Below are 72,089 nucleotides of genomic sequence, written 5' to 3' on the forward strand. Positions count from 1 at the left end.
GATGGGGCATCAACTATCTATCATCAGATCAGTCCTACAACATCACTTCATGAATAACTAAATATTATTGTTTACTCGTTATGACCATTCCTAGCTGACAGACCAAGAATCTAGTCTTTTGCATTATCTTATGCTCAACTCAAACCCTACACTCAATTTTTGCATGTCGATATTCTTTTGCATTATTTCCTAGTACATACCCGTTATCATATCAATTCAATGTGTTAAAATGGACAAATGCGCTACTATAAAATTTGAAAGTGTTATTTTATACATCACATGTGCTATAAGATGTATATGCACTAATACAATACTCACATGCACTATTTTATGGATTAGAAGTGCTATTTCATTCAAATGTGCTGAAATATCAGACATATACATTATAGGACCCATCGTATGTGCTAAAATATTCATATGAACTATTAAATCTCCTATATGCACTACAACATTGCTATATGCACTAATTCATCACATACCTAGGGTTTTATATGTGTTAATTCACCCTACACATGTAGTATAAGAATATTCAAATGCACTAAATAAATTCAAATGCGTTAAAAGACAAGGTAAATGTGCTAAAAGGATAAACCTATCACATTTTACAAAAAAAATTATGCGAACTTTCAAAAAACCTCAAATATGCATGCAAAATCTTTAAAAAGGAGGATCTCAATGACTTACTGGGGCAACATAGTCTATTGGATGCTCATACAAATGACCCCTCTTGAATCTATGCTCTCATATAGGGAATACCATCCTCACTGAATTACAACTCCAAATCACAAAATACAAAAGGGGAATGTGAAAATGACAAGGGTAAAAGGTATTTTGACCTATTTAACCCCCCCAAGGGGCATTTATTGTTGGAATTATAGATGGAGTAATTGAGAGGGGGGTGAATCAGTTATCACAAAATAAATTCATAGATCCCTTAGATGTCTTAAAACTTTATTACTATTGTTACTCTGTAGCCACACAAAAAAATGTTGTAACTTGGTAGATTAACTTGTTATTGATCTTTAAGCATTCACAAACATTAACATGCATGAAAAAGAAACTAACAGGAACACAAGAGACACTAAATTTAACATGGAAACCCAATATGGGAAAAACCAGCAAGTAACTAGCTACCAATTTTCACTCTTCTGAAGTGAGTCCTATTAGGAGCCAACCCTATTAAAGGTTATTAAACACACAGTTAGGTGTGACCTGGTTAGAGAGTTTAATTAGCCTGTTAGGAGTGGCCTTGCTAGAGGACTTTAGAACAATTTAGTAGAACTACCCACCTTGTTAGAGGATTTACAAAATGGCTATTAAACCAACTCTGTTAAGAGATTTAGGAATTACTGATACAATGGTGAGAAAGTAATAATAAGTGACCTGAATGAGATGCAACTAAACTTTTCTGATACAAATCTCTATTCTATTTCAATAGATCCTCACTGATTGAATATAACTCTGCTACTCCTCAAGGATATCTGATCCTTCTTCAAAAAATTTCACACTTCTTTACAATCAACTCTCTTGCATACTTGATCATTCATACATCCATCCATACATACATTTGGAAACACAACTTGACCTTTTATTTATACATTATAGATTGTCAATTTGGGTTAATTACAAGTCACATTTATCGATAAACCATACATTAGTTGTCTACAAATATTACATTAAACAAATAAACTTTATTTCCCAAAACAATGAAATCTTTCATTGGCCGACCCAACTTGGTAAACATTGCTCCAGAAATGATTTTCAGTGTTAACCAAGTGAAGCCCAGTAAACACTGTAAACTCTACAAAATCCTTTGGAGATTGAGTGAACTCAGTAAGAATTGATTTCCCTTCACTAACCTTGTGAGCTTAGTAGAAACTAATTTTTGCCACAGAAGCCTTTAGCACCCGAGTGAGCTTGGTAGAGACTAACTTCACTATGTAACCTTCAGAAATGCTTGGTAGACTCTATAATTATCTTTGCTAACCTTCTAAGCTTAGTAGAATCTATCTTTTTCCTTGTTGACCAACTAAGCTTGGTAGACTCTATATGATGACTTATATGACATTTGTGTAACATCAAAGACAACACACAATTGAATAATTGTATCCAAAAATATCCCTCTTTGGCATTGATGGCAACACAAAATGTCATAGAAAAATAAAAATTGAAAGTAAGTCTTTTTTGATAGAATGTTTCTCCCTCTTATGTTTCATTCCTTAAACTCCTCAAATACAGTAATCTCCCTCTATGAAGGAATTGCATAGCTTCTTTACAATCATCAAATTTTAGAAAAATAAGATAGTATACTCTCCCTCTTTGACAACACATGCCAAAGACAACACAAACCAAATTATTAGCAATTTACCTTAAGTAATAATTCATATGCAATATTTTCATGATTATTTTGCATCAACTAAAAGATCTTCAACTTGATACTTGTTGACGCATCAGTAAAAATTTATTTTAGTGATCTTTAGATAGGGGAATGACCCCTAACTTACCTTTTAGATACAAAAATGCATCCTTAGGCAAAGGCTTTGTGAATATGTCAGCAATTTGTTCCTTTGTATGGACATATTACAATCTAATCTCCTTATCCTGCACCAATTCTCTGACAAAGTGATACTTTATTGCAATGTGCTTGGTTTTTGAATGCATCACTAAATTTTTGGATATGATAATTGCACTTGTATTGTCACAAAACATAACAATAGTTTCTTTGATTTCTTCCTTCATACCTTACAATAACTGTTTGAACCAAACAATATTAGAATAGTTTACTACTGCTGCAACATACTCTGCTTCCACTGCAGATTGCAATGTACAATTTTTCTTTTTATTTGTCCAAGAAACCAAACTCTTTCCAATAAAGAAAGCTCCTCCACTTGAACTTTTTCTATCATCAACGTTTCCTACCCAATCTACATCAGTAAACACTTTTAAATCTAGATTACCTCCAAATTTGTACCATAATCCATAATCTTTAGTGCATTTCAAATATCTCATGATTCTTTTGATTGCCATCATGTGATTTTCTCTTGGTTTTGCTGAAAATATTGCTACAATACCAACTACAAGGGCAATATCTATCCTTGTATGCACTACATACTACAACTTTCCAATCATAGATCTATACAATGTTTGATCTACTTTCTTTGACTCATCATCCTTGGTAAGTTTCAATCTAGTACACATAGGAGTCCCAACTGGTATGCAATCTTCCATACCAAACTTTTTTAGTATCTCCTTGATGTATTTAGATTGAGTGATGTAGATGCCATTCTTATTCTACTAAATTTGAAGACTGACAAAGAATTTGATCTCACCAAACATTGACATTTCAAATTCCTTGTTCATTTTCTCTAAAAATTCTTTGAAAAAATCATCATTTTCTATGAACAAAGTATCATCCACAAATATTTCTACCAAAAAAATCTTATTATCTGGTCCTTCCTTGATATACAAGCTACTATTATCATTAGTTCTCTAAAAACCAATCTGAATAAAATAATTATGCAATCTTTTATACCATGCTCTAGGGGCTTGTTTTAGACCATACAATGCTTTGTGTAATTTGTAGACCATGTCCTTCTTGTTTAGATCAAAAAAACCTTCAAGTTGCTCAATGTACACCTCCTCATCTAGTATATCATTGATAAATTCTGACTTGACATCAATTTGATAAAATTTAAATCTTTTGTATGCAATGTATGCAAGTAAGCTCCTGACACCTTCCAATCTTGCAATAGGATCAAAAGCCTCTCCATAGTCTATTCCTTCTTCTTGAGAGTATCCTTTATATACTAGTCTAGCATTTTTCCTTGACACCTTACCATCTTCATTCAACTTATTTTTGAATACCTACTTAGTTCCAATAATATTTTTGTCTTTAGGCCTAGGTACAAGAGTCCATGTTTTGTTTTTCTCTATATTCTCTATCTCTTCATTCATAGCCTCAATCCAACTTTCCTTTTCTAATGCATCTTTGACACTTCTAGGTTCAAAATCAGCAAGTAAACAAGTACCTTTCAACTTACTTCTTGTCATAGTTCCTTCAAATTTGTGTCCAATGATCTGATTTGGTGTATGATGTCTCTTGACATACTTAGCTAATACAAGTTCCTTTCCTTTTGAAAACTTTTCATTTTCATCCTCTTGCATTTGAGCTTTAGGTTCTAGCTATTCTATCTACTACTCAGGTCCTTTAGACTCAGTAGACATTGGCTTGGTAGCATTAGAATGTGACTTGGATTATTATAGCTTAGTTTGAACTTCCTAAAACTTAGTTATTGAGGACTTAGGAGTAGAAGATTTTTGATTGACAGGTATATCTAGCACTATATTAAGTTTAATGAAAACAAATCTCCTATAATATTCTGGTTCCCTTTTTCTTTCTTCTTCAGTCCTTTCTGTAAACTCATCAACTTTCACATGTGCACTTTCTATGACTTTGTGAGTAGACAATTTCAAGCATCTATATACTTTACTTTTGCAAGAATAACACAAAAATATTCCTTCATCACCCTTCACATCAAATTTACCTTTTCTAGATTCTTTCAAAATGTAACATTTTCTTCCAAATGCTTTTAGGTAACTTATATTGGGTTTATAGCCATACCATAGATCATAGGGGGTTTTGAATGAGTCCTTCTTTAGCTATACTCGGTTCAAGGTATGAACTGTAGTGCTGATATCTTCCAATATTTGATAGCAATGTTTTTTTCAATATATCATTAAATTTCTTACATAGTCCATGATAGATTTTTTCCTTCTTTTAACTATTCCATTTTAGTCAGGAGTTCCAGGGGTTGATACTTATCTTTTGATCCCTCTTTCAATGAAAAAGTTATTGAACTCATCTGAAATGAATTCACCACCTCTGTCTTACCTCAAGCATTTTAGTCTTTTGACTATTTTCTTCTCAAATGCTTTTGATTTCTCTCTTAGGTACATGATAGTCATCATTCTTGAGTAATCATCAATAAAAAGAATGAAGAACTTTTCACTAGTATAGCTTTCAATTCCAATAGGTCCACACAAATCAATATGCACAATTTCTAAAACTTCTTTAGACTGAAATTTCTTACTTTTGAAGCTAGTCTTTCCCATCTTACCACTTTGACAATTCTTGCATAGACCAACCTCAAGTTTCTTTATGTTAGGAATGCCTCTTACTTTCCTAAATTTACTTATTTTCACCAAGTTATCAAAGTTCACCTGACATAACCTCCTATGCCATAACCAACTTTCTTCAACTTGAGCAATAAAGGATGAACACTCACCAAGTTCAAGATAGAACAAGTTACATTTTGTTTGAGTGCCTAATCCAATCAACTTTCCTTTGCCATCCAATAGTCTTTATTTTCCATGCATGAATTCCACTTTGAATCCATTATTGAGAAGTTGTGATACACTCAATATATTATGTTTTAATCCTTCTACCCAATATGTATTATCACATACAAGCTCTTTGGTTATTGAGATTCTTCCTCTTCCTTTTGTGCAACAAGGTTCATTATTACCAAATCTCACATTGCCATCATCATAGTCTTCAAAATGTTAAAACTTAGTTTTATCACCAATCATATGATGAGAGAAACCACTATCTATAATCCATGTATCATTTTTGCTCACATGAAGAAGTGACATTTTCTCATCATTATCAGACTCATCTTTCATAGAAATGTAAACAAGTTCAGCTTCTTCATCATCATAATTATTAGAATCCTTAGCCATGAAACATGTTTTTTTACCTTTTTCCATGAATGATTTGAAGACTTTCTTGTCATTGCACTTGTGACCTTTCTTCTCATCCTTGTTTGATGCAAGAGCATCCAAAGGTATAAGGGCAATCCTGTGTCACCCAATAAATGTACTTAAAATTAGTTTCTATTTCATGTGTTTTCATTTCTAGATACCCATTTGGGTCAAATAGAGGTTCCAACTCTCACAGTTCCACTATTAGTGTTCTAGGTTAGAGTTTTTAATCACCTTGGGATACATGAAAATGCTAAAAAAATAGGAGTATGTAACTGAGCCATCATTTTGGTGAACTAGAAGGTGTAAATTGGTCGGATGATTTTTATTATAATTTAGAGCATTCCAGAAAAAGAATCAGGTCAAAAAGCCCCACGGTTTGAAAGTTATCACAGTTTTTTGGTTTTTGGAGACCTCCTAAGAATGCTTCAAAGTCAGATTAGGGGCATTAAATGACTTAAAATAGGGTCAAAAAATGGGGGATGAGTGAAGCTATCCATAGGGCTATATAATTCTTTGAGAGCTTTTCAAAAATGTAAATGGTTCGTCAATCGGAGCTATGATTCAAAAGTTATGCCTCCCAGAAGTTCGGTTACCATTTCTAGATTCTTCTAATTTTGTGCCGACTTCTAATGCAACTTCTAGAGCCTTCTATTTGGTTGGTGGATGCCAACTAGCACTTTTTAGAATTTATTCCTAATCCTTAACCCTTCAAGGTCTATTTAAGAACATTTATGGCATTGTAAAAGGCAGTTAGGAGTGGAGTTTGAGAGAAGGTACTAGGAGAAGAATTTATCTCCAAATTTATGCTATTGTAAGCCCATAGAGCATGTTTTGGAGTCCATTTCTCTGTACTAAGTGTACTAGCATATTTTTATAGTTAAATTTTTCCCTTTCCTATTTTGTCCATTTTGTATTTTGTCCATTTTGTGCTTGGGTTGTGTCCCCATCATTGTTCTACTTGTTTGAGCACCTAGTTGCAATATGTCCAATTTTCTCACATGAAAAAAAGATTAGAGGAACCGTACCTTTTTATTTCCCTTTGCCTCTAGAATATTTCCTTGCTAGAAGAGCTTAAACCACCTCAAGATCACTATCAAAACTCTATTCAAATTCTTCTTCACTTTCTAACTGAGAATCCTTTATCTTCTTGCCTTTCTCCTTGAGTGAAATCTTGGCCTCAAATGTTGATTCAATGTTCTTGGTAGCTGGAACATAGTTTTCATAGTTATCTAGCTCAAATGCAATCAATCTTCCAACTATGGCCTCTAAATTTATCTTATGATTTGCTTCACATCTTCTTTCTTGAGTTGTAGAAACTCTAATTGCATAAATGGGAAGTAATGTTCTAAGAACTTTACTTATAACTATTTCCTCCTTGATATCTCCTCCAAAAGCTTTGATTGAACTAACACTTGCTTTGACTCTTTCAACATATTTTGCAACATTTTCATCCTCTCTCATCCTCATTAGATCAAATTGTCCTCTTAAACTTTCTACTTTGTCTCTTCTCACATTATCATCTCCTCCATAGATTTCTTTTAGCTCGTTACACATTTCAAAGGAAATTTTGCAATCCTTAGCATGATCAAATTATTCATAGCTTAGGGTAGATGCAATGTCTATCATCATGATGTTGTGAGTCTTCTTCTCAGCAATGTCATTAGCAGATAATGTACTAGAAGGAGTTACACATGCTTCATCTAGATATTTTAGTCTTGTATCTCCAATAGAAGCTAGATGGAGTCTCATGAGACCTTTCCATACTGAAAAGTTATCCCTATTAAGCCTTGGAATTTCCCTCATCTTGATCTTTAGCTTAGATCTTTGAAATCCTTCCTACAAGCACCAAAACCTCTGATACCAATTGTTAGAATTATAGATGGAGTAACTGAGAGGGGTTGAATTAGTTACCGCAAAATAAATCCACAAATCCCTTAGATGTCTTAAAACTTTATTATTTTTGTTACTCTATAGCCACATAGAAAAATGTTGTAAGTTAATAGATTAACTTGTTACTAATCTTTAAGCATTCACAAACATTAACATGCATGCAAAAGAAAATAACATGAACACAAGAGACACCAGATTTAACATGGAAACTCAATATGGGAAAAACTACCAAGTGACTAGCTACCAATTTTCACTCTTTTGAACTAAGCCCTATTAGGAGCCAACACTAATAAAGGTTACAAAACACATTGTTAGCTATGACCTGGTTAGAGGATTTAATCACCCTATTAGGAGTGGCCTTTCTAGAGGACTTTAGAACAATTTATTAGAACTGCCAATGTTGTTAGAGAATTTACAAAATGGCTATTAAACCAAATCTGTTAAGAAATTTAGGAATTATTGCTACAATGGTGAGAAAGTAATAATAAGTGACCTGAATGAGATGCAACTAAACTTTGTTGATACAGATCTCTGTTCTATTTCAATAGATCCTCACTGATTGAATACAACTCTGTTGCTCCTCAAGGATATCTGATCCTTCTTCAAAATTTGCTCACACTTCTTCTTCATAATCAACTCTCTTGTATACTCGCTTATTCATACATACATCCATACATACATTTGAAAACACAACTTGACCTTTTATTTATACATTATAGATTGTCAAGTTGGCTCAATTACAAGTTACATTTACCAATAAACCATACATTAGTTGGCTACAAATATTACATTAAAAAAATAAACTTTATTTCTCAAAATAATAAAATCCTTCATTGGCTAACCTAGCTTGGTAAACACTACTCCAAAAATGATTTCCAGTGTTAACCAAGTGAAGCTCGGTAAACACTGTGAACTTTGCAAAATCCTTTGGAGACTGAGTGAACTTGGTAAGAACAAATTTTCCTTCGCGGACCTTGTGAGCTCGGTAGAAACTAATTTCTGCCACAGAAGCCTTTGACACCCGAGTGAGCTTAGTAGAGATCGACTGCATAGTGTAACCTTCAGAAATGCTCGATAGACTCTATAATTCTCTTTGCTAACCTTCTAAGCTTTGTAGACTCTATCTTTTGTCTTGCTGACCAGCTGAGCTTGGTAGACTCTATTTGATGACTAATATGGCATTTGTGTAACATCAAAGACAACACACAATTGAATAATTGTATCCAACAATTTATATCACCTTTTCACCCTATTCACCCACTATTGGCATCTTTTTACTCAATCTCACGAATTGGGTATTGTCTCAAATCAACCTAATTATCTTTTTCTGCCAAATTTTCAGCATTTCAAAAATAAATTTGGAACCCACTTAACTTTTGCACTACCATATTTTCTTCCAATTTTATTTATGAGGGGGTAGTATATCCATATCAAACTAGAGCATCTAATTTGGCGCATCAAAATTTTTTGAAACATAAAAAATGTTCTACCCTAGCCAAAAATTTCAAACATCAAGTCTAATAAAACTAGGGTATCCAAGTAAAAATATCACAATACCAAATCAACACAACAATCAAATCATCAAACAACAACAATCAAAACATCAAATCATCAATGATCATATATCAAACCATCAATAGATAGACACCAAGACAATGACAAAATATCAAAACATCATTGAATAGACACCTAGTCATCAGAATTTGACCTAAAATCAAAAAATCAAGAGAGTATTTGAACTAATATGCTTCACATATTAGCTTAAAGAGGGGTATTTGTAGACACCCAAAAATTGGCAAAGACTTAAATCATGCAATTCTGATCAATCAATGCAAATCAAGGAGAATCAAAAGAAACACAATAGACGTTCAAATCAAAAATTGCATTAGGTCATTAATTATATATCAAATCGACAAGACCTAAATCAACTTTAAAAGAGGAGAAAAACAATTCAAATTCATAAAATGAAATTTAGAAAAAGAGGAATAAAAAGACAAAATGTTGAGAATAAATAAGACATTTATTAAATCAATAAAATCATTTATCCTCACAAAATTGAAAATATCCCTTTTTCATTTTAAAAGAATAAAATATATCCTCAATTATCCTCAAAAACAAGTCTATTGGACTCTTCCTCCTAGTCTCTTATGAGATATTTTTAGTTTCACTTTCACCCATCAGTCAAAGGTTAAAATCCTAATTCTTACCCCAACCCCTTCCAAAATCCTATAAATAGGAGGGAAATCTAAGAGCCAAGGGACCCATGTTTTAGGTATCTGCACTATAGGAAGATTTTGATTCATCATTTTAGCATTATCATATTAGCAAGTTCATAGCATTTTAGCATTATTTTATGATATTTGGCATCATTCATTGTTTGTTTAGTTCATTTCATGATCATTTTAAGAGCATTCTAAGAGTTATTTTCAACACATAATCTACATACTAATCATAGATCTTACATGCATTCTTGTAGATCTACATCTTAAGCATACTCCCATTCTAGAACTGTCACTAAGATGCTAGTACGAGAGCCATTTTAGCAATTGTAGTTAGGGAAACATGAGACACTCATATAGATTACATTCCAATGATGATATCTTGGGTTTAGTCTAGTTTGCTGTCAATCCATTTGTATTATACATTAAGGTTTCATGAATACACATTTATTCTATGTACACAAAGTATAAAGAGGACTAGTTATCTAATAAAATTCTTGATAAACCTCCTATAATAGCCAACATGTCCTAGGAAAGATCTAACTTCTTTTTTCTTTCTAGGAGTAGGGAGTGAGAATTACCTCTACTTTTGCAAGGTCTATCTAAATTCTAGCTTTAGAGATAAAATGTCCCAATACCACACCTTCTTGCATCATAAAAAAGTGTTTCTCACTATTGAGAGATAGGTTGTGCTCTTCAAATTAGATTAGTACTTTCTCCAGGTTCTTCAAAGCTTCCTCAAATGTGACACCGAATGTAGTGAAGTCATCCATGTATATCTACATGAAATCATGTGATATGTCAAAAAAGATGTTGATTACATCTCTTTGAAAAGTAGTAGGTGCATTTCATAAGCCAAATGGCAATATAAAATAGGCATAGATACCCAAAGGACATGTAAATGTGCTCTTTTATTGATCTTCTAGAGCAATACTTTTTTGATTGTATCCACTGTATCCATCTAGAAATGAGAAGTATTTCTTTCCAACCGAAGTGTCCAAAACCTTATCAATAAAGGGTAAAGGAAAGTGATCCTTCTTTTTGGATATTTAATTCTCTATAGTCTACACATATTCACCACTTTCCTCCTTTCTTGGAAACAATAATTAATGGTGATACCCATTTGCTATCAGAGATTGGATAGATAAATCTAGCATCCAACAACTTCTATAACTCAGTTTTAACTATTTTGTGCAATGTTGGGTTTATTCTCCTTTGAGGCTAATAGAGTGGTAAGCTTCCATCATTGATGTATATCCTATGGGTGCAGATTTTAGGGCTCAATCCTACCATATCCTTATAATCCCAAGAAAAGGTTTTTTCATGCCTATTGAAGAGCTTGGTTAACAATTCCAATTGTGATAGGGACAACTTGTCTTTTACATGGAGATTATGACCAAGAGAAAGCTCCATAGTAGTTGTTAATTCTACCATTGACACTTCTAGTACTAGATTTATAGCTACTTTACATGGCAATAATTTGTTAATTATTTTAGGGCTTACTGGATAGACACAATCTTCATAGATACATAGCCTTAAGACAATACTTTCAACAATATCTCTGGCCACTATACACTCATTAGTAAGAATGCTCTATACTACATCATCTTCTTCCTACATTTTCAGAAAAGATTGCCTATGCAACATCATGAGCTAAGCTACAAAATTCAGTTCTTCCTCTTCATCCCCTAAATCTAGCCAAATAGGTTCTCCCAAGCCTAGATGGGGTTGGGTAGGTGGATATAGCTCTAGCTTCCTTGTGGTTTGACCATTTGAAATTGTCATACTTCTTGATCTACAACTAATTTTAGCATCAGTGGTGGCTAACCAGGGTCTCCCTAATATAACAGGATAGCCAACAAGTTTTACTTTAGGTGATAATATAAGAAAATTAGTAGGGATCCCATGAATCTAAAGTCACTATCACATCTTATATGAGACCATTTGGAGTGATAGTTAAACTATCAACAAGATGTAACACTGTGGGAGTTATTCTTAAGCCTTACATATGTAACCTATACATTGTGTCTTTACTCATCACATTTATTTCTTCTCCTAGATCAACTAAAGCATTTTTCATAGCCTATCTATTTATGATTAGATTAACTACTAGACTACCAGGATCTGTATGCTTTGGTATCACTACCTTTCCTAACATGATATCTTCTAATTTCCTAACAACATGGATTGTTTTAGGATCTTTCTTCTTCAACCTAGGCTTCTTAAGGGATGCTTCCTTAACAACATTTCCATAAAAAGGGACATCCTTGAAAGCTTGGAATAGAGGAAATTGGATGTGCATATTTTTCAACTGCTCAACAATATCAAATTTCTCTTCTTCTTGTGATATATATTTCTATTTATTTATTCTATGTGGAAAGGGAGGAGTTACAATGATATGATCAGTAGTCCTACTAGGTACATCAGTTGGCAGGTTGGTATTTGGCAATATAGCTTCTAGAAGGGGTGATATAGTAGTGTTTGCAACTTCCATGATAATAGGGCACTTTGGTGTAGGAAAAGCAGCACCTAATCTCAAATGGATATTAGATACTTCTAGTGAATATGTAGGGTACTGTTGAGTATCATTAGTGTACATTTGTTGTTGGTGTTGCTTGTTTTTCAGATTTTGTTGAGATTGAGTAGGCAATTGGATAGGCTTAGGATGAGTATTATTTACTATAGGAGGTGGCATTATTGCAGGTTGTTGGACTAGAGGTGGTATGTGTGGTTACCATAATTTTGGTTAGGCCATTGTGGAGGCCCCCTCCATTGGTTATTTTGCTACCAATTCCCTTGCAGTGGTTGCCATTGATTTTGCTAATTTTTCCATTGGTTATTTTCTTGGTTAGGCCATTGGTTGTTTTACTAGTTAGGCCATTAGTTTTTTATGATTTGGCCAAGAAGGTTGGGAGTAATGAGAAGAATTCTAATAGCTTTGGTTTTTCCATTGATTATTGTAAGGATTTGAAAATTATAGAGTATCTTGAGGCATACCTTGTCTTGAAGCCCATGGTCACCACTAAGCAATAAAGAAAACTTGTTCATTGTACCCATCTATCTTCATGTAATTAGTTAGCAAATGTTGATTCTCCAAGTTGTCTGATATCTTACATGTGTAGTCTTACTTCTATTTATGGTAGTGAGGATAGTACTCTACCAATCATGATTCAATGTCTACATACTTCTTATTTGCAGTCATTGTGTCAAGATGTCTAGTGACATCATTTATGATGTCCTATTTGAAATTAGAGAGTAGATTATATATCTTGAGCTTTGAAATGCCATGACTAATCCCTTTAGTAGTTGTGGACCGGTATCCTCTACCTTTCTTCATAGTTGACCTTGACTAGTTAAGAAAATTTTTCTTGAGGTCATCCTAAGAAGATTGGTATACATCACCACCAACCATTAGGTCTAATGCTTCTAGACAATTATCATTTACCCCTCTCAAGAAGACTAGCTTATGTGATTCCTCCACCGTTACATGCTGGGGGTTCTTCTGCATTGTATGCAAGAAACTATACAAGAAACATGAAGCCTTGCAGTAATCTTCATGTTACTCCAAAAATAGAGTTTGCATTTCATTCCAGGTACCTACCACATTGGCTCCTAAGCCTATGAATCATCATAAGGTTGATTCTTTCAATGTTGTTGGAAATAAATTGAGCTTATGGGCATTAGTGTTATAGTCAAAACTATGATAAAGTATGTCAAAATCAATCAAGAAAGTATCAAGATCCTTAGTTACAAGGCCATAAAACTTTGGAAGAGTAGTTGTCGGTATATTCTTGAGTTTAGAATTGGTTATGAGACTTAGGAGAGGAAATAGAAAAGTAGGGTGTACCATTATTGGAGGTATTAGATTATGGAGTTGCTACTAAAAAGGAGCATTGGCTACAGGATTGTTAACAATAGGTGGATTTGGTCCAAAACTATCAAGAAAGCTGGCCAAAATTTTAGAAAAATGTTGAAGACTACTTGTGTCTAAAGGTTCTACTATAGAGGAAGATCTAGTAGGAAAATCAAGGCTTGCATCCTCAAAAGGCAACTAAACTCCTTCAATTTTTTCATTCAAATTAATAGACTCTTGTGGAAGAAATCTTCAATTTCATCTTGTTGTCTTCCTCTTCAATGCATACAATCAAAATCTTCACACTTATAAAGCAATTTTATGATTGAAAATCTTTAAAAACTTAACTAAATAAACTATGACCCAAAAATATGTTCCTATCTTGACACCATCCTCCACAATGGCACTAAAAATTGTCTACCTCATAATAGGTATGCGATAATCATGCATAAAGCCTTACTTAGGAATAGTTTATTCAATCTAAGGATTACTTTTTCCACCATGAGGTGCATTTAATTTGTCAACCCAGGGATGTACACTTGAAATGGTCAACATAGTATGTGTACTAGGATCCTTAAGGAGTCATTATGCTTATGCTATAGGAAAGTAAAATACAAAGAAAGAATCTATACTAGTGTTGCAGGAAAATAACACACTTAACTCTTTACTAAAATACATGTTGAAAGTACAACTACACACTAACTTATATTTCTACTTAGACCATCCACTATAATTGTTGTTGCAAGTACTATAGGAACACTCACAACGTATGATGTTGTAGGAAGAAACTTACAACTTCTACCTAAAAACTTGAAATGTTAGAAGTAAATCTACACTACTCTAGTCTAATCCACCTCCCAAGAAGACTTCCTTGGTTAGCTTCTACTAATCTACTAGCATAGAGTGTAAACCAAGAATTACTTTATTATATTCCAAAACTCCTTACATAAGAATAATACATAAAACTATAAAAAACAACTCACTACAAGAGTTGACAATGTTTTTCAATAAACTTTTCTCTAACAATAAAGCTATTGATTCAATCCCTATAAATAGAGGATCAACACTTATTCTAAAACAAGAAAGAAAAAAAGTTGACTACAAATCCACAAAATAAGAAGAAGAAGAAGGAAATATAATAACTTGTGATACAAGCAATAAAGTTTGGTTAACTAATTCAACATAATAGTAAACACATAGGGAATATAGCAACACTTTATCTGTACATTTTTGGAATAATAGCTCCTCCTTTGTAGTAGTTGTGTCTCTTGGTACTGTTATGGTTCTTCAACCATAGCTAGGCCTTATGCTCCTCCTTTGAATGATATCAACCATCCTCCATCTTCTTCCTTAACAAGTTAGTTGCAATGTAGAAATATTTATGAAAATAAGCATAATCAAATTAAATCCAAATATTAGAACAAGCCTTCTGATGGTTATATGAAATACTACATTATATGCATAATATTGATAAAGTATGACATATCTATCTACCCATGGGTTCAAGGTTCTATCTTGGACTTAACATAAGTTCAACTAAGAATAAGTTCACAAATGTCTTGGCAGTATTAAAATAGATTATTAAAATTAACATAAAATAGAGGCAATAATTAGCCTCATCATTATGAATAGTTGTATGAACATAGAAAGAATTGAAGATGAAAATAAAGGCAAAGATGACAATATCAAAAAATAAATGAGGCATCAATGGGTGTAGAAATCTCTAGAGAATGCAACCCAAAGTCTTAAAAAATTTGACACCCAAATTAGTGAGTAGGTTGGCCCAACCATTTCAACTTAGTTCTCTATAGAAATCACTAAAACTATTATTCAAAAGAAGTTATCTAACATCAGTTCTAGCTAGCAAGTAGAAAGGTCCATATCAACATTCAAGATGCAAAAGAATCACCAAGTGATGATGAAAAATCAAGACCTAACCAAGAATAAGGTCAGAAGACCTTACTGAGCAAGGTTGGGTTGCATATCTTTGTACGATGTAGACACCAAGTTGGTGACTCTACCAAGTACCAAGTTTAGACCAAGTGGTGGTAATCTTACCAAGTTCAAAGTTCTTTGAGTTGGTAGTTCCTACCTAGTCAGGAGACCTTACTGAGTTGAAGGTGTCTTTCAAACATTAAAGACCAAATTGAGTGGAGGAAAACCTATTACCAAGTGAGTATGCATATGAAGCATTAATGATGGTCAAGAAGAAGGAATTCATTAAAAAGTAAGAAATCAATTACATTGCTTCATCGCAAATTTTTAGAGCACAAAGTGAAGAGTGAACTTAGATCCTCTGAGCAATTTAAGTAGTTGTTATTGAAGATTCTACCATATTCATAACTATTCAACTATCATTCTATATGATGCTTAACCAGTAGGAATCCTTTTGAACTCCTCCCTTGAAAAGATGATTTAGGATCAACTCCAAGGTTTTGGGTGATCTTGCAACCTTCTAGAATCCACTCAATAGAAGATAAATGGAAGTGTTCACAAGGGGCTTTTGCTAGTTCTAGCCAATTTTAGATAAGATGTTGAATCTTCTTGGTATCTCAAAAAAAAGTAATCACAAAAAGAAACATATTTTTTTTGTATTTTTTGGTTTATAATTAATGAATTTTAACAATGCAACTATATGAATTCCTAAATAAACCAAGGTTTTGTAAAAGTAAATAACAAAGATAAAGTAATAAGAGGTCTAAAGAAAATGACTTATAAAATTAAATCCCTAATGGAAATATGCCATAGAAACAATACGTCTGTGAGTAAGCCTTTGAAAAGATCAATAGGAAACCAATGAAAATAGGAGCAACACTTCCTTAATTCCACTGATCCAATCATTAATGAGAATTTAGTAACTGCAAGATGTTTCACTTCTCATCAGATTGCAAGGCCACAAAAAGTCTGCTCATGTGAGACAAAAAGCTATGTATGAGCAATAGGTGATCTCTTCTCCAACCAAGTACATCAGCAAAATTTGTAAACATGTGAAAAACACTAGGAATAAAATATTTCTCAATCAAAGCAACACAACAAAACCATTGGCTCCATTACACTCCATGAACATACAGCCACAAAAAAAAAACACTCTAGCAAGAAGAACTACACATAGAATGAGAGCACCGATAACATATATTATTGCATCGAAATAATAGCCTAGAATATATATTTATTTCCTCAATTTGTGTTGAGAGTGAGAGATTCCTTTATGAAAATATATGCTTAAAACTAATAAAACAAATCTAATTATATACAAACTGACTCTCTAAATGGTGCTAAGTAGTACTCCACCTTGTTTATAATAATTAATGGGTTCATGAGAATTTAAATGACTTAAAAACAAATAAGAAAGAAGTAGATAAGAAGAAGGAAGACATAAGAGGATTTGAGAGTCTCTGGAGATGCCAAAAATTGAAGCTCAATTTTCTCTAGGCATTTCTAGGAGTTAAACTGCCATCAAAATACATTTCTAGTGCATGGAAAGCTCTAAATTTATAACTAATAGTTAACTATTGGTGCACCTCTAATCTATTAAAAAACTTCCAATGCACCTTTGGAGAAGCACAGCTTGTGAACCTTAGTGACAAGTCTAAAAATCCAAAAAAATTCCCCAAGTTTCAAAACTAAATTCTAGCTTTTGGGTTTTCTTCCTCTTTATACCAGAGGCATGTTTGCATGTTTGCTCTTGGATTTCTCTATGATCTCCATCACTTGGGCTGCATCAAGAAAATCCAAAGCATCACACTTATTCTTTACTATTTTTTGATAGTTTCTAAATTCTCTGTGAGTCTCTAAAAAGTCTTCTAGTTTTACATCCAATTCTAGAAACACCTCCTCTATCTTAAATGCTTGTCTAATGTCTTCATCAGTCAAAGCTTCTTCAAAATTATTCCAAAACAGTTCAACAACTATTTGCATAGATATATTTTTATCCCTTGACTCATCTTCAAAAATGTCAAGGCAAGCATTGTTGTAATACTTCTCAGCTTCCAAAATCCATTCTTGGGCTTGCTCCTTGAGCTTATGAATATATTCATGTAATGTCCCCATTAATTTATTACTAGTAGCAATCTTCTTGATCCAATCATCTATCTTATCCAATTATTCCCTTGTATATACATCCATAAGCATATGATACCTCTGACTATTTATTGATTGTAATTCTTGAAGGTCTTTACCCTAGGTATTTACCTCATCCATCAATCCAAAATCTTGGTTCAGTATAGAAATTAAGTTCCCTACATTAATTTTCATATGGTGTAATAGTTTAAGGTCTCCTTGTATTATCTAAACACCTTTTTTCATCAAAAATTTCCCACCATTGCTGACTCTCATTCAAAAATTAATCCAATTGTACACCTTCCTTCTCCTTCCTAACAAGTATTGCACCTAGAGTCTCCTTAGGATGGTTGGGTTCCAAACAACCAACCACTTCATGCATATAGCCTCTTAGAAGCCCATTCTTTTTTTGGAGCCTCAACAATTTAGACTCATGTTATTCTACATGGCTAAACACTTCTTTAATTCTTGTGGTGGCCAACAATTTAGCAGCATCCATAGTGAGCTTTCCCAACAAGACCTCTTTAATTTGATAATCTTTCAAGGCTAGATCAGGGACATAAATATGAGTAAACAAGTCCTGATTTTGGTTCTTCATAATGAAGGCCAATGTTCATGTATCACCCATAGGTAGCTCAGGTTTCTTGAGGGCTTAAACTAATTATTTCACTCCCTCATCCACACTATAATACAATTTCTTTGTCTACCTAACCTTGACCGTCCTCTTCAACCAGCTTGGATTAGTTCCCATTAGAGACATATACTTAATTGAAGAGGGGGTTTGTACTACTAGACCCTTAGAGGTCCTTGTGAAAAAGGTGGCAATTGACTCCAATCTTCTCCCAAAGGCTTATTCATTGAAGTATCCTGTATCTTATTGCCTACAAGTTCAATACCCATAGGGATGAAATCAAAATTGGACATGCTAAAGACAACAGTCCCTTGACCCACTTGTTCATCAACCTATTGTTACTCATCCTCCAAAGTTGTAACCTAAATATGTTGTGTGGGAATAGATGTAGTGCCTCTCCCATTTGACTTTTGTTAGTCATCCTGATGGATGCAACCTTGCTGATCTTTTGTTGTGATGGATCATGATTGTGACCCTGAGTGGTCTACACCATTGAGGTGTTTGGATTTATTTTTCTGTATCAGTTGCTTTGATTATGCTTTTGACTAATCTTTGAGATTATGATTTGATTATTGGTTCACTGAGGTTTGTGCCAATGGTTACCAAGATTGATGTCGTATCATAAGGTTTTTTCGTGATTACCTTGAGATGTGTGCAAAGATTGCATTGTGTACTTTTTACCATGCTACACTGGACTAGGTTCCTGTAGCAGTGGTTAGTCACTATGTTTGCTTATGTGTTTTTAGTACCTTTTTAATGTAGAGTAATCAATCATTATTAATTGCATAAGTAATTAAATGGATTGTTCATGTGGGATTATTTGGTTATGTGTTGCGGACATTTACCTTGTTATATTTATTATTAGAGAGAAATTTGTTACTCATGTTATGTTTACATTTGAGAGGACCCGAGGGTCAGATGTTACACTTTGATTCTAGTATCATGGGTTTTAGACTACTATGCTATTCAGTTAATCATATTGCAAGATGATGCCATTTTGAGATGACAGTGTGTTTTATGATGATATCTGGTTATTTGGTTATCTGGTATTTGGACATACCTCCGATTTTGTTATATGATGGATTTGATGCTATGGTTATTTACTTCATTCTTGCATTGTTATGCTTTATGCGAATGTGAGTGATGTAAACAAATTATTTTAATATAATTAAATAAATGGTTAAATTAGGTGATTTAATGCAATTATTGCTTCAACTATGTTATTATATGCAATTGCACTTGATCGTGTTGTTTAGTGTGCAAGATTTATATCCCTGGTAGTGGCACATGGAGTTAGTGATTCAGCCATTCATATTTTACCAATGTCATCCTTGTATGGTCGACGTATCCTTAATTAAATATTTAATTTAAACCTTTTGGTGTTGATTAAATCCAAACTCATTTGCATTATGTGATTAGACCTGTGAGCATGTCTGTGCATTTAGAGGTCCACTTTGTCGCGAAAGTCATTAAGGAGATTTATGTACTTTTGGGTTTTCGAGCTTTTTAATTGTTTTATTTTTATTTCTGGTAGTTTTTCCATAGATGAATTCCTATTTATAGGAATAGCCTATTTTCGTTTGGGTCGATTCGGGGTTTAACTAGATTGGCTGGTTAAATGCCCTAATCGATTATTCACCGAAAAGTGAATAAGTATCCAAGGAGGAATTTACTTCCTCACTTCTCACTTTCAAATTGGAAAGTTGGAGAGTAAAACCCAAAATGCTCTTCGTGAGGATTTACTATTTTGTTCGTTGTGGGAGCTACGGACGTGGGATCATTGCGAGGTTGGGCTCGTTGGATCTAGCTTGGGGAAACCTTGGATTGCCATGATTTTCAACCACTTCTACGAGTTTTTTATTTTCTGGTTCAATTTTTTGTTTTGCCCTTTTGGCTATGAGGTAGGGCTTTCCTGTTTTATTGTTTCTGCTCCATTTCTACTTCTGTTTTTGGTAGCCATTTTTTTGGAGGCTAAGAACTAGTGTTCCCCTCCATTTTTGTAGGCTAGTTCTACCCGGTTGGGCGGGTATGAGCATTTCCCTATTTTTTGGGATGAGGGTTTGGGATTTTATGCTGTTATGCTGGCCATTTTTGCATACGGTGTTCGATTCCATTTATTTTTGGATTTTTTGAGTTTTTGAACCCAAAGGTCAAATGGGTTTTAATTTTGGAAATTTTCTAAAATTTTGGGGTTTTTACCTCATTTTGCGTGCTGCCCTATTTTCTCGAGTTTTCTTGGTACAATGTGGATCATGGACCTTGATGATCCGTTTGGATATCAGTCAGACCACTTTTGCACTTTTATGTTGCATTGGGATGCATGTTGCATCCATACTCCCGACGTTGTGTTCAGTTGAGTGATTTTATACTTGTTATGGTTTCTATTGGACCTTTGCTTTTGTTTCATGAGCACTAGGATTCGTGTAGAATCCATACTCTGCGATTGAGTTTGGTTGAGTAAGTTCATGACTTTTGGTCTTGTTGCATCATTGGGATTCATGTAGAATCTATACTCTCGAATTGAGGCCAGTTGAGTGATTTTATGATGTATAGTTTTTTGGCTTTGGGATTTGTGTAGAATTCATCCTTCTTGTGTTGCTTTCAGTTGGGTGTTTCTTTGCATTGTGTTCTCATTCCTGTCCTTGTGTTATGATCTTCATGATGATGGCGTGCCACACACGAGTACGTGCGCATACATTTGTTGGGTGACTTGAGAGGCTCGATCTTCCGTGGATTTTTCGAAAGTTATGATCATTGGGGTTGGGATGGGAGTATGCATGCCCACAGGCACTTGTTGTAGGATGAGCATGGGTAGGGTAGGGTAGCATATGGAGGGGGCTTCTATTTCATAGCTCGACAATCATGGCATTATGGGTTGGCAGAGGAAGCTTTATATAAGTGATAATTAAATAAATGTGTGAATGATAATAAAACTTAAGATAATAAAAAGGTTTGGGGTGCAAGAGCCCTTTCGTTGAGGGATGTTGAATCTGCACAAGTCCTAGCTTGGGTTTTTTGATGCCAAGTGATTCTCCATGATGTTAGTCCCTACATAGTAGCCTATTGAGTGTCTGACCAGGACCTCTACTCCTTGCATTGTCTTAGATTCTTGGTTCAGCCATCATACTATGTGGCGTGAGTGTTAGCCTTGGATGTTGTGCTTCATGTGTGTTTGTGGTTGGATCATTATCTCCATCAGCACGACGAGTGTGGACCTATGGGTGCCACATAGTTGGGAGGCGTAGCTACCTTCACCACTGCTAGGGATCGGTGTACAGAGATGATCTTTTGTCCTAGTGCAATCGTTGCTGGATATTTTCACTTGGTACTTCAGGTTTTGGAGTATGCTTTCTTGTGATTTATGCTTTCATTGGGATGCTTGTATATCATGTTTAGATGATGTTAGTTTACTTGATGCATTCCCTTATCATGATGTTTAGCAAATGATTAGATGATGTTATTTGATTTAGTAGTATATCTGTTGCTTATATTTGCATGTTTTAGTAGTGACATCCCTATTACGACAGTACTAACAATCTGGTCGGTGGCTTGGGATGTTACGCATGGGGGATGGCTAGGATCCACAATGGTCTTATGATGCTATTGATGGTTGGGAGGAACTATGCACATAGTTTGGTTTTTTAGTTGTTGCTTTTTGTATGTTCTTTGCTGTTGTAGTTTAGATGTTCTTCTTTCTACGTTGTTCTTGCACTCGAGTGTTCATTCCTCAATTCGCATGGATTCGGTACTCCTTGGTATCAAGGTTCTTTGCTCTATTTTGGTCCCTTTTTCTTTTGGGAGTGTTTTTTGTTTTCTATGGGTGACATTTGTTCAGCATAGTGCAACACTTTAAAAAGTATCGCACGCCCATGCAAACTATGTCATACGACACTATAAAATATCGCACGCTTTCTTGAGAAATGTCGTATGACACTGGAAGAGTGTTGCACACCTTCTTGAGAAATTTCATATGATGCTGAAAAGTGTCGCATGCCTTCTTGAGAAATGTCGTACGACACTGGAAGAGTGTTGCATGCCTTAAGGAGAAGTGTCGCCCTCCCCTAGTAAAAAGTGTTGCACGAGTTTTGTGAAAAACCTGTGCATGCTGGTAGTGGGCACTTTTATTCATGATTAAAACCTTTTGAGGGTGGTTTTGGATACCCTTTTAGGCATTCTTCGACCCTATGTTGTTGCATTTTGAATTCTGTCGATTTCTCTTGAAATCGAGTTTTCGTGTTTCGGTTTAAAATATATCGTTTAAGTATAAGAAATTAAATATACGAGAAACTAAATATACATCAACTTATAAGAAATTAAATATACAGGAAATTAAATATACATCAACTTATACTTAAGATATATTTTAATATATGCAACAAATCGTTTGAGATAGGTTTCAGACCTCTCAGAGATAAGTTATGGATTCTAGGAAATTTTAGGGCTTCAAAAATCTAGGCTTAGCCAATTTTTAGGGCTTCAAGATTTCAGGCTTAGCCAAATTTTAGGTTTTTTCATTTTACCCTAGCTTGGTGTTTTGTTGATGAGTTCTTATTTCTTGTGCCCTCATCATGTGTGTTGTCATTGTTGGCTTTGTTTGTGTGTGTCAGTTTGGTAGTGGCATTTGGTGATTTGTTGGTTGCCAGGATGGTGGTGAAGTCTTCCGTTGTGATCATTGTGATCCCTGTATGATGTTGTCATGTGCATTCATACTTGTAAAAAAAAAATTCTTGGCTTGTATTTCATCCTTGTTTCCAAGGATCTCTGGGCGGGGCATTACAATAGATGGCGGCATTATTGTGGAATTCCTTTTCTATTCTGCCTTAATATCCCTAGCTAGATGAGTCCTTTGATTCAAGGGAAGGTTATCCTCTTCATCTTCTTCATCCTCTTGAAGAATGGTTTCAAAGACTAAAGGAATAGGAATAACCTTTCTTTGTACTTTCTATCTTCTAGTCCTCTTGATTGGACTTTTGGTCTTATCTCTCTTAGGAGATGATGAAAAGGATTCTCCCTCTTGAACATGTGGGTGTTTGAAATATAGTAACCTTAAATTCTTCTTTTGAATTAGTCACAAACCAATCTATGATACTATATATATATTACTACTAAAAGTTAAAACATTCATCACAGAAAAGAACACAATATTTCGGTGACCTACAAACCTTCCAAATAGAAAGTAAAATTGGGGTGGGAATGATACCCAAAAAACTTCAATACTATAGCATAAATTTGGCTTGTCAAGGCTTACATTAACAACTTCTAGAGATCTACCGTGTTAGGAGCACAAAGAACTACTAGGTCCACCTTGTTAGAGGATTTGCAAACATATAATGAAGTATGCACTCAGTTAGGATATTTGTACAAAGACTGTTAAGTCTACCTTATTAGATGATTTAGAAAACTAATTCACCTATTAAGATCCTTTTTGCACTAATCACCTCATGTGATAGATATAACTTTTTTGCCTCTGTATTGACCTTGATGTGTTCCTTGAACTACTATTGATAATATTTCACATATACTTCTCATTACTTTGCTATCTCTTCATACATATGATATCTTACAATACACCTTACATATATACCTTTCAAATTTACAAATTTGCAAGGTCAACCAAAACATAAGTGAACAAATACATTACAAAGTTGGCCCAATAGTAAATAACTTAGGTTCACTGAACTAACTTGGTGACCTTCTGATACATGACATTCACTACATTACTCAGCATCATCATGCACTTGGTAGAAGTGAAGGCTTGGTCCATACTAATCACTCGATGTAGTTTTGAACTTGGTGACCATTGGTGACTTGATAGATATAGTGTCACTCGGTAGATACTAAGTTTACCTTGCTTCACATGGTAAACACTAATTCTCCCAATGCTTGGGTTACACAGAATCTGCATGACACAAGCTTACTACTTGATAGACATTGTGAAGCTTGGTAGACACTACTAATCTTTATATTTTCTACATTCACTCAGTGGCCACTATTTGCTTGGTGTAAATTGCTAAATTCTTCAAAGCTTGGTTAATACTAGAATGCTTAGTGAGAGTAGAGAATTAAGTGCTGAGATCAGTAGCTATATTGATATGGATAAGTGTTGTCACTAATGGCAATACTAACTTAATTCCAATAGTGGGGATGCCTCTTGTTCTTCTTCTTTAGGTCCTTATCCCTATTTTGGTGGTGGCACTTGTAGATTATCTCAAGTTTGAGTAGCTTCTACATTTTTGGGCTCTTTGTTCTCAAGTTCCTGAGTTGCCTCTTGAGCTTAAGTTCCTACAACTTCAGGTTTATCCTACTGAGGAGAATCAATTTTTATTTTATTATTTCCTTTTTCCTCTTTAAAGTATCCAACTTCCCTATCATGCTAATACATTATTTCTAGCCTAATTGGAGATTGGGTTGCAAATATTGGTACTGTAACTTTCACCTCTCTTCCCTTTAATGGCTGAGATGTGGCCTAGAAAAATACTATTTGAGGAACTGGATACAACATGAATGACTTATTAATCCATTTCTTCATCAACTAGATGATATCCCTCACCCTATAATTGATATCTACATTTTCTTCTCTATCAATTTTTGTGTTAATGATTGGCCAATCACATATCTTATCCCTACAGGGGATCCAAGATATCTAAAGTATCTTGTTGAACAATCTTCAATGAAACCTTTATTTTCAAGGCACTACCTACCAAATAAAGATTCATCCTACAATAATCCCTTATCTATATATCATAGTCATCTATTGCATTCATCCAATGATCTTCTATGACATCTTCATGTTCAAATTATTTTCCTACCAACTATTGAACTTTGCTAATATTTTAAAAACATGGAAAAGGGGAGTTATAGTCCTCTAAGGGATATTGATCCCATTATGAATCAAAATTCATGATATCCTTCTTCTTCTTGACCCCAAATGGACCTATGGTGATCGACCATACCTAGGTATCACCATACCTAGGTCTTCTTATGTTATTTCCTCACTCCATCATATGTAGATGAGAATTGTCTTACAATCTCTAGTAGAATGAGCCTGTCTAATGGGTATCTTGGGAGTTTCTTTGGATTCACATTTCTGCTTGTGACCCTCAAGCATATGAATGTCTTAAACTAGATATAGTAGGTACCTATTTTTGCAATTCTTTTTATTGCCTCTTCAAAAAATCAATTTTGCATAATCTCCCTCAATGAGCTGGATGATTGCAAAATTGAAAGCATCATTCACTATTATGTATTCTTTGTTGTGATCTAAGAGCTTCTTCTTTACTAGCTAGTTGCATACCAAATAAGGCCATGCACTAGAATCCTGCATGCTTCCCCTCTTAAATAATCCTGGATAATCTAGCATCCTTACTACTAACATATACACCAAATAAGATGTCATATAAAATCTTGGATAGGCTTTGATCACCACTAGCTATTCATCTAAATTTTCAATGAGAATTATGGCCCAATTAATTGGAATTTAGTAGTTCTAATGGTCTCAATGAAATGTACCATTCAAAATTTCAAGTTTCCTATTGCTAGTAAACCAATAATTCTACTCAAAGGCACAATGGAGTATCCAATATCATCTTTCATGTATCCTATGGTCATATCAAATTTTCCATCTCTTCATCCCATAGCTTTCCTATCAATCAAATATGATTATTGATTGATCTCTATAGCTTTCTACTCATTATCCTTGTACCACCTCTTTGTTTGATGATAAGTTAACCTTACATATTGGTCTTCCCTTGGGAGATGGAAAAATTTCTTGATATTATTTGACCTTAGATCTAGGATGATCTCTACTATTATGCTCTTCACCACTCTCTCCTCTGACACATAATTCTCTATCAAGGCCATAAAAATCTCTAAAAACTACACTAGTGTAGGATGTGAGGCTGTATTAACTAGACCTAATTTTATAAGTGCTAAGACCATCAAGGACTTCTCATTCAATTTGTTTCAGAGTACCAAGAATTATTTCCAATCAATATGACCTAATTTAGTAACCCAAATCTTCAAATGTGCATCGTGGAAGCGTGATTTTGTTTGTACACCTTAAAACTTAATGACATCTAGTTTTAGAGAAATCTTTGCTACAAGTGAGGATGAGGAGGAAGCCATTTTATCTACTCAAAATAGAAATATATTATCCAAAAATTTTAAAATAAAACCCTAAACAAACCCTAGCTAGTAAAAAAATCAAACCTAGAATGCAAAACCCTAGCAAAACCACTCAAAAACCCTATTTTATGCCATGATATGTAGTTTTTAAGCCTACCTTTCACACCTTGAGAGTGCACTATGTGTTCTTATGCTACATAGGAACTAGGCATCTTTAAAAGACTAACGTTATGCACCTACACACCTTATGGGGTGCACATGTGCACATCCTAACTCCGTGCAAAGAGCTTTGTTAGCTTTCATTGCTATGGGGGGGGTAGTTGTGTAGCTTAGGAAGGTGTGTAACTGCACACCATTATAGTGGTGTCTTAAAGTTCTTTGGTGTTAGAAAGGTGCACATATGCACACCTTTCACTTAGGTGAGATTTTTTTTAAAAAATTGTGAGTAAAAAGGTGTGCTCTTGTGCACCTTGGATAGGTGCCCAAGTGTGCACCTTTTAACCTTGGTATTTAGTTTCATGTGTGCATAGGTACATGAAGATGACACACCTTTATGGGTGTAGAGGTGTTCTTGCCAATAGCTAGAGGATATAATGAGTGGCAAAGAGGGAGGGGTCCTAGGATTTTATAGGCCCAGGATGAAGCACACCCTTTGGGGGTGTACCCTGCACATGTACACAACTGCACACTTCCAAAGGGAAGTGCTCTTGCACTAGTGTAGTTAGCACACTAGCAGACCTTGAAGGGTGTGTTATGTGTGCTAGGTACACTAGTGCACTGCTTTACCTTACAAAATCACATTTTTATCTAAAATTCTCAATTTTTGGCCCCTAGATTCTTCAGGCAAAGGGGCAAGCAAGACCTAGACTCTAGGTAGAACCCTAAAAAAGACTTAGACCCTAGACTAGGGGTTTGGAAAAGAAAAAATAAACTAGGGGGTCCCCATTTCTCCTAAGAAAAGGTCTGTGTGTGTTGTGAAGCACAACAATAACCCTATCGAGTGATGACATCTTCAAGTAGAAAATTCAAGAAAGATTTAGAAATATTGGTTAGTGGAGTGGATAGCAAGGCTCTCACACTGAAACTGAGTCTAGTAATTACAAAGAGACTAGACCTTTCTAGAGCATAATCACAAATTCTACCAAAGGTACTTCTTGTCCATGACATTCATTCATTTTATCACTTCTCTATTTAGGAGCTTGGAACCCTAGAGATAAAAAAATCATTTAATGAATTATGTGTTGATGAAATTCTTAAACTAGAGCACAAACATTTGGAGATAAAGGGTTCAACACATATTCTACATATGCCAAAGGATTTTCAAGTGAAATGGATCATATTTGTCTTGAGCCATGTTCACAATGGACAATTATGGTTAAATCATTCCATTTTGATAACCAAGAATATGATATATAAGATTACTAGATTGTCCATGTTGAATAAAGAAAAGACCACTAAAACCCTAGGTAAGGCTAAATTGACAAAGCGAACTCTTTCTGAGTGGGACAGAAGAGGCATGAAGATAAGTGGTGTGCCTGATATGGAATTGAAGTTTGGCATCCATATAATTGCTCACAAGATCTGTAGCTCAACCCGTTGAATAGTATGTCATGTAAAGTGGTTGATCTAGCATATAAGGTTGTGAAGAACAATTTGTATTTTGACCTTGCTAAGCTATTGTTGAATTAATTCAACAATAATATGGAGAGCATCTGAATGTTAAAGAACAATCCATTTACACCTATAGTGGTATGGGTTAAGCCTCTAGAATATGAGGTTAACATAGATTACACTAAAGATAACATTAAGGCTCTACCAAATGAGCTTTTGGATCCCAAGGCAACTTATTTTTGAACATATGATGAGGCTAAGGCTAGAATTGAGCTTGAGATCAAGCTACCTCACGTAGTGAATAGAGAAAGGAAGAGGAAAGAGAAAATAATCAAGAATACCAAGTCATCAAGCTCTCCTCTCATGATTACCAAGGGTAAAGGAGATGATGTAGAAGATGAAGATGAAGATGATGAAGCAAAGGAAACTAAATGTGAGGAAGAGGAGCCTTCCAAGAAGAAGGGAAAGGTTATAATAACCAAAAATTGTTGAGTCCTCTCCTACCGTGTTTATAATAAGAACAAATAAGTCTAAGAAGAAGATAAATTTGGGCAAAGATGAAGCTAAATAGATTATCTTTAAGAGTTCTATACCTACCCTTCAAGAAAAATTGAAGATGATGGAAGAAGGAGTAGGCATGGCATGTTTTAAGTTTCTTAAGTATGAGGCTAGAAATGAAGAAGAGAAAAATCAGATTGAGGACACCCTTATGGAAAAATTGGGTAAGTGGAAATACTCACCTCATGAGCTTTAAAAGAAATTTTTTGATGAATCTTTGAAAGTAGTTAAACCTAGATGGCCAATCTAATGAAGACTACTAATGACACCTATGAACAAACCTTGGGACAACTTATGCCAAGTCTTAGTGAGAAAGAGGTGCAGGAATATTTGAAGAAGAATGAGAAGAAGCTCACTCTCAAATTCAATACATGTCTAATACTTCTTAAAGACATTGAATTTAGGGTACAATCTACTACTACCACATGGAAAAACATCTATGGGTTGCATAGACCCAATGATTTTGTTGTGCATGTTGATGACAAAGATGTTGACGATGAGGATGTAGAAGAAGAAGTAGAAATAAAGGATGATGAGATAGATGATGTCAATGTTAATGATGAGGAGGAAGAATAGGAAGCCACTAGAGGAAGCCTGCCAAAAACATAGAATATTGAAGAATATGATACAAACAAGATTACAACATAGATTATGACTTCCTTTCTATATTCTTCAAATAAAGCCTTAGTGCAATTAGGCTCAAAGAAGGATTCTACTAAGTTGGTTGTGGTTACAACTAGATTACCTTGCACTCAACCAATCTCTGTACCTATATTGCCAAGTTTTCATTGACTGAAGTTCCCAACACTTCATCTACCAAGAAGCTAGTCCCTCCAACATAAGGTTCTACTGAGTAACAGCCAAGTACAACAAGTATTCCATTTGTCACTACATTCATTTCTCATCCATTTTTTCTACTATTGCTTCAATATTAAGTGTATCCACATCTAGTGCAATGACAATTGAGACTCAGTCTCTACTGAGCACTAAAGTTCTCAATAACGGAAAAGAAATTGTCTCATAAATAGTTTTAAAGGAAAAGGGTAAAGAGGAAGAAATTGATCTAGATGAGGACATTGTTATTCCAAAATAGGATATCTCCATCCTCATTCCTAATCAAATGGATACCATGGGTATACTTTTGACGAAAAGGGCTAAGCAAAAAAATCTTAGAGAAGAGAAGAAGAGCAAAAATCAACTCCTTGAGGACACACGTAGCATATTTATTGATGCTTTAAATATTGAGGATGATAGAAAATAATGTATTCTAAATTAGTTAGGTTAAATTGTCCACAAGTATAATGAAGAATTGAATGGATAAGAAAAAATTTTGTAGCGAGCTAAAAGAATATTTGAAAATAAGGTGTTGGAGCAAGTTGCACAAAATATTTCTATAGATCAAGTAGAGTTATCTAACATTCTTGCTACACTAGAAACATCTATCACTAATGTTGTTTCTTTATTTTTCAAATTGTGGGACACATCTATCTTCACAAAGGAGATCAAGGATAAATTGTCCAAGATATATGAGGATATGAAGGAAAGTGCACACCACTTTTCACTTGATCTAAGTTATAGTTTTGCACACTTCACAACGATCAGTTATCTAACAAATATCTAGGAAAAAATATTAAGGGAAGAAGCTAGAATTAGGGTCACACTTGTAGAAATTTAAGGCATGATTCTTCTAGACATGGATGCACTAAAAAAACCCATTGAACATGAAAAGACTCTCATCCATGATAACAACTTCTCCATACTTGACCAAATGATGGAACTATTAGTAGAAGTACAAATAACCTTGTATGTAAGTAAGGCATTGCAAGAAAATTGGGACAAGACTACAATACTAATCTTGAAGGTACATTCTAATTTCTTATCACATTTTGGTATTAACTTATAGATATTATAGATCTTTAGAATTTATGTTAAAAAGTGGGAGAAGTAAATATGAAAAGGAGAAGAAGATATGGAGATTATTTATATAGAATATTATAAATAAAGGGAGAGAAGAATATTTTACTCTAGATATATGTATGAGGGAGTAATATAGTAATATGCATATACATGTATAGATAAGCATAGAACATATTTTAAAAAAGAAATTTTGAAAATAAAAAAATAGAGTAATTTACTGAGCTATAGTAGCATGAAGTCAAAACCAAGTTGAAGACATAGAATGTTGATAAAGGAAGTTTTTGGCTTCTTCAAATTTTTGGTTTGATAAGTGTTTTTGTCACTAGTGCCAAAGGGGTGGACTATTGACATTAAGGTCAATTTGTCTATTAATGACTCAACACTTAATCAGTTGAATACATTACTACCAAGCTCTACAGTTGCTACTGAGCTTATCATTCATCCAATCATGTTAACTAAGTGTCTTATTTGGTACAGAGCTAAATAGATAGTTTATAGTTCATGCCAAGCCTCATAGTATCTACCAAGTATTAGAGAAATTGTTCTCTGTTGCCTAAGCATAATAGTGTCTACTCAGCTATCCAATAGAAGTGATGAAGACTCTAGTATTAATCAAGATCTATACTGTTAATCAATTTCTATAGTGTCTACCAAGCTCATAGTGTTACCAAAAGTGACTCTAGTGTTGACCGAGTCATGCAGTGTCAACTGAATGATTTAGTTGCTACCAAGTTTCTCAGTGTTGACTGGGTCTAAGCTACTCAAAAGTGATCAGTATGGACTAAGCTTCAACTTCAACTAAGTGCCAAAGTTTTTTAAGTATTGATAATGTTTGTTAAGTATTAGAACATCATCGAGTTTGTCTTTTGAACTCAAGTTACAACATTTGGGCAAACTTTGTGAACTATGATGAAATTGGTATTGTAGTCGATCTAGTAAGTAGTTATTTGGATTGATATTTACATAACTCATTATATCATATCCAAGTATGTAATTAAGAAGGAATATGAAATGTATGAGTGCAAATTGAAGAAGGCAACAAGCAGTATAAGAGACAATAGATATTTATCTATCATAACCAGGTGATCATTGTAATTCAAAGAATTTCATTCAACAAATCAAAGTTGCAAATTAGAGATCAACCACTAATTCATCCTAATAGGTGCACCAGTAAAATTCTTTAACCAAGTGGACTAAATTACCTTTTGATAAATATCCTAACCAAGTGCATACTTCATTGTATGTTTGTAAATACTTTAACATGGTGGACCTCATAGTCCTTATTGCTTCTAATAGGGAAGATCACTAGAAGTGGTCAATTGTAAGCCTTAGTAGGTAACTTTATACTATAGTACTAAAGCTTGTAGGTATCATCCCCACCCCAATTTTACTTTCTAATTGGGAGGTTTTTAGGTCACCATATCTTGTGTCAAACTGTTATGAATGTTTTATTGCTTTCATTAATTCATGCATGCAATTAGATTTGAATAATATATGAAGGATTAATTGGTGAAGGGAATTGAAGTTTTATTGGTTCTTGATTCACCCCTCCCCTCTTAGTAACCTAGCCTACCTTATATTTCCAATAGATTCCTTATAAGAAAAGAATGTTACATGATTAAAAAAATGCCACTATACTACAAAAAGTCAATCCTTAGACATAAATAATATACAAAGAAACTTCCCTCGCAAGCATTAGACAAGCTATACAATCTATAGAGAGATTATATTAAAAAAAATTGAAATATGTAAAAGTTAAATTTTAGAAAACAAAAAATAGTCATGGACAAAATGCAAACATGTCATATCCAACAATAAGTATTATATAATAATGCAAGACAATAGATGATTAAAGGAAGAAACATCATAGAATACATAACTATAAACAATACAAGATGTTCGAAAACATATCACCAAATGAAATAATCTATAGGTGATTATTGAATAAGAAATATTACTATCCAAGGTATTAAAAGATATTTTCTAGGAAATAGACACATGATCTTGCATGTAACAAAGTTTTTGTAGTCAAATATTAGAATCTATCATACAATATTATAATCTATAGAGAAATAAAGAAGGAATATGAAAGGATACCACATTATGCCCACTTAGTTATCAAGAAAGTAACAATAAGGGGATAACATATCCTTGAGAAAATAAATAGAAACAAAATATAGTATATGCCCTATATAAGAGATTCAATTATAATAAAGAAGTACATAAAAAAAAAAGATTTAACTTAGGATGTTAATCATATGTAAAATAATAAATTATTATAAAAGAAAACATAAAATTATAAGAGAATGAAAGTTCATAAAGGATATTGGAAAGAGAAGAGGGGAAAATTTACATGATATCTCCCTCAATGGTTTAAATTTATACTAGACATATGATTTCAAGAAACATAAGATCACACTTGGGATGCTAGTCTGAAAGTACTCAAAATAAATGAATGCAATAAAATGCATCATCATATAAAAGGAAACCAAGTCATCAAAGGGAGAAGATGGATCTTATAATATAGATATAAAAGGATAAAATAGGGTCTTTATCCCCAAGTGAGGAGGCAAGGGGAATTGATCTTATGTTATTCACAAATAAAGAAAAAGATCCCCCAAAAGATAAGATAACAATGTGTCATAGATAGGAGGAACATAATAGGTATGTAGATGTATCAAGTAAAATGACCATGAAGAAGATACCATTTTACATTGCAAGTCATATGAAACATAATACAAACAATGAATTGAAAATAAGGATGATGCATATATAAAGAATACCACTTAGGTTTTTTAGATGGAAATTTAAAGAGAATCACCCAATATTCATATACTCATTAAATAAAGGTGTTGGATGCATAAATTCAATAATGGAGAATAGTGGTATAGAATCAAGGGTTTCCTAATCTTTAAGAGTTGAGAAACTACTTGTAGAGTCAATGTGAGTAAGATACTTTGGATCTAAGTTTGAATTGGTGAAAATAAGGTCACAAGATACATCAAAAACTAAAACAAAGTAAGTCATTATGTAATAAGAATAAGAAGGAGCAACCAATGTGTGGACCTATATCACTAAGATACTCTTAGGAGAATGAAAAACATAAATCATCAAAGCCTTAGGTTGTAAAGAAGAAATTTCAATAGGATGCAAAGAAAAAGGTTTACCAATAGGAGTAATAATACTATCATCAAAGTTTGTAAAATTCACATCATAAGAAAGGGAACAATCCACATCTTTAGCTAAGGGTTCACCCCCAAATAGTAGCATTATCATGCAAAGGTTAACCAACATCATATTTTGAAAGATGTTCCTCAATAAAATAATATATAGAGCATCATCATATGTATAAAATGGAATATCTTTAAGATCATGAAGATAACATGAAAGTAAAGATAACAATCCTATTGAAAGAAAGTGTAATCTATAAATGAACTAGATGCAGTTTTGTTTTTTAAATATAAATATATGAAAATGTGAAAGGAGATCTAAATATCACCAATAAAAGAAATAGCACATACAATAAATTTACATACACCAATAAAACACCTAATGTAGAAAGGGAAATAAAGGAGATCAAAGAAAAAACTCCAAAATTCACAAGAATAGGGAAAAGATGTCAAGTTTACCAAAATAAGGTAAAAATCCAATGTAAACAATCTAACTCCAAAAAAGAGAGGGTAAGAAGACAAGTTCACCAAAAATTTTAGGAGGAAAAGGGAGACAATTTAATAGGACTAGAGATCTCCTCCATTTTAGACCACTAAGTCATTTAAATATGTATGTGAGGAAAAGAGGGGAGTTTCCAAATTTGATTCCACTTATGATCCAAATTAGATTAGCTAGTACTCAAAGAAAGAGGAGTGCTAATACTAAATTTGAATTGTAAAGGAGAATGCAATATAAGGAAATGTACTCTTTGGCCCTTGATAGGATAGTGTGAATATGAAATTGAACAAATTTCTTAAACAAAGTAAATCTATATGATATCAAAATATAATTAGTCTAATTAAGATATAGATCTAGGGTAAAGAGATGAAAGGAAATATAATATGAAAGACTCACCTTGAAATGTTTAGAGGAAGATGTATTTTAGCTACAAAACTCATAGATCTAAATTATTTCTAAATATTCATCTATGAATCTCATAAAAAAATGACCATAGGAAGAAAACCCATAAATCTCCCTAAAAAAGGAAACTAAAGGGATAGGTTGAAATAGAAGGACATGATATAACTAGGTTGACATAGGTTGATGTGAGGCCTCACCCTGACTCTTTGTAGCCTTAGTTGTTACTTTATCATTTTGATACTCACGACTCGAGATGTTGAGACATTATCTGATGCTTAGAACATATTATATTATTTCATGCTATGTGATGTTACTTCTAGATATGTGATGTTCATCATTTAATGTTTTATGTATATGTATGTTGATGAATTAAGTAAATGCAGGATCAACATCTTGATTATGGAATTTTTATGATTAAGATATAAGTAGGATGAAAGAAACCCTGTTTGATGTATGTTTCAATTTATGTGAATTTTTGATACGTGTATAAATATATATATATATATATATATATATATATATATATATATATATATATATCTGTGTGTATGTATGTATATATGTACATGTGATTTTATGGGACTACTGATGTGTGCAATGAGTGTGCAGATATTTTAGTTCAGAAACTCAAGGAAGGAACAGAACTGATCCCTATGTGCTCATTGTGGAAACCTTGTTCATAATTCAAGTGTTTTATTGTGAGATGTGTGAATGTGTCTTTCTATGATCAGTAAATATTAATGTTTGTAACTATGTTCTTATAGTGTCACTTGACACTCATGAATTTACTTATTTTCTTTAGCGTGCTATTAGGGTTAGCTATGTAACCTTTGGACCCAAGTTAGATTAAGTTAGTGTCATTTGCTAATTTGGTTCTTAATCAAGTTTAGTCATCCCTAATTTGGATTAGTGCTTAATCTACATTGTTAGAGTTGTTAGATGGTCCTATTTAATTCCTAGCTTTTGTTTGGCTCTAAACCTATTCATAAAGCTTTAAAACATGAAATATTTATACCCAAGGGATATGGGTGTGGGTTGGGGGTCTTTTCCAACCCCTAAGCCCCTTTTATTGACTTTTGAGGTCACTCAAAAAGTCTCTTTTTGCCTTTGTGCGAAAATTGACTATGGCTACCATGAGTTGCATCACCTCACCTCCACTTAGTGATTAACCATAGTGTGGGTTGAGTTAGGAGCTTCTAGATTTGTAGGTGGGTGGGTGAAGTTATTGATCCCTTTGGTGGTTGAGTTTGAGGCTTATTTAGAGGCCCTTCTTGGACTAGTTGAGGTCATTACCCAATCTCTATTTTTGGAGAGGAGTCTTGGAAGATTGAAGCAAGGAAGGGGAAAGCTCTACTCAAACTTGTTCTTTTGCCATTACCTCTTTGTGAATGTAGGAATTTTCATCTCTCTTGTTCAGATTTCATTCATGTTTCATGTTTATGCTACCTTGTTGTTGTTTGAATGCTTGTATGTTTGTGGGTATGTTGGGTTGATTTGAAAACCATGTCATTTTGAATGATTTCCTTTCATGTTTATGTTTGCAATTTTTGAAGCTTTCTTGTATGGGTGTTTTGGTATTACTCACCCTTGGATAGGGCAGAAGTGACCAATTTTGGGAAAGGTCTTTTTAGTTGGACTCCAACCAGTGTAGAGTCTCTTCTTAGGATGAGAAGAGGGAGAGAGGGTAGGGTGTTATGGGCCCCTACCTATTAGCACAAACCTTGTATGAGTATGGCATGTTAAAATGGAAGAATAGAAGTTCTTGATTTATAGCCTCGATTGGGCACCTGGTTTGGTGCTGTGTCTGACATCTCCTGTTGGAAAAATCCACCTTTCTCTAGTTTTGATTCATTGTGAATCCTATTGTGAAAGACTTGTATGAATATGCATGTTTGATTTGTTCTTGGTCATGCTTGTGGTCACCTGATTAGATTTTGTTCCCTCCATGGTTCTAGAAATGTGTTGCAAAAATTGTTATGAATCCCATGATGAGGGTCATGAAGAAAATTCAATTAAATTGTTCTAATTCTGGATTGAAATCCTATGTAATTTGTATTTCAAAACCTTGTTGTATTGGCAACAAAGCCAGGTTTTCTTCCTGGTTCTTTCCCGACTAAGCCTTTGAATCAGGTTTGCCAATAAAAATTGGTGATTGAGTATAATTGTTTATCATGTGATTTAATCATAATTTTAAATTAGATGGATGTACATCAAAAATAGGATGGAATGATGTTGATTCAATTAGGAAAATTTCAAGTTTTCTTATATGTTGGAAACGAAAATTTTATTATGAATGAAAGATTAGTTTTTTTTATTGTTGGAATTAAATCAATACTTGCATTTTAGTTTAAATAATTATCTAAATTTCTTGGTTTATCTAATTACAAGTAGATCTATTCAATGTACTTTAAAAAAAAAATTCCCCCCTTGGTTATTAAATCAACTGACAATTTTATGCTTAGAAAAATATAAGAGAAAAAAAAATGTGTGCCAAGAGAGCAAAAACTCTCTGGTTTTTGTGTGGGGAGCAATTTAAATTCTCCCCTTGAGACAAAGAATCTAAGAGATTCTCTTAATATCCTTTTTGCTTTTGAATATTGTATTTAAAATTAAAAATACTAATTAAATTAACAAAGAAAAATAAAAAGAAGAAATTTTAACTAAGCTAAATATCCTAAATATCTATTTTTCTTACCTATAAAACTTTATATCATCAATACATAACCTTCTTCCTTGGACGTCAGTTTGGAAGGGCAGGTTAAAAAAATGTTTTAGTTTTGCAAAGTTCAAATGTCATCATGATTGATGATGTCATTGTCTCCCATGTCCCATCCCCATCTTCATTCTCTAAATGGGTGCTCAACTTAGAGGGGAAGTATTAAAGTTTTGTGTTTAAAACAAAGTTAGCAAGTAATTTAATTTTTCTTTTATTCCACCTACTATCCACATTGGATGCATGTATTGGGGAATGCATGGTAGAAATTTTTTTTGTGATAAGAGAATTGCCGATGGGAGGGTGACATCACTTGTTCCCCCCATCCCATCACCCCATTTCCTTCATTCCTTTGAAAGTGCTCACCTTTTTCTTTATGGAGGGCTTAGAACTTTAGGCATGTTTCTTTAAAAAAGGAAAAGCTTGCGCTATTTTCCACTGGACGTCATCTTGGCCCTTACCCTTGACATGATAGGTGGGGGGGGGGGGGGGGGGGGGACAAGACTGATGCAGGGTCAGTAGGTGGGGCAGTGCGCTGGGGTTGGGAAGCGCAGGGGGAAGTAGGGTGTAGGGGGGAAGTAGAGTGTAGGGGGTAAAAGGGTTAGTGTAGGAATGTTAGAGTTAGGTGTTAGGGGTTAGTGTTAAGTTAGTAAGTAGGTTAGTTTAGTACATATTTTGTTATGTTAGTTTAGTTTAGTTTTTAGATTAATTTTATTTGTTAATAACTTTAGTTAGGTGTTAGTTTATTTTGTTATGTCATTTGTTAATAGTATTAATTGTAAGTTGTTATTAGGTTAGCTGATTATTAAGTTTTTTTTTTAATTGCTAGTTTAGTTTAGTTTAGTTATAGTTTTTTTTAAATTAAAGTTTGAGATTATGTTTTGTTATGTTTTAGATAGTTGTCATTTTAATATAGTTTTGTAATAATAAGTTTAGTTAGTTTTTATATTTATGATAATTTAATTTAATTTTTTAATATTATTTAGTTTAAATAAAAAGGGTAGTTAGATAGTTTAAGAATTAGTTAGTTAATTTTGTTTAGTAGTCCATCAGACTCAAGCATATAACCTAAAAATATCCCCTCAAGGGTATATCCAAACTTGATCTCTACCCTCACCTCTTAATACCAAGTGTCACTAGGCAAAGTCTCCTAGATACAACCTCACAAATCCACTCCCAATGACAACAATGATACTGCATGTTGCCTCTTACTCAAGGCATTTGTGACAAATTTTTTCTTTCCTTTAATTTAATGAACATCAAATTCATATTCACACATGAAATCCATCCAGTGATGCTATCGTGAATTTAGGTTTGGCCAAGTAAAGATATATTGTAAGCTCTTTTTGTTGCTATACAACTCAAACCTATGTTCCAAAAAGAAATGCCTCCAATGGACAAGGGCATGCACTACAACTATGAGTGGGGTAGTTAATCTCATGGTCCTTGAGTTTCCTGGACTTGTATGTAATCACTTGACCATCCTAAATCAATACTTCACCCATGCCTTCCAACAAAGAATCTGTGCAAACCAAAATCACCTATAGGATTAGGTAGTACAAGGATTGGTGCACTAGTCAAACACTCCTTAAGAGAATTAAATGTTGCCTCATACTAGTGAACAGAAGTGATGGGATGAGCTAATTGTGAGAAATCCTTCATGAAATGATAGTATTAACCCACCAAAATCATAAAACTATGAACTTTTGAGACACTAGTGGGTACCAGCCAATCCATGATAGCATGAATCTTCTTTGGATCCACTGCAATTCCATCACCAATGATGATGTGTCCCAAATAGTTCACCCCTCGCTATAAGAACCCACATTTACTCAATTTTCCATAAAATTGATGTTCTCTCAAGCACTGCAATGCCTAATGTAAATGGACTTCATGCTCTTTAATAGTCTTTGAATAAATCAATACGTCATCCAATAATACAATGACACACTAACCAAGGTAATTGTGAAATATTCCATCGACCAAATTCATAAATATTGATGGTGCATTGGTTAACCCAAAGGGTACAATTGTGAACTCATAATGCCCATACCATATATGAAAAGTTGTTTGATGAATGTCAGCCTCCTAGATACAAAGATGGTGGTATCTTGACTTAAGATCAACCTTTGAGAACACTTGTGCTCCCTTCATCTGATTGAACAAGTCATCTATCTTTGATAAAGTTTAATGGTTCTTTACTATCACCTTATTCAACTATCGATAGTGAATGTACAAATACAAAGAACCATCCTTCTTCTTCACAAAGATGACTAGTGCACTCCACAAGGAAACATTAGGAAAAATATGGCCCTTGGATAACAATTCCTCCAACTGCAATTTGAGCTCACTCAACTTCTAAGTAGTCATGTAGTAATGAGTTCATGAAATTGGCTCCACTCCTAGTACAAGATCAATTCAAAATTCAATGTCACGCTATGGTGGCATCCTTGGAATCTCCTCAAGAAACACATCTACATACTCATGAAGGAGTGGCTAATTATCAAGTGTCACTATATAGCTCTTGGCTTCCTTGAGATCACTGACAAACACAAGAAATAATCGATAATCCTTCTGAATACTTTTCTTTAGCTAATTAGCTAAGATCATTTGAAGTGAGATTGGTCTCTAAACTCCCAAAAGTTCCACCTACCTACCTGTGTCATCAACACATTATACCATCTTGCAATGACAATTGATATTTTCCTAATGGAAAACTAACCAATCCATGCCCAACACAAGTTGCATACCTAGAGGTAGAATGCATAGATCCATTGTGGTCATGAAGGTACCCAGATTCAAAGTACAACCACTGACTAATGATTCTACAACCACTTTGGAACCCGTGGCTAATTAAACTTGCCACCTATCAACATGATGCACTACCACTAGCCTACATTGTTGAACAAGAGATGATGATATAAAAAAATAAGAAGCACCAATTTTAAATAAAATTGAGGATGAAATATTGTGCAACATACTTGCCTTGACTACTGTACCTTGATGATCCACTTGACAGTTGTCAACCATCACAAAGACTTAGTGATTCCCACCAGCATCTCCTACAGTAGGTTTGAATCTCATTGTGCCCTTACTTGGTCCTAAACATGGTTTGATGGAGCACTCAAAATATTTATGGCAAGGCTACCAATAAGAATAACATTTTCCTCCAAAGTTGAAACTTGTTCTATGACCACCCTAGGTAGCACTAAGATAAGATGCACTACCCCTACTAGAATTATATTGAACACTCTAAGGAGGATGATCCTGCTGATATTTTTATCCTCTATTCTAATTATCTCCCTTCTTACCTGATGTACTAGAATCCTATCCACCCTTGGTCCAATACCCCTTCTCTTGATTATGATGAAAACCACCTGAAGAGGGTGCTAATTGGGCCTAGCCTTTCATTAAGGATTGGGTGAACTATACATCCTACCTTGAATTCCTTGCACTTTGGTTCTAAGAACTAGATCTTCTACTAAAACCTCTAGCCATATTTTCCTCTACAATATGTTCCTTCTCTATAGAAAGAACAAGGGACCTAGGTTGATGCATAAAAACTTTTGTAATGAGGGCATCCTTAAGGCCCCAAATGAAATGATGAGTCTAGATTAAATCATCATGATTATACCAAGAATATTGCCTAAGCTCAAAGAACTAGATTTTTTACTGATCCACAATCATATTTCCTTGCCAGATTTGTGGAACTCATCAACATGAGCCTCCCTAAATTGAGGAGATAGGTATCTCTCTCAAAAACTCTCCTCAAAGATATCCCAAGTGAGATCTGCAATGCTGATCTAGAGCTTTTGACTCTCAATATTCTACCATATGGATGCAAGGTCCCTCAACTATATAATCACATAATGTCCCCTTAAATTGTTTAGCTATGGATACATGGTGAACTAGTGCTCCATGTCTAATAACCAAGTTTCTAACATGAGGCCACCTCTTTTACCATCATACAATGGTGGTTTGGATTGGTGAAGAGACTTCATGATATCCAACCTGATGGAATCTTCAATTTTGTGGTCCCTACTACCCCGAAAGTGCCCTTATCTAGGTGGTAGAGTATGGGAATATTCACATTCATATTCCTCCTCTCTATGCTCTAAGTGATGGGAATCCCCATGATGGGACCCCTCCTCTTGGTTATGATCTTGTTGGTGTTCCTCAATATGAGGGCCCAACTGATCAAGAATCTCTTGGGGCACTAGCATCAATGCCCACACACCATTTTGATTAGTTGTATTACCTTGTTCTCCCTTTACATCTTGATGTACCTCTTCCTAGTGTTCTTCTTCATGGTTACCACTATGGGTACCAACTTGACCATCAAGTCTATGTGAACAAGGAATCACTATGGGAACAATAAGAAAATGTTAAAACAAATAGATCATGAGCATAAGAGTCAAAAAAATTAGCAAACAAGATAGAAAAATAACAACCATAAAATAATAATTCACAACAGAAAAGAAAGCCACAGTGGAAGCATAACACAAAGATCCCAATGTTGCAACATGGGCTCTAATAAGATGTAATGCCCTACTTGGAGATTCTAGGAACAAGGATCAATATGAACCAAGATAAAAAATAAAAATTGAACAAGTATGGATGTACATGATATACAACATATGAGGATCACAAAGATCAAAATGGAAGACTAACCAAACATCTCAACACCAATAGATCTCCAAATGCCACTATTGACCAAAAAAACTAACAATAGAAGATAAAAAATTGAATTAATCAAAACATTTCAAATTAAAAATGTGACACCAAAGGATTGAAGAGCATCTAAGAGGGTAACCAAAACACTTCCAAATTTTTTTGGGTCACATCAAAAAGTGTGCATTGTCTGCTCAGACAGGTTTTGGCAAATACTAGGTGATACTTTAATCAACACTTGGCAATACTTTGTAGTATTGTACAACCTTTCTCAAGAAGGAATGTGGCACTTTCATTGTTTGGGTGACACTTATCTAAAGGGCATGGGATAATTTAAAAGTATTGTATGACACTGCTTCAATTCGGGTGAGATACTAAAAAGTATCACATGACATTTCTCTAAGAGACATGTGATACAATACGGAATTACATGAAAAATCTCTATTAGAAGTGTGACACTCTATTGTATCAAGCCATGCAAAATATAAGAAAAACTCCTAAGGACAAACCACAGCGATAAAAAAAGTTTAGAACCTCCACACTACAGAGTACCAAATCCACAATTCAAGAGGTAAACAATCAAACAAAATACTAAAAGATGTAAAGCCAAAATTTGAATCTAAGGAGTAAACATAGCATTGAAGGGAAGTATAGAAGGTAACATCATAGTGTACTAGAATAACATTGCAATAAACAAAAATAACATCACAATGAATAGTACAACCAAACTAAATATGTAGTTCCTCCCAACCATAATAACATTGTAAGACCATCATAGGCCCTAGTCATCCCCTAAGCATTCCATCCCAAGCTACCAATTAGATCTACTATCATATAAGGACATCACTACTAAAACATACTACATCATAAGCATAAGAAAATCTAACATGCTAGAAGTAAAGCATAAGATAATCCTACAAATATGGATACCGCCATCTATCATATGCTAATCATCATAATAAGGAAATGAATCAATAAATAAGACCATCTAAACAAGATATAAACACATTCCAATGAAAATAAAAATAAAAATAAAAATACTCTGGAACCTAAAGTACCAAGTGAAAATACCTAGCAACATTCACACCAGGACAATAGACTATCTTCATACACTAATCCTAAGTAGTGGTATAGGTAGTTATTCCTCCCAACCATGTGGAACCTATAGGCCTACACCCACCATGCTAATGGGGATAATGATCTAACCACAACCACACAAAAAGTAAATGTCCATGGCTAACACACATCCTAGATAGTATTATGACTAAAACAAAGAAAAAGACAATTCATAAACTATAGGTCCTAATCAAACACTCAATGGGCTACTAAGTAGGGGCTAACACCATGGAAAGTCACTTGGCATCGAAAAGCATAAGATTAGATCATGTAGATTCAACTCCCTTAATGGAAAGGCTCCAACACATAACTTTTATTATCTTGAGTTGTATTACAACCTGATATTTTCTTTATTTATCACTTGATTAAAACTTCTATGTGCTAACCCTTAGGAAATAGGCATTGGATTATGAAAAATAAGCCCCCTCCATATGCTACCCTACCCTACCCATGCTAATCCAATGATGAGTGCCCACGGGCATGCAAATTCCCAACCCAACCCAAATGAACATAACTTCTAAATGTACACTCAAATTGTGTCACACTCTAAACCTTTCTATCCAAATGATTCCATGAGTTTGGAATTTTTGAATGTTGGCTTAGAGCTTCGTATCCACAAAGTGCATGAAGGTATGTTTCAAGTTTGAAGGCTCTTAGCCAAGCCTTAGAGATACACTTCTTGCTAGTAAATCATGCAATGGGAGGTTCTTTGAGACAAGAGCAAGAATGCAAGTGTCTACAATGAATCCCTCAAGGATACAAATGCAAATATGAAGACTACACTAGAATGAATATGCAAAGTGCAACTATTCTAAGCATGAATGAGAGTGTTACAAAACCAACAATTAAGCTATCGGAGATTACTACAAAAATAAAACCTAAACTAACATGCAACTATGCTAAGAATGCCATATGATCTTATGCTAGTATGATGGAATGAGAGAATGTAGACAAGAAGTGAGAAGTTCTCCACAAAGTTCTATCAGAAAACTTGTAGCATAACAATATTTGAATGATGATGGGATTCTTTGAGGGGGAAATCTCTCTCCTTTTTAAAGTCATACCAATGGTAGAGATCAAGATGAAGATGGTGGATGATGAACAGTGGAATTTGAAAAGAAGAGTGATCCATGTGCACACACAAGTCAACCAATAGAATATAAGTTGACTTGTCATATAAGACAAAAGTCACAAAGCCTTTTCCTTTAATTGAAAAATAGAAAAAGGACTTTATGTGTGCACTTTAAGTGGGTTAGAAGAATGGGGTCTTTTATTTAATTAAAAGGGGACATGTTCTTTTAATCAAATAATGAACTTAGGATAGCATAGTCAAACTATAGGTTATAATAAAATAAATTGATTATTAACAATTTGGTCTAAGTAAATGATTAAATTAATTTAGCCAAAATGTTGAGAAGGGGGCTAATACTCTAGATGACCATTTTTAGGTGATTAAATTTTCCCCTCTTTGACTAATGTGTGATCGATCTGGGAACACATTACGTCAAAGAAAATAGAAGCCAAGTAGGCAACAATAGAAATAGATATCAGACTCTAAAAAATAAAATCCAAAAAGAGATAGCAAATCCTAAATGTATAGTCTAATAGTGGTAATACTAAATACTAGGATAGAGATGATGTTAGAATTCAAGAAGAATACTAACACCTAGCAAAGTAGATAGATCAAGAGTAAATGAAAAGATCAAATAAATGTTCATAAGAAGTAGATAGCTGTAGCAAGTATTGATAGACTATTTCTACCCCCTCGAGATTGAAATGAAGTAAGGGGAATGTAGAAATGAGCTAGCTATGAATAAATTGAGATATAGAAATGTCCAGGATGATAGATGAATGATTAGAACCAAAGAGTGACTATAAGAAATTGATAGAATGCCCCAGTTTGACCAAAGTTGATCGTGAAGGATAAATCATAAAAATAAGGTCAAATCGAGTAAAAAGATTATTTAGACATGAAAAGGTGAATAGAAGTAGATATGAAGCATAGAAATGATGAAGACATGAAGAAATAAAGATGCCCCAGTGATGATTCAAAGATTAGACCTCAAAGGGTCAGCTAGCTGCTTAGAAGAAGGTGGAATTTTAAAATGCAATTTTGACCATCAAGATGAACTTGGATTTCAATTTCAATCCCAAAAATGGATCCGAGATGTCAAAATTGATTGCACAATCGGCCAAAGTAGTATGGGGCACTAGTAAGTAACCATTTTTTTGTCATGTTTTTGAGCTTTTTTTGGTGTTTTTTTGCACGTATGAAGGGTTTTTTGAAAAATATCATGCGATACCTAAAAAGTATTGCACGACTGCTTTGTAAAATGTTGTGACAAAATTTTGCAAATAAAGTGTCACATGACTATTTTAGGTTCTATCGTATGGGACATACCCATATGTCACATGAGCCAGTGTAAAATGTTGCACGACAAAAATGTGTCACATTATTTTAATATAAGTATCATATGATACTGTTTCAGCAAATTGTATTGCCCTCAGTAGAAAAAAAGATCGCACAGATGCATTTTGGCATGTTTTTATGAGTTTTTTGCATTATGATCATGTTTTTGATATGTTACTGATGTTTGCATGTTTTGGGTTGATAGGAGGTATTTCTGGCATTACATATCAAAGCCCCAAAGGTGGTGGGGCTGCATGTTGTAGACCTTTTGAGTGATGTTGAGCAAGCCACTATATCTTTTATGGGTTTGCAATGGGTCATACGAATGCCCCATATATAGGCAAACCATGGATTGCTAACTGTGTTGGCTGAGCAGTGGCATAGTGAGCATAACACCTTTCATTTATTGATTGGAGAGGCATCTATTACACTGGAGCATATGTATCACATCTTACAAGTGCCATGCCATGGTGAGTGGGTAAATTTGTCTGATTGATCAATCATGTTTTAGCAAGTTGATGTTGATGCTAGTGATACTAATGTCAAGTTTGGTGATATGTCACAGGTGTACTATGATCAGACCCTGACAGAGAGGCGAGCATCAATTTAGTAGATGTTCCATGACCTGACCATCCTAGACCATCATCTGAGTTGGGAGTGACTGATTGATGATTATGGTGCTAACTACCCTCTACTGAGTTTGTTATGTTCATTGGTTGCTTAGGCCTTGGTGATTGACAGGAGCTAGAAGGGCTTCCCACTGGGATGGGGCAGACTGGTGGAAGATTTTATTGCTTGATCATGCAGGATGGCATGGGGGCCAATGATCCTAGCTGATATGTATCATGAGTTCCATGAGATAGTATACCATTATGGTGGTTCCTGGTCATGTGGAGTAGTGCTGGCACAAATTTGGGCTTGGGTGCACATTACGGTGATCTGACCAAGGGTGTAGCCACGAGAATGGAGCCAGCCTTACATTTTTTGTTATAGAGGTTTTATCCCACAAAGACATAGTGGGGATGTGACCTATTATTGATAGGTATTTGATGAGCTGATTGTATTCACATGACGGCCATACTAGGAGTGCCAATGATGGTCAAATTCATGGGAGCTAGACTATATGCGATATAGCAAGCCATTGATGGGTCAGAGCACAGATATAGTAGAGTGATTTGCGATTGGCCGAGTATGGTGGAAATTTGTGGAGTGATAGGGGATATCGATGGAGATGGCCACCTATGCTCAGATGCGCTCTAATGAGGCCCTAGGATGGTTATCAATGCTAGACTATCAGACGGTGATATGGGATACAAAAGCTCTAGTGGTGACTCCCTGGGATTACCACCTAGATGTGGCAGATGTAGGGGCATATCTAGTATACCTTTATGAGAGGTAGAGGCACCCATTCCCATAGTTTATAGAGCCTGATGTAATACCTATGGGAGGTGGACATGGAGGGGGTAGAGGAGGGAGAGGGATGGAGGCTAGAGATGGAGCCTTAGTAGGGATGAGGAGGACATAGGCACATGCTATAAGGGAGATGGAGGAGGAGGAGGAGGTGCCACTGAGGCAATGGTAGGTAGCACAGGGAGAGGAGGTGTAGGCAGAGTAGGCATAGGTAAAGTAGCCAGTAGGGGCAGAGCAGGTGTGGGTAGAGTAGCCAACATAGGGAGGTGATGACTAGGATGCGAGGATCCATGCTCTAGAGGTAAAGCTATAGATAGCTCAGCTAGCCATTGTAGTGTGAGACTAGTAGTATATAAATGAGAGAGCACAAGTGGATGAGCTCCAAAGGGAGTGAGACACTACCAGGCAAGAGGTAGTACATCATGGTGCATGTGCCTCTTATTATTATGCTACCTATAGGAGTGTGGTGTCACCAGGGTAGTGACTTCCCAATTACTCAGAGTGACCGAGCAAATTAGAGGGTTTGATACAACCATTAGATAGGAGACAGGCTCCACCACCAGGGCCACCACCTCTCCTACTGCAAAGGGTGCTAGTTAGTCAAAGGCTGATAGTTTTGACATTTTGAGTTTATAGCATGTATTTTTGAGATGGATATCTAGATTTTGGATCTCATTTTGTATATGTACTATGACACATTGAGATATATATATGAGATACTGGATTTTGATTTGGCAGTTTTGTATACTTATCTCAAATGGATGTTTTAGCATTTTAGTTTTCATGTGATGTTTCTATTTTTGTTTCTTGCCCATGTATGTGTTTTCTTGGATAGTTATGCTCATGTATCTCTCTTATGTGCGATGTTTTTAGCTCTTATGTGTATGTTGTAGACTTTATGTTTCTGAAAACATGTGACACCTGGATAAATTTAATTTGATGTTTAGATTAACCCCTTATGATGATAGGATAGCAAGATAGAGATGAAATGAAAGCTCAAGAAGATAAAAGATAAAGAAAGAAAAGAATAAATAGTTAGCCGAAATATCCACAAAAGGATGAAGAGAGAGCTCTCCCCACACGCAAAAAATGCAAGACTAGACTAAAAAAATGGACCTAAAATGCAAGCTAATATACAAAGTGGTTTACCAGCAAGAAGCACATAACATTTAGACTCTTAATTTCATCATTGAGCATTTATTAGGGACATCATAAGATCATACAACCATCACTAGTATAACTATGAGGATATGAATATGATCAATATTAGATAGGTATGTGGAAATTTGATCTAAGCATCAAAGACATGTAAGTCAAGATAACTACACGATTAGATTCCCTAAGTTTAATTTAGCAAGATTACACCTGTATAAGCACCAGGATAACCCCTAAGTGTGGTCTTGCAAAAACAATCAAGGATGATACGTTTATAAGTCAAAGTGTCAAATAGGACAAGCATGAATGCTTAAAACACTATTGACAAATAAAGTATACCCACAAGCAAAAATCAAGAAAACATGCCCCATGCCCCCAGTTTTCTAGTCAATGACATCCTTGAAAGACTATTAGGGATGGAACATATAGTAAAGAAATCATCATAGACAACACACAAATTAGATAAATATCAGCATAGCTTAATAATTTAATTGTTTAAGTGCATGTGTGTAAGTCACTTGGCCATTTCTTCAAGACTTGATCCTGATAGTGAGAAATATCATGACATTGAAGACCATAGGTAAACTATCTGAGAAGTGTTGAGAAACACTTGATGTCAAGTTGGGGGGTAGTGTTGAGAAACACTATTTTATAAGTTTCCAAAGAAACCCTAATGCACGAGGATACCTCAAAATAGGCTAAGAAGTTGTGCCCCCAAGATGAGGACAAGAAAAGAATCTCAAGCTAGGAAATGTGTAGCAAAATGGGTGATTGAGACTGATAGACATAGGTGCAAGGGTCTCAAGTAGCACTTGTTTCCAGGTTTTCACCACTTGGAAGATTTTTTTTTTTTTTTGGTGATACATCAAAGCACCTATTGCTAGGTTTGCACTAGGATGATCATTTTTTAGGACATTTTTTGATTTTTTAGTATTTTTTTAGGATCATAGATATATACAAGATAGTTGAGCAGCAAGCCTCTAAGCATAGAACTTCTTCAAGTGTAGGATGCTGATAGGTTTTTCAAAATCTTCCCTTCAGGAGTAGACAACTGATAAGCACTAGACCTGAATGTTGTTGTGATAATGTAAGGACCCAACCAGTTAGGTTCAAATTTTCCTTTCTGATGTGGATGTTACTAATTTTTTGGATTCTCTCTAAGCACAAGTTCACCCACTTGAAACTCATGAGAGTGAACTTTCTTGTTATACTGAGTAGACATGCACTTTTGATAAGCTCTCATGTGATCAAAAGCAGCCTTATGATGTTCATCAAGAGTCTCTAATTCCTATACTCACATAGCTCTATGGCCCTCATCAGTTATCAACCCATGTAAGGAGACTCGCAAGGAGGGGATATCGACTTCTAATGGGAGGACAACCTCAGAGCCATAGACTAGAGAAAAAGGCATGGCCCCTATAGGAGTATGAATGGTATTTTTGTAGGCCCAAAGTGTTAGATTTATCTATAGGTGTCAATCTCTCCTAGACTTATGAACTATGCGATGTAAGATTTTCAGCAATGTTTTATTGGAAGCCTCTACTTGACCATTCCCTTGAGGGTAATAAATAGAAGACCAATGTTGTTTGATACAAAATGTCTTGCATAAATATTTGAGGTCCTTATTTTTAAACTATCCTCCATTATCAGTAACAATGGAAGAAGGAATACCATAATGGGAAATGATGTGGTTCAATATGAATAGGGCAACATGTTTTCCTATAGTAGCAGATAGTGGCATAGCCTCGACCCATTTGGTGAAATAATCAGTGGCTATAATGATGAACTTGTGACCACTAGATGAACTGGGGTGAATCTTGCCTACCAAGTCAAAGGACCATTTTTGGAATGGCCAGTATGTCATAGAGGGAATTAGCTCACATCCAAGATCATGAATTAGGTTGCCATGAAGTTGACATTTCTAATAGGACCTGGCATAATGAACAACATCGACTTGCATAGTAGGCTAGTAATATCCTTCCCTAAGCAGTTTTTGAGCAAGTACAAGGTTGTTTGAATGTACCCCACAAATGTCATCGTGGACTTTGGTAAGTTCCTTTTCAAACTCTTCTAGCTATAAAAACCTCAGCAATGTTCTGTCTAGACCCCTCCTATACAAGTCAGTAGAGACCAAGGTGTAATGTGAAGCTTTGCGGAGGAGTTGGCATTTTTGGTTGTGCATGAGGGTTTGGGGAATAACCTGATCACATAGGTAAGAAAAGATATCCACGTAGCAGGAGGAATTATGAGCTACAACAATGTAGATCACTTGGTTGTCTAAAGAATCATACGTTGGATGACGTAGTTCTTCCACCAGGAACTCAAATTGTGATTCATGTTCTTGTAGTTGCAGGATAGATGCTAGAGTAGCCATACCATCGATAGCCTTGTTTTCTGCTCTAGGAATTTGCTAGACCGTCACAAAAGTGAAATAGTTCCTTAGAGCATCTACCAACTTCTTATAAGGGATCAACTTGTCACCTTTTGTTTGATAGTTATTGCTCACTTGGTTTATAACAAGTTGAGAGTCTCCATAGATATGCAATTTAGTTATTCTCCATTCAAGAGCCATTTTGATTCCATTTGTGAGTGCCTCATATTTTGTAATGTTGTTTGTACAAGGGAATAAGAGTTTGTAAGACTTGGGAATAATATATCCATGAGGAGAAACAAACAAGACACCTGCTCTAGCTCCATTCTATGTATGAGACCCATCAAAGAACATTTTCCAAGTTCTCTCAGTGATGTACATAATTGAGGCATCCAAAAACTCAATTTGCATGGGTGTTATATCCTCTAGTGGAAAATCAGCCAATTGGTCAGCTATGACCTGTCCTTTGATGGCTTTAAATTCAAAATACTGAATGTCAAATTTTGAGAGAATCATCATCCATTTAGCTAGATGACCAGTAAGTGAAGCTTTTCTCAATAAATATTTCAAAGGATCAATTTTAGCAATCATGTGAACTATATGTACCAACATATAATTTTAGAGCTTTTGAGAGGCAAATACTACAGCAAGGCATGCCTTCTCTATACTTTTATAGTTTATTTCATAAGCTACCAAAGTTTGACTAATATAGTATATGGCTCTTTCTTTACCCATCTCATCACTTTGGGCTAAGAGTGCTCCAAGAGAAGAATTTGTGGCTGAAATATACAAAATCAAAGGTTTTCCTAGAATGGGTGGCATCAAAATTGGAGGTTTTGCCAAGTATTCTTTGATTTGATCTAAACTCTATTGATAGTCACTATTCCAAATATGGGTAGATCCTTTATGCAGATTTTTATTGAAAGCTTGAGCCTTATCAACCAATTGAGAGATAAATATTCTTATGGATTGTAGACATCTTTGCAGACTTCTAAGCTAACTAAAATTCTTTGGTGGAGGCATATCCGTGATAGCTTGGACTTTTTCAGGATCAACCTCAATGACTTTTTCTGAAATGATATACCCTAGCAATTTCCCAGAAGTGACACCAAAGGCACATTTTTTTGGATTTAGCTTAAGTTGAAATTGTTCCATACGGTCCAATATCAGATTAAGGTCTCTGAGATGTGTGTCTCATTTTTTAGATTTAGCCAGTGTGTCATCGACATAATCTTCCATGTTTTTATGCATCATATCATGAAAGATGGTTGTCATTGCTCTTTGATATGTAGCACCAGCATTTTGAAGCCCAAAAGGCATGACATTTCCGCAAAAGGTACCCCATGCACATGTAAAAGCTATCTTTTCTTGGTTTTCTAGAGCTATCTTGATTTGGTTATACCCAAAAAATCCATCCATGAGTGAGTACATCTCATAACCTGCAGTCATGTCCACTATCATATTGATGTTTAGTAGTGGAAAGTCATCCTTGGGGCATGCTTTTTTGAGATCTCTAAAATTAGTACAAACTCATATGGATTTTTCATGCTTAGAGATAGGTACAATGTTGGAAATCAACTCTGCATAATCAATGGCCCTAATGAAGTTTGCACTTAAGAGTTTTTCCAACTCTGCCTTGACCAGTAGGGCCACATGTGGATGCATTTTTCTCAACTTTTGTTTGACAGGCTTGACACCTGGTGAGATTGATAAGTGATGCATGATGAAATCTGTATCAAGCCCTGTCATATTAGAGTATGTCCATGCAAAGTTGACCTTCTTGTCTTGAAAGAATTGAACAAACTGTGTCTTTTCTTCGTTTGACAAGGACTGAGCTACATGAATAATCTTAGGACATTCTTCTGTACCCAAGTTGATAGGATGTGTAGGTTCAATGAGAACTAAAGATCTATCCTAGAAATAGCTTGGTAGACTACCAAGTACCTCATCCGCAGGTGCCTCAGGAAGGTTTTCATCATTAGATACACCTTTATTTTTACTTTTTTGAGGATCAGACACTGCCACAATGTGGTTTTCACCATCTAACCACTTATTTTTTCTTTTAATTTGTTGACTAAGGTACTTGATATCTTATTTTTTCATGTTAACCATGGGTTCACTGGTGGAAGAAGTGACAGGTTCAATGGCATTTAGGTAACAAGCAATCTCATAGTCATTTTGGAAAGATCATATTTCGGGTCTTTGATTTTGGAGAGACCAATCTATGAGATCTAGGTGAATTAGCGAGAGTGAGGTAGAAATTTCAATGTGATTGATATGGAAGGAGTCATCTCTGGTGACTTGTGAAGTCAAGCCTATAGAGAATGTCAAAAAGGAGTCCAGCTTAGGAATAAACCTAGAGGGACTAGTGTGATCCATTGAGACATGTTGTGAGTCAAACTCATCTGACTCTATACTAGAATGTTCAACTACATTTGGTTGGGTTGTATAGGAATATATTACATCCACCCCTATCTCACAAGATGCATCTAAGAGACTTTCCCACTCATACTCATGAGAATCTATACTCTGATCCCTAGCTTTGAGATGAGCAATATTATGTCTAATTCATCCTCTATTTGTGTCCTTAGGAGTAGATTCTTCTTGTTCCTATTGTTGGGAGGTAGAAGCTTCCTCGTTATTATTAGTAGTCAATATTTCTTCTACCCAAAGGAGGGAAGTGAGAGGGACAAAGTCTTCATCTTGTGAAGTGGTAGCAATTATGAGAGGGTCATCACCCTCCATTTCGCTAGATGTGAGCAATCTTCGATCACATGTTGGTCATTGTCTAGCCCAAAGCATAGACCAACAGTGTCTCAAGTATTATGACCTTGAGTGTGACTTAAAGGTTCAACTACAACATTTTTATGGCCAGTTAAGGACCCATGACCCTGATAGCCCATTTTTGTTAGAAATTTATAGCCTTTTCCATATCTTTTAGGAGAAATAGGAGTAGTTACTGTAACTTCTTCATCTTCCTATTCTCTGTAGATCTAGTCCTTAATGGCCTATTCTTCCTTTTCTACTTCTAGAGTTATTGATGATTGCACAAAAGTGCCAAAAAGTATCATAGCGGAAGTAAAAGGCTTCTTTGTAGTAGTTGGTTTCCCATAGGACTGAGGGAAAATTGGTATGGCAGCAATAGAGTCCAAAGTGTACTCACCCATACCAAGGATCATCATTTTTAGTTTTTGTTCACACTTTGTGAAAGATGGTGTTGGCTCATGACAAGAGTGGTTGTGTGGGACCAGTGTTTTAGTAGAAAACAATGTGTTGATGGACATCAAGTTGTCACTGGGGACAACTATCTCAATACCATTGAATGGGAACTTGATGCACTAATGGTACGTAGAGGGCACCGCTTGCATGTCGTGAATCCACAGTTGTCCCAACAACAAGTTATATGTGAGAGGAATATCTAGGACCTGGGAGACAACATCTTTTTCCATTGGACCAACTCAAACTGGCAGCAAAATTAAACCCTTACAAGGGCATTCAACCTCATCATAGGCTTTTATGGTGATCTTTTGCCTAGGGTCAATGAAAAATTCTAACATTCCTAACTATTGTATCACATTGAATGAGATAATATTTAACCCTGCACCATTGTCTATAAGGACTCAACGAATGTAGGTATGAAAGATTTGAACTTTGATGTGGAGAGCAAGGTTATGGGGATGACTAAGAGCTCGGTCTTCCTCTTCAGAAAAGGTGAGATAATGAGGTGAGGAGATGTGGTTCACCATAGCTTGGAATTTTTCCACATCAATATCTATGTGAACATTGGCAAAATGTAAAGCTTTCTTAAGGATATCCTTGTGCAAAAGAGATAACTCTAGCAATTCAAAAATGGAGATTTGTGCTTGTGTGCATTGTAGTTGGCTAGCAAGATCATAGTTGGAGATCTTGGAAGTAATTAGTTGCTTAGATGATAAAGCATTTTTAGGGTCATTAGCAACTTTTAGGACAACCTTAGATTGTGCTTTAGTAACAGCATTAAGTGGTTCACTTTAAGAAGATGAAGACTCAGCCACTCAAAGTACCACCTTGGGTCTAGTATCAGTATGGTCTTGAGGAGTGGATCATGTCCTTAAGACCACTTTTAATCATTCATCTTCAATGTCATAATTTGGCTAGTTTTCATTGTTGGAGCTTGCCATACATATGTATTCAATGGGCTCAAGCATGCCTATAACATTATCGATGTTAGTGTAAGCATAACTGATTTTGGCGTCATGATTTTTTTTTACAGCTTTTGAGGTTTCACCCTTCTCATATTCTGGCAAGGGTTGTTTAAAATCTTTGTGGTCAGTATTTTTAATGAGGCCATCTATGAAAACTTTTTCTCCCTCAATGAGATCTTGAATTACATCTTTGAGCTTAAAACAGTTTTCAGTGTTATGACCCTTGCTCTGGTGATAACTGCAAGTGTTTTCTTCTCTCCACCACGGAGGTCTGACAGGTGGATCATAAGGATGAGAGTTGTCTAGTAAAGTAACCAATTTTTTTGCAATCAAAGTTTTTAGAAACACCTCATAAGGCTCAACCATAGTCATGTAAACACATATTTTTGTTGGTAAACTTAGAGCTCTTGTCAAATGTTTGTGGTTTCAAACTTGCTTATTGTTTTGTAGCATAGATGGTGCTAGAAAGGTTAAACGTAGGTTCCTTGGTCTTAGGAGTGTCCACTACTCCATCGTTGACAACATACTTGTTCTTATTCCAAGGTTTTCCTTTGTCTTTACCATTCCCATTGTTACTTTTGTCTTTGTTTATAATAATGTCACCTCTTTTGAAAGCAACATCCTCAATGCGATATGCACTCTCCACCATGGTGTTGAAGGATGTGAATAACTATTTTCTTAAATCAAAGTATAACTCAGATACAAGCGTATTGACAAAAATGTCAATTTTTTCAGCCTCAGGCACTTGCCGAGGATACCAAGAGTATAAAGATCTCCATTGTTGAAGGTACATTTCAAAAGGTTCTCCCAATTTTTGTTTGGTGTTGCATAAGTCTAGCATAGCCACATGATGTTGAATGTTATATAAATATTGTTGGATAAAGCATTGTGCAAGTTTGTCAAATGTTTTAAGAGGAGGACTCAATTTTTTAAACCATTCCATAGCTTGTCCTTTTAGACTCCTAGGAAATAACCTCATAAGAAAGGTGTCTTCATGCATAAAATCCATGCTAAGAGCATAGAAATGTCTCACATTATCGTGAGGATCACCATTTCCATCATATTTTTCATATTTAGGAACCTGTATATCATTAGGAAATGGTAGCATGTAAAGATTCCTATCAAATGGAAGAGCACAAATTGATTCAACAAATGATGTCTTAGGTGGCTCTTTTGAAGTTTGTAGTTGTCTAAATTGTTTCCTTAGTTCCTATATTTCTTCCCTTAAGATTTCAGCCTCAGTGGGCTCTTGCTTTGGGATTATATGCTCAACATCAAAACCTTAAGGGATTTTCCATCCCTTAGCTACCATGTATCATAAGTATTGGTCTCCATTTTTCTTCTAAGCTCTAACCATTAGTTTTTGGGCGAAGCCATCTTGTTGAAATTTGATCACATCTTTGCTAGTTACTTCTTCATCACTATCATGATGGGATGGTTTAGGTGGTGAAGGACATGCACTAGTAGTAGTTTTAGGAGCCCTTGGTGGCATGTGATTGCCATCATTATTCTCAAAAGGATTTCAAGGAAAAGTTCCTTTATGTCCTTCATAGCGTGCCTAATTGTCAGTGTCGAACTTGTTGGTTTTCTCTTTCCATAGCGTATATAGCCTCTAAAGTCTTTTGGGTTTCACGTGCTTGTTCTTCTAAGCAATGTTTAATTTCATCATAGTGCACCATAGTGACTATACCACTTGTATCCTTAGGTGTCTCAGAGGGTGTACCAAATGGATTTTCAAAACTATAAAGCAAATTATGCCTAACGTTAGCTATTTGTGTTTGGGTAGACTCAAGATCTTCCACACAAAGTTGTTTGCGAGGATGCTTAGGTGGTGTCTCCAATTGCCTAAAAACAAAAGGCGTATGATTACTATCACCACCTTAATGTCTAGTTGTGACTAGCATGTAAGGATTTATCTTTTCTTAATAAGATAAGAGAAGTATGTCAGATTTGAAGCTATCACAACCAATATTAGTCACTTGACAAAGTATATCAGATGGCTTGTAAAATAGTGCTCAAGAATTTACAACACTGGAGACTCGAGCCAAGCAAGTGAGCAAGAAGCTCAATAGAAAATAACTAGAAGAGAGGTAACTGTATTTGACAAGTGATTCATCAAGGATGTTTTAAGACTTACATTCGACAAACTAAACTCATCTTTTTGAATTAGGATAGCTTCCTAACATACAGATGTATGACTAGGACTTAGGAGATGGAAGTGACAAGACCCTAGATCAGAAAATTAAAACACAGACCCTGTTTTGGCATCAAATAGTTCTAGGAGACACTTTCTCAAAGACCAAGCGATAGTATGACAGCATAAAATGTCGTATGATATAGTTTGAAACTTTAGGGCAACACTTTTCTTGAAGGAGATAGTTCACACAAGTTGGTGTGATAGAACACAGTATACAAAGGTGATATAACTCAACACATTAGGGCAATACAATTTTGGAAATTTTTTATCATGTGATATTTCTTCAGATACTAAACGATAAAGTGCTAGTTTGTGTGTACAAAAGACCAATTTTGACTCCAAATTTTGTGTTTTAATCTCGACAATCATATGGTTTTTTAAATCAGATAGTGTACATTTCAGTTCATGTCAATTATCAGCAAGGTTTGCAAATAGTAAGTGCATTGACATGTATTCAAATAGTTCATCAAGGGTAACAACAACCTTGTCAACACACACTTGTGATATCAAAACATCCTTCCTACCAATATTATCAAAATGTTTATGTTGTGAGAACATTAACCCGGGTCAACGCATTCGAAAATAGTAGCTAAGCAATCTAAGTTAAGGTCATGGTTCATTACTCAACAACTTGGCCCATGCTTGATGATCCTTCACATCACACCAAGTGGTTACCCACAAGAGATATTGGTTTTGTCATAGAAGTGCCATAAGCACAACAAAGAGAACACATATGGTGAGTGTAAAATCTTGGGATGATCTGGGTAGTTCACTAGCATCGATCCTTGCACCAAGAAGTTGAGCGGCTAAAAAGGGTAGCTACTAACTTAGGGTGTTTAGATAGGGCTTCTATTCATAGTGTTCCTCTTGCTCCCAGTTATGAGACACCTCACCTCGTGATGAGTAATCGATCTCACGACTGCAAGAGTACCTTAAGCATTCTTTCCTAGTGATCTCCCTATGGTTGAAATCCCATAAACAATCACACTAGGAAAAGACAAACACTACATCTACCAAGGTTTTGTGTCCTTGGTAGCCTTAAGTTTATAGTGGGTTGGAAGAGTTGGGTAATTTGCTTGTCCCCACTTGGATCATTCCTCCCAAGTTTTTTGAGAGTAGGCCCGCTAAAGGATCCTAACTATCAAAAAATAGATCTACTCTCAAGAGTCTAGATTTCTAATTCACCACAAGGGTGAAGAGCATACTCTCCTATCTTGATTGTTTCCCCCAAGCATGCCAAGAAGTCTCAATTACCCCTTGTTTTCAAAAATCCAAAGACAAGTCCAGATTTCTAATTCACCACAAGGGTGAAGAGCATACTCTCCTATTTCCAAAGGAACCCAATTGCAAGTTTTAATAAGCCTATGAAAGATAAAAAACTAGTATAAGCCACACATTGGATAAAATTAAACAAACAATTTAGGGTTTTTATGCATTGGGCAACTCTGCAAACAATGGTTAGTAGCCCTTGTGCATTTGAAGCTTTGACATGCAGTCTTTTAGGAAATGTTTGAAGTTTTCAACATGGAAACCTGCAACCACAACTATTAGCACCATGGGTTAGCTTTAAAATCAAAAGAAAAATCTGCAAGTAGACCTCTGTAAAATAGTTTAAGAGCCTATTAAAATCAACAAACAACCCTTAAAAACTAACCCGAACACCTCAAACAGCAAGTCAAGCGATGGTTTTTTTTGTTGGAAAACTATCGTAGGACACTTCTCAACTTATCAAGTGATAGAATTTCTTTATGCAATATATTACCTTCAACCAAATGACAGAGTTTATTATAACAAGGCGACAGTTTTTAGTATACTAGTGTGACACTATTTCCACAAAAAGTATCGCACAAGAGTACTGTGAGCTATCATACGAAACTGAAAAATGTCGCCCAAAACTTTGACTATTAAAAAAAAAAGTACAGATAGCCAGTGAAAAAAATGCAATAAAATGAGAATGCAAAGGACAAAACTTGATGTTTTGCCCCACGGTGGGTACCAAAAATGTACACTCAAATTGTGTCACACTCTAAACCCTTCTATCCAAATGATTCCATGAGTTTGGAATGTTTGAATGCCAGCTTAGAGCTCCCTATCCATGGAGTGCAAGAAGGTATGTTTCAATTTTGAAGGCTCTCAGTCGAGCCTTAGAGATACACTTCTTTCTAGTAAACCATGCAATGGGAGGTTCTTTGAGACAAGAGAAAGAATGCAAGTGTCTACAATGAATCCCTCAAGGATACAAATGCAAATATGAAAACTAAACTAGAATGAATATGTAAAGTGAAACTATTCTAAGCATGAATGAGAGTGTTAAAAAACCAATTGTTAAGCTATGTGAGATTACTGTAAAAATAAAAGCTAATAAACTAACATGCAACTATGCTAAGAATGCCATATGATCTTATGCTGGTATGATGGAATGAGAGAATGTAGATAAGAAGTGAGAGGTTCTCCATAAAGTTCTATCGGAAAACCTGTAGCATAACAATATTCGAATGAGGATGGGATCCTTTGAGGGGGAAATCTCTCTCCTTTTTAAAGTCGTACAGATGGTAGAGATCAAGATGAAGATGGTGGATGATCAACAGTGGAATTTGAAAAGAGGAGTGATCCATGTGTACACACAAGTCAACCAATAGAATATAAGTTGACTTGTCATATAAGACAAAAGTCACAAAGCCTTTTTTTAATTGCAGAATAGAAAAAGGACTTTATGTGTACACTTTAAGTGGGTAGAAAAATGGAGTCTTTTATTTAATTAAAAGGGGACATGTTCTTTTAATCAAATAATGAACTTAGGATAGCATAGTCAAACTATATGTTATAATAAAATAAATTGATTATTAGCAATTTGGTCTAGGTAAATGATTAAATTAATTTAGCCAAAATGTTGAGAAGGGGGCTAATACTCTAGATGACCATTTTTAGGTGATTAGTCTAAAAATACCATGGAAGATTCAACATTGGATTTTATTTTGTCTTCAAGCACTTATCATTATGGGATCCTTCACTAAGGGGGGGATTTCATGGAGGGATTCTCTATTGCATATGCATGATGTATGTCATAATGGGGGGGGGGGGGGTTTGATTACTCCATCCATTCATGCATCTTTAATTATTTTACTTATCTCTCTTTTTGGGGGAGGGTTTTTCCCATGAGGTTTTCCCTCTTTCTTTGTTTCCATGGAGATTTTATTGCATTGTATAGAATTTCATTTTGTACATGGGTACCTAAAATGGCCTAGTATCCAAGACTCATTATGCATTTCATCATAGCTTTTGGGAGTAGTGCAAATAATTATTATTTACACTTTACTTAAGTTTAATTAGGATAAATGAACTATTTTATTATTTATTAGGTTAGACACCTTGGAGTATGTGCACTCATATGATTTGTCATGTTGAAAACACATGAGTACACAAATCTAATTTAGCACATGGTGTCTGCAACACAAGAGTTAGCATCTAATTTAAGCACATGGTGTCTACAACATCACTACATGTGAGACACCTTTTCATACTTATCCTCTCATTGATACACATATATTCATGCACAATGGAGGACATGTGCTTATTTTTCATGTTTATCTCCTAGTTCATTCTAGTGACATTTCTAGATGCATCTTAGAGGCCTTTTATATACATGCACCTCTAGTGTACTATACAATCAATTGACAATTGCAATTCAATTGAATATCATATTGCTATTCTGATCATACTCTATTAGTCTTTTGTGCTAGTTGTTGAACTTCTTGATCTTGGGTGAATTTTTTCCTAAGGAAAAATCTTACATGGTATCATAGCTATACCAAATTCTAACAACATGGTCCTATCTAAAAGAAGGTAGATTTATCCCTTTTATGGAAAGTATAGAGGACCATGATGAGATGGTCACCTAGCAATTTATCAGCTCTTGGAAGAAGTTTTGGCTCACCATCGATGGAGTAACTTTTGAGGTCACATAAGAACTGATAACCAATTCCACTGGACCATTGATAGAAGGAAAATTATTGAGGAAGAAGCCTAGTGTTAAAGATGAAGTCAGCCTCATAAGTTTCTTCCACTCTAGTGAAGCCCTTGTTCACTTCTATGGTGGGTTTTCTCATGAGAAGCTTCCAAAGCCATGGAATATGGGCTACTATGTTATCATGCACTATGACACCTCTGAAGATAAAGTTAAGGTTTTCTATTATTATCATTTATCTATCCTAGATCATTTCTAGAAAAATGAATGCATTTTTTTTCCTTTTCTCCTGCTTCATTCTATGGAGGGTTGTGTTTGGAATGTAAGGGAAAAACATGAAGAGCATGACAATTACACTATCTACCACCAATCCTTGATGTTTCATTCTATTAAACTTTACAAAGGCCTCCACCCTCAAATTCTAAGCATTAGCCCTCCTCCTCTGAAAATAATTTCTCAAAGATTGACTCCCCCTTCTAAACCCACATCCAAAGAGGACCTCAAAAACATGACCAAGAAAATTAAAGGAAGAAAAAGTTGAAATTATGAATGTTAAAAAAACTAGAATCATGATTAAGGAGACTAATTGGGCAAGCAAGCAATTGAGAGAGAAAATTTCCTCTACCAACCCTGCCATACCTAGATTGGCCACCTTTGATAAAAAGTATAGGCCTTGTCCCAAATTTAAGGCCACTAGAAGGAACTATGGTGAATAGGAAGAAGAAGAAATGGAAAGTGAAGAGAAAACTAATAATATGAAGGAAGCTGACCCTTTATTCTCCAAGGTTTTTGACATGTTAAAAGTTGTTTCTTTGGACTCTAGAAAGTTTACGAATATCAAGCATGGTACAAAAACCTCACCAATTAATTAAGATGGGCACTCTGGATAGCTAACCCTAGGAAGAAAGCACAAGGGGAGAACAAGAGGTTAGGGATGAGAGAGGGGAAGATCACACTCAACAAAAACACACCACAATAAAAAAAAGTGAGAGCATTGAGCAAGGAAACCAAGTGGTGGAAAAATAGGAAAAATCAATTATGCAATTAGTTAAAAGGAATGAGGACCTGGAAGACAATTTTCATAAGGTGGAAAATTTTTGGACTTGTGTCATGCACTTAGTTCTCATCATGCTTCACCTAATGTAAACTAACAAAGACTAGGGGACCAATGATATGAAGGTGGAGATGAACCATGCCCCATAAGGTTTTGTAGGTGATGAATGGATTTGATTAGTGTTGGAAAATCAAAGGAATAGTTGATGGTTCTCCTATTAATGTGGTTAGATTTTTATTTTTTTTATGATGATCAATTATACTTTGTGCATTTGGACCATTTTTTTCTCTAGAGTGAAAGTAGGGCCAATATTTATCTAATGGTCATGATTTTGTATATAAATAAGAGTCTTGATTCTTAAGGTAGTATTTACTTTTTGGTTATAGGTATGGGTAGCTTTTTGAAATTTCAAAAGTGGGTGGGGTATGTACACTAAAAAAAGTGCACTTTCATAAACCCTTCTATCCAAGGTTTTCCATAGATTGAAAATCTTGAAAATGGAAACTTAGGGCTCCCTATTCATGGAGTGCAAAAAGCATATAAATGAGCATAAAATGGCTCTCAACTAAGCCTTAGGAATGTAGCCCTTGCTAGTAAACCATGAAATGGAAGATTATTTGAGCAAGAGCAAAAATTCTAGTGTCAAAGAACTCTTGAATATGCAATGCAAGGATGAGAGTAAACTAAGATGAAATGCACAATGCAACTAACCTAAGAAAATGAAAGCATTACATCTATACTAATTAGACTATGTGTTCTAAACTACTTGTAAAAGAATTACACTACATGCAATTAAACTAGGATGATGTATGACAAAATGCTATGGATGAAAGAAATGTAGACAAGAAATGATATTTCCCACAAAAGTTCTAAAGAATTCGAATAGAAAACTTGTAGCATAACAATACTCAAGAGTGTGGATCCTTTCAGGGGGAAAGCTCTCTCCCTTTTAAAGTCATACAGATAGTAGAGATCAATATTGAGATGATGGATGATCAATGGTTGAATTCAAAAATGGGAGGGATCTATTGGAAATCTGATTGAAAAGATCATTGTTGTTCAAGATCAAAGAGGAAGATTGTTGCAAAGAAAGAAGTTTGATGTTTTCAATCATTGTTTTGTCATTGATGTCAAACCTACTATTTGTAGGAATGATATTTTCTTATAAGATCCAAGTACTATCACTTAGTTGATTAATGAAGAGGATTTGATCAACAAGATGTAACAAGAGCACCTAAGGGAAAGGTTGAGTTATGATGTTGTAATAAAGTGGAAGGATTAGTTAAGACAATGGTTAAATGATGTATTGATAACATACTTAAGGATATAGAGGTTGGTCACACTTAGAAACATTGGAGGAAGAATTTGTAACAAGGTGGTATGTAAAGCTTAAACTAAGATCATTAGTGGATGCCAAGCAAGTTAGTTGAAGCCAAGAAAATTCTCAATTAGAGCCAAGTAATAAAAAGTTCTAGTGTGTGCCGAGTGATCTTTAAGTGTCAAGTGAAGATCAAGTGTCGAGCATCAAAAAAAATTTAGTTAGTGCCAAGTGATCTTCAGGTGCTGAGCATTAGGAAAAATATAGTGGGTATCGAGTAACACAGTATGTGCCGAGCACTAGTATTTCAATAGTGTCGAGCTATTGTATTATTATAAATGATGAAAATTTGCCAAATTTGACTTGACATACTGGTTGTCTTGAATTTTGTGAGTGAGTTGGATGATAAGGATGATGAGCTAGTGGCACAAAAATCTATGTAAACCATTTTTGAGTGAATTCTAAAGGATTATTCAAGAAGTTTCTAGAGGAAAAAAAATATGGGTTAGATGCAATAAATCTTACCTAATCCATGCAAATTGAAATTAAAGAATGGAAGAATTGAGTGGGAAAAGAAACTACAAGACTTCTATTTAAGGATTCATAGACCAAGAAGTAAAGAGTTGCCAATACTGTTGTTGCTAAAGAGCCAAATCTATGAAGTGGTTAAAAGGGTGTCAAGGAGAAGACATCTAGGAGAAGGTAGAGCACAAAGGCTTTACTTATATAAGTGGTCATGAAGAGATGATTGCACTGGAACATTAAGCAAGGCAACTTAAGGAGACTAAGCTTGAGAGGAAGGCAAGCTGTTTGAATTGCAGAGATTGAAGGCCAGGCAAGAGTATGAGCTAAGAAGTGATCTGAAATCTCCAAGATAAGTTGTATGTTGTAGTTAGGTCAATATTTTCTAATACTCTCTAGCAATTGTATTAGATCTAGAAATCATATGGACTTAGGTTGGTTTAATAGCCATTTGTAAATCCTTTAATAGGGTGGTATTCCAAGGGAATGTTCTAAAGTCCTCTAACCATACCCACTTCTAATAAGGTGGTTAAATCCTCTAACAAGGTCACATTTAATAGTGTATTGCAAACCTTTAACAAGGCAAGCCTTTCACAGGGCATCACTTCAAAAGAGTGAGAATGGAGTAGCATGTTACTGGTGGTTTTTCCCAAATTGTGTTTCCACGTAAATCACTATGTCATGTGTTTATTTCTTACATGTTATGCTTGCATGTTGATTTATAATAACTTGTTGATTAGAAAAGTTAAAGCTTGGATGAATGAATAGTTGAATGGGCTCACTATACTTAGTGAAAAGTTTGAAAGGGATATTTGGACCTTGAATAATTGATTCATCCCCCTCTCAGTTATTCTAAAGCATTTGTAACAATTGGTATCAGAGCCATTTGTTGATTTAGTTTCAAGGTACTAGAAGTAGGAAGATCAAGATGTCCAAGAGAGAAGTTCCCAAGCTCAACAAAGACAACTTTGCTACATGGTAGAGTTTGATGAAATTGCACCTTGGATCTATAGGTGACTATGCACAAAACTCAATTGGAACAGAATATGTAAATCTAACAGGACCTCTTATATAGAAAACTTAAATAAAAAGGAGCACAATCAAGAAATGGTGGAGATTGCCTCTGCACTTAATTATGCAGAATATGATGACATCAAAGATTGTGACACTGCATTCAAAATGTGGAAAGCCTTATTAGATATCTATGGAGGAGATCAGAATGTCTAGAAAGTGAAGAGAGAAATCCTAAGAGGAAAGTTTGATGACATGAAAATGGAGGAAGGTGAAAATGCTACCAAATATGCTACAAGAATGAAAGAAGTGGTTAGTGCAATAAGAAGTGTAGATGGTCAATTGGAAGAAGAAACTGCTATTAGCAAATATTTAAGAACTATGTTCCCTATCTATACTATTAGAGTCTTAGCCATCCAAGAGCTGAGGTGTGTACAAGGAAACACACTAACCTTTGAAGGAATAGTGGGAAGACTTACTACATTTGAGCTATCAAATTTTGATAAATATAGACCTGAGAATATTGAATTTTCTTTCAAGGCCAAGATGATAATAAAAGACACTAAGGAATAAACATCAGGTAAAAAGAGAAGAAAAGGAAAACATGCATCTAGTGATAGCAGTGCAGATGAGTAAGATGTGGAATGGTTAGAAGCACTACTGGCTAGGAGATTCCTTAGAGGCAAAGGTAAATTCAAAGGTAAGCTCCCTATCATATGTTTCAATTGCAATGAAGTAGGTCATCTTGCTACAAGATGTACATAGAAGAAGAAATTAAAAAAGGAAACAAGTATAGGAACAAGAGAGAAGATGATAGCAAAGACTATAAGGAGAAAGGAAAAAGATTCTACATTGTTGAAGAAGATTCTAATGAGAATGATGATGAAGTAGTTTATGTGGCCATGAAGGATGAATTAGATAAAGAAGAAGATGAAGCAAAAAAATTGGTTACTTGTGTGAACAAAAATGACAAGTGGATCATAGATAATGGATGCTCACATCACATGACAAGAGGTAAAAGTATGTTCATTACCTTTACTCAATATGATGGAACAAGTGTTATATTTGGTAATGATGCACCATGTCAAATTAAAGAAAAAGGCTATATTAAGCTCATAGAGAAAATTTCATGTGATAATGCATACTATGTTGAAGGATTGAACTACAACTTTCTGAGTGTATCACAATTAGGCAATGTAGGTTGCAAAGTTGAATTTGGAAACAAAACTACCAAGATCTATGAAACTATTTGAAATGTGATAGGAAAAGGTGAAAAAACTAGGAGTAATCTATTTTACCTAGATATGGAAGATGCAACATATCTTGTTGTTAGACTTGATTATGTGTGGTTGTGACATAAAAGGTTGTGTGATGTAAACTTTGATAACCTAATTAGTATTAGCAAAAGGAAAAAGGTTAGAGGATTGCCAGAATTGAAGATACCTAAAAACACAATGTGCAAACAATGTCAACTAGAGAAGATGACTAAGTCTAATTTCAAAAGAAAAACATACACTTCCAATGAAGTACTAGAGTTAATCCATATAGACTTATGTGGTCCAATAGAAGTTCAAAGCTACTTAGTTTACCTATGAATTGTGGGCCTCTGAACCTCACAGACACATCAACATGGTCATTACCTGTAGAATCATCCTAGAATAAACATTGAGTTGTTAATCCAAGAGGTCCAATAGAGTGACCTATCGCCTTCTATCTAGAAGGATTTTTCCTAATTAATGTCCTTAGATTTGAAGTGTAGACAATCTGACCCTCTAAGAATGAGGGATTTAAATGCAATTAAGATGAAATGTAGTTTAATCTATAAATTAGAAAATAACATTTAATCCACATGTATGCATAATATTAATCTAGATGATATTAAAGAAAGCTAGAATGAACTTAAAGCTTGAGCAAAGTGAGTGAGTAATTCAGTAGAGATTCGATAGCATAAAAATTCAACCTCTGTAATGAGGAATTAGGAGTTCCTTAACTAGAATTCCTAGAATCCATTAACAGGTGAGATCAACTCAAATTGATGGTTAGGATTGAAGCAAATATTTAGTTAAGATGGAAACTTCCTTGTGCAGGTGAAGTGAATTGTTTCTGATCTGAGTGTGATGAGCAGTTAACTAAACTTGTCATAAGTGTGAGAGCAAGTTAACTAGATTATTTCCAATTCGAGAGAGAGTTCACTCAGAGTTTCCATTTAGAACTGAAGAGAGGATTTTGAAGAGATTATTTAATTTAATAAGTGATATGTGAGCTCATAAATTCCATTTCCATTTAATTAAATAATTTCATTTAATTAATTAGGGATGACTTCCTATTTAATTAAATAACTTTGTTTAATTAATCAAAATACGCATATTTATTCAATTAAATAAATTTAATTCCTTAGTACATTAGCCTTAAGGTATAATTTAATTTAATTAAAGTATAAATACTTAATAATTAAATTAAATATTAATCAATAGGTTTCAATGTGACTAATATGAGTAAATACTATAGGAATTAAATAACAAGTATGATGAATACAAATTAGGGTTTTCTCCATCTAACAATTGAGTCAAGTAGCAAGTAGTAGAATGAGATTTTCCTATTAGAATAGGTCTTAGGATTGATCAAAATAGACCAGAATTGGTAATCATGGCAATGAGCCAATTTTGGGGTATTACATTTTGCCCCTCTTTGAATGAATGTGCGAGCAACACGTTCTATTCAAAGAAAATTATAAAGCATGGTGCGAGGATCAAGAAATGAGATTGGTTCTGAAATTGATGATACGAAGACCAATTGATAAGCTTTTAAGGACCATCTCTAGAACAAAGCTTAATCCCAAGGAATCCAAGTAGAATACCTAGATACCAAAAATTGATAAGCATTTAAAAAGTTTCTTCAGAATGAAGTTTGACCTTTAAGGATCCAGATAGAATAGCTAGATACCCTAGATTGAAAGCATTTAAAAGATTATCTCTAGAATGGAGCTTAACCTTTAAGGATCCAGATAGAACACCTAGATACCTGAGATTGAAAGCATTTAAAAGATTATCTCAAAAATGGAGCTTAACATTTAAGGATCCAGATAAAACACCTAGATACCTGAGGTTGAACGATTTTAAAAGATTATCTCCAAAATGGAGCTTAACCTTTAGGATCCATATAGAACAACTAGATACCTGAGATTGAAAGCATTTAAAAGATTATCTCCAGAACAAAGCTTAACCTTTAAGGATCCCGATAGAACACCTAGATACCTGAGAGCAATAGAATTTAAAAGATTATCTCCAAAATAGAGCTTAACCTTTAAGGATCCAGATAGAACACCTAGATACCTGAGATTGAAAAAAAAAAGATAACAAGATCCAATCATGAGTCATAGAATCATCCCCAAAACAAGGCTTGATCCTCAGAAGTTGGGGTTTAGACTATCCTAATACCTGTCCATCAAATGACAACAAGATGAAAAAGATGACAAAGATGCCAAAAAGGGGGAAACAAGATGCCTTGAGTGATGAGATGCCCCAAGTGACGAGGACATAAGATGGGAACAAGATGCCCCAAGTGATGAAGATTCAAATTGATTTGAAATCCAAGTTCAATGATGTAATCATCCTGCCCCCTCAGGAGCGAAATCGAAAGATGACACACTAGAAATATGATGTAAATCAGTAGAAGAAATCTAAGATTCAATAGAATGTAGAAGAAATTAGAAGAAGATTCAGAGTTAATTTGGCATGGTTTTGAGGTCTAGAAGACCAAGTTTTACAAAGAGTTGACTAGATTTGACCATATTTGACTTGAGTTGACTTTTCAAAAAATGAATTTTGAAAACATGAAGGATTTTGAGTTGAAAAGATTCGAAGAATCACGAAGTGTCAGAAAAATTTGGACTGCACAAGCATTCGATCGCGTCGGCCCCAAAATTTTAAAACACATTTTTAGGCACTTAAGTGTGTTAGATTTCAAATTCAATCCTGAAAATGGATTCAGAATGGTCAAAATAGATTTTTGCGCAAATCAGAGCACTTTGAAAAATTAGGTCAACTACAATATAAGGGCCCAAGGGGTCATTTTCAATTCATTTGTGCTTTTTGTCCTTTAGTGAATTGAGCTTTGAGAGAGACATGGCAGTGAATGTGAGATATCATTGTTTTGAGCACTCTAGATGTCATAGTTAGCTAGTAGACTATAGACCATTGATGAATCATCAATTTCCCACCTTTATTCTTTTACATTCATGCTTTACGAGGTCATTTATTGCATTTTTTAGCATGTTTTAGGGATATCCAAATGGTCTTCACAAGAGACTATCCTTTCTCATGAGAAGATGATCTCTTATCGCATGAAGAAATAGGGTGTGTTGTTTCTTTGTGCGCACCGATGAGGTTTCTCGCATAAGAGATACCCACATCTCACACGTAGAATGAGATTCTTTGGGCGTAACAATTTTTTTTTTTGCGTGATAACTTCTTTTTCACATCACAAAGAGTTTCTTCATGTGAAAATAGAAACTTCGCGTGAGAAATTGAGATCTTCGTGTGAGAACCCATGATAGCAGTGTTTAAAATTTTCAATTTTGTGCATAAAGTTTGCATTTTTATTAGCTTTGTTCTACCATTTCATGCCAATACTAAGCATTTTCTTGTCGTTGTTTGTTTGTGTGTGTGCAGGAGGTCTTTGACGATGTTTTATTTAGATCACATTATCTGCCATATGGAGAGTTGTTATAGAGTCTTGATGATGCTGATTGGGCACACATTGCACGATTGGGTTTGTCCTCTCTATGCCAGACCCTAACTGTGATGGTGAATCATAGCTTACTCATAGCTTTGGTGGAGCATTTCCATTCAGAGATGAACACATTTCACCTACCCATGGGGGAGATGACTATCACCCCAAAGAACATATGGAGGATATTGAGGATTGCCCTTCACAGTGCACGTGTTGTGTACGATATGATGCCTCGAGTAGGCACAAAGGCACTTTTTATTGTATTTGGTAGAAAGCTGTAGCAAGGTAGAGCCATCAGCTAGGATGAGCTGATGTAATATGGGCTGACACATAGGCTGGTATCTGTGCTAGCTATATTCTTGAGCTATTTCTTATGTCTTGACATAGGACAACATGGTTTGGAGTGTGGATGGGGAGTGATGTTGCACCATATGGTAGAGGTATTAGAGATTTTTGGGTGGGGTGAGTGCATGTTGGCCCACTTGTACCATGAGATGCATGAGATAGTCTTCCATGAGAAGAAGACTATGGTTGCTAGAGTATATGTGCTTTAGATTTGGGCCTGGGAGCATCTTCCCATATGTAGGCCAATTTTTGAGGATGCCAGAGAGCTGATGTATCCTTACATTTGTCAATATTGAGGGCACATTACCCAGGTCTTCCTGGGTAAGATAGATCATTGGAGGACACATCTCAATGACTTGGTCTCCATTATATGGCAGCCCTGGTGAGAGACTGAGGACTGGGATGATGCCTCGAGGGAGCTGCCTTGGATGTTCAGCTCACAACCACTGGTGGGTAGGACTACACAAATCCTAGAGAAATTTGTGATCTCATGGGTGTGGCAGTAGTACGACCAACCACAGGATATTTCACAAGAGTACTATGCCTATGCCAAGATGCAGAGGGACATAAAGTGAGGATGGCCTCTGCAGATGGATCCTAGTAGATCTATGATAGACGTACATAGCCTAGCTAAAATTTAGTGGGACTACCGACCAGAGGTAGTAGATGCAAGGATGGTACCTACATATCAAGCTTATCTTATTAGTCATCTATTCCATCAATTTATAGATCCATTGGGGATGGCTAGGTAGGCACAAAGATAGGTGCCCCAGCAACAGTAGGCATAGCCATAGTTACAGCCATAGATTCAGCCATAGGTTTAGCACTGAGTACAGTAGTTGCAAATTCCCCCACGATAGATGGGATCAAACCCAGGTGCCAGGGGTAGAGGGACAAGACATGGTCGGTGGCAGAGGCAGAGGATAGAGGAGTAGGCCCCACAGTAGAAGGCTCCATAGTAGTAGGTGCCACCACAGTAGTAGGCACCACCACAATAGCAGGTACCACAATAGTGATAGGCACCTAAGAAGCTTGATGAGGATATGCCAGATCAGCTAGTAGCTAGGGTGCAAGACATAGTATAGCATAGCCGAGAGTGGATTCATCAAGCCTTGTAATAGTTGGGGGATCTGCAAATATAGGTAGTCATCCGAGACTCTCAACTAGTTGAGCGGCAGCAAGAGATTTATCGGTGGAGAGAGCACACCAAAACTGCTGAGTAAAGATTGGAGATTGTGCAAGATGAGATCCGGTTACAGTCAGCTTGAGTAGCCTACTACTTTGTTGTATATTTGACAATGGTGCCTGATGAGGCTCTATAGGTGCAACAATTTTCATAGTATGCTCAAGAGTTAGGAGGTGCATGACCTCCTGCTAGACTTGACATGCCACCACCTCTTCCTCTGCCTATGGCTCTTTCTCCTACTCCTCCTAGAGATGAGAGCATAGGGCAGAGTTAGATGTTGTGTGTCCTGCTCTTGATTTTTGATCTTTGGCTATGTATTGATTGGTGTGCCAACACCATTTTGTCTTATTTTGATCGATAGCACTCGAGTAGTGCCCATTTTTGTACTAACCCATTCTTTTGAGATATACATATATCTAAAATTTTTGAGCTAAGTATCAATGTGTACATGTCATTGTCTGTGTTTGTTTCACTTTGATGTACCTGAGATGTCAATATGATGACTATGAGATGTATGTTTTACTTTGATATGAATGCAAATGTATTTTGATGTGATGTGATGTGATTAAGCATGTAGAGTAGATATTATGAGTATATGGATGCAATGCATATGGAAATGGACTGACATCTCAAGTAGTGTTGCATGTTTTTGCTTGATAGTGATAGGTATTCCATTGAGGAGCACGAATCAATGAATCAAATGCTTGTGCAGTCATGGAGAAATTTGATATGTTTGAAGATGCCCCCAATCTTTAATCACACAGGGGAGAAATAGAATCACAACCAAATTGTGTACATATGCAAGTGAAGTATGTAATGTAAGACTTATGTTAAATGCAACCCTAGGTCTGGTTACCAAGCCTTGACGATTTATCATCACTAGACATAGAACAAAGCTTGTATGTTATACAATGCCCACTAACATTGCAATCATGGGAATATGAATAGAACATAAATTGTAAGTTTTTTGGGATTAAATGTAAGCATTCAAGGCACAAGAAGCCAGAATGACCAGAACATTTGTCTTTTTTAATA

This window comes from Cupressus sempervirens, chromosome 4 (genome assembly GCF_028749045.1).
Source record: "Cupressus sempervirens isolate cs-2001-9-10 chromosome 4, ASM2874904v1, whole genome shotgun sequence".
Classification (NCBI taxonomy): domain Eukaryota; kingdom Viridiplantae; phylum Streptophyta; class Pinopsida; order Cupressales; family Cupressaceae; genus Cupressus; species Cupressus sempervirens.